Source organism: Notamacropus eugenii, chromosome 1, assembly GCF_028372415.1.
Source record: "Notamacropus eugenii isolate mMacEug1 chromosome 1, mMacEug1.pri_v2, whole genome shotgun sequence".
NCBI lineage: Eukaryota > Metazoa > Chordata > Mammalia > Diprotodontia > Macropodidae > Notamacropus > Notamacropus eugenii.
This window is the reverse complement of record NC_092872.1, coordinates 211,344,723-211,416,811: the sequence shown is the minus strand read 5'-3', so window position 1 is coordinate 211,416,811 and position 72,089 is coordinate 211,344,723. Positions and strand designations below refer to the sequence as shown.

Below are 72,089 nucleotides of genomic sequence, written 5' to 3'. Positions count from 1 at the left end.
TAGATTGAGCTGGAATTGTCTGTTGGGCTGAAATCATAGAGGGCTTTCATCACCAAGCAATGGAATGAATACAGCTTGTTCACAGCATGTGAGAAGATTCTACAGCAGTTGGAACCAGTGGTGGTACTTCACATGTTTTAGAAAGGTAGAAAGCAGAGCTCATAGTAGGGGGGTACTTTGGTTAACCCACTGGCAACTGGGGTGGCGTCAATTTCTTTTGGGTCAATGGGAGATTTCAAGTTAAAATTCTGTAAGATGGTAGTAAAAAATAGAAATAATTCCATTCGAGCCAGGCTCTCACCAGCACACATCCGTTTTCCTGTAAGAGACAAATACTAGCATTTGATATTCATAGACTGCTAAATCATCTAAACCACTTCTTTGGACTTATAGGGAACCTACTAACACACAGTGGCATTAGGTAAAAGACTGCATGCATTCATTTCCTCTCTGGTCCTAGACTCCTTTGAAGATCCAGTCCCTCCTACACAGAGGGAAGACCCCCTCTTACATCCTCTCTCTAAATCAATCTCCTTCAGCCAGAGCAAAACATGGGATTTAGATTCAGAAGAAAACAGTCATTGCCATAGGGAGAAAATAATCATTCATTTATAATTTCAAAAACTAAGTTTATGGCTATTCAGAATAACTTGTATGGGAAAAGTTGCCAGAAGAATGTTCAAAGTTCCCTTTGGGAACCTCCTGTCACCATTCTGGACAGAAAACACTTCTGGAGCCTACCACAAAATTTCATGGCCATCCAGTCACTTGTCTTAACTACTCCTTCCTACGTCTCACCCAAATATTAGAACCAATTGGGCAGAGCATGGAATTGGTGAACACCATGTCAGGGACAGTTAGCTGCCTGCCAACATGCATTTCTGCCTGCCCCAGACTTGGCTATCACCACCATTAGCTGAAAGCCAATAGGTTGCCCCAAGAATTGAAGGTGAAAGAATAAGACAGACCATCATCTATAATTCTATACCAATAGATCCCCATTAAAATCTACATAACTAGAAAGATGGTTCTGTACACATGTATCCTAGTCAGTCATTTCTGCAAGATTATAAACTCTAATATTAGACCTTCAGTGACCTTAGCCATAATGGTACCTGAGCAATGAACCTTTAAGATAACCCAGTCCCCTTCCTTGGTTTGATAAGATACAAGATTGTACCATGCTAACATAAACACCTGGAAGACTTTATCTGAGACATAGCTCCTAGTTGAGGGTGACTGGGAGCATAGTTTTTAATATGGGAGTAGGTGGGAGCTTTATTTTGGGTCTGGATACACAACAGAGTGGCCGCTGATCTCAGTTCTGCCTCTTTTGTGGAGTAAGCTCAGACAACTACCCTGAAACCCAATTGATTTCATTGATGAACCATGGCCCAAGGAGAATTCAAAGAATAATGCACTATGCCTCCACCCTACTGCCTGGATTTAGATCACCTAGGTCACCTAGACCAACCCAGTCTTTTGGCATATAAGGTAACTGAAGCCCAGAGAAATGAAATTATTTGACCAAGGTTGTACTTATAATATTTAGCAAAGCTGGATCAAAAGACAGGTCTTCTGATTGATCAATCCATCTTTGATGCATATCTTTATATGAATATCTTACCTGCTGAAAAAGGCATGAAATAGTCACTCTTCTTAAAGTTGCCACTTTCATCCAGAAAGTGTCCTGGGTCAAACTTGTCTGGATTGGGGAAGTTTTCATCATCATACAGAACAGAAGACAATAATGGTATTATGGTGGTACCCTGAAATGAGAAGATACAAACAAATAATTAGAGAATAAGAACTATAGAATAGTAGAGTTGAGAGAGAACTTAGAACTATCACCTAGTTCATACCCCTCATTTTTAAGCATGGAAAGAGCCAGTGATTTTTTAAATGCCAGGGCTCACATTAAATTAGAAAGTCTGCAATACTATCATGAGAAATGAAACTGAGTTTTGACACCTTGTGGGGCAGAATAAGTACAGATGAGTAAAAGACTCAAGGAGGCAGGTCTCATGATAATAAAAGTTAATAAAAGAACTTCTGACCATTAGATTTATCAAAGAAAGTAAAAGTTGCCTGATAAACAATAAGCACACCAATTGTGGAGAAGTCCAAGCAGATGTCAAAAGATTTGAAGAGACAGAAAAAAATTCTAAACTGTATCAGGATGTTGCAGAATAAAATAATGTCACATAGAAGAATAAGGAAAGAGCTGATAAATTGGTAGCTCTTCTTGAAGATGAAGAAACTGGATGCTCTGAGAAAGAAGCATTTGTTTGTACTCTGAAGTAGCTTAAAACGTGCTACCTTAAGATATTTAGGAAGAATAGAAGAGTGATGGTTGATGGCTCCTTGTGGGAAGATACTGAAACAGTGATTTGCTGGCAATGACAACAATAGATAGGTCTATCACACTTGGCACACTTTCTATGCACACCTATAGATGGTAAGGATGGGAAATTTTAGGAAAGTGATCAGCTCAACTTAGAGTTTGTAAAAAACTGGCTCAAAGGATAGAGTATGAAACCTGGAGTCAGAAAAACCTGATTTGACCTCAAACACTCACTAGCTGTGTGACCTTGGCCAAATCATTTTCTCTCTCAGACTCAGTCTGCTCATCTGTAAGATGAGAATGATAATACCACCTACATGTCAGGGATGTTTTGTGGATTAAAAGAGATAATATTTATAAAGTGCTTCACAAACCTTAATGCTAGCTATCATTGTTATTACTAAGAAAGACAAGAGTTACTTTCTGAAGACACTTCTGAATGTGGATGTAAAAGGAACATTCTCTAAAGATGCCAATATGGATAAGGTAGCCAGATGGTGCAGTGGAGACACTGCAAGACCAGAAGCCAGAAAGACCTTAGTACAAATCCTGACGAGCCATATGACCCTAGGAAGCCAGGTGGTATCCTTAAGACTGAGTTTCCTCACCTGTAAGATGGGAATAGTAATGGTATCTACTCCCACAGAGTTGTTGTAAAGATTAAATGAGGCAATCTATATGAAGCAAACCTTAAAGTATTTCATAAACAACAGCTATTATTATTACAGGGAACTCACCAAACAACTGAGATTTTTGAAAGACTAGAATGAGTGCAAGAAGCATGTCATAGTTCCATAAGAATGGCAGAAATGGTGAAGTTCAGAATAAACAGAGGCTGTTTACGAGGCTGTTTGTGAGACTAACAAAGGGCAAAAAAGAAGGATTTTTTAAACTGTATTATGGAAAAGAGGAGTTTTAAAGAAAAGATAACACCACAACTCAGAGGGTTATAGGATGAGAATGAGAAGTGGCAAGAGAAGATACAGAACGTCTCAATTTTTATTTCATTTCTGGGTTTTTTTTCTGATCAAGGGAATGATTGTCAAAGTGAAAAGGATAGAATGAATACATAAATATGGCTAATAGGGATTTAATACGCCAGAGAAGTAAGGAGAAAATAAGAGAGCACCTAGACAACTGTCAAAGAAAAATTAAGTGAAAAAGTACCCCCCAATTTTCACTCAGTGTCTAGAATGCATTTTTCAAGGAATAAGGAAATGACTCTCTAGATAAGGAGGTGGTGGTCACAAAGATCTGGAGAGGCATCATCATTATTTCTCTTTTTTTTAGGAGTGCTAATGAACTGACAGAGCAGGAAAATGCTGTAGATAGTGTTTACTTAGATTTTAGCAAAGCGTTTAATACAGATTTTCATGTTCTTCTGAAAAAAGATGGAAATACACAGATTAGACAATCATACAATTATGCAGAATTAAAAATGATGGACTGACCATATACAAAGGCTAATTATTGAAGGTTCCCTGGCAACTTAGAAGTAGGCACTACCGTACTCTAATCTCAGCAGTTCACAAATGAGTATTGTATTCATTCTAGGAGTTATATTTAAGGAGAACATTGAAGATCTGGAGGTTACTCCAAGAGAAAATCAGGATGGTACGAATAACAAGTCCATACTATGTGAAGGAAATGAGGATATTTGGACAAGAGAACGGAAGACACAATACAACAGGAGACATAACAGCTGATATCAAGTGTTTTATAAACTATTACTAAACAGAGAGAGCAATTTGTGCTGTGTTGTTCCAGGGGACAAAACCAAGAGTAATAGACTGCAAACTTAGGCTTGATGCAAGAAAAGAAATTTCCCTCAAGTTAGGGCTGTCCAAGATTAGAACAGAATGCCACAGCAAAAAGTGGCTCACCCGACTGAAAGTTTGAAAGCAAAGACTGGATGATCATACTGTAGAAAAAATTCTTTTTTAGATTGGGAATGGACAGTATGACCACTAAAATCCCTTCAAATACTGAAATTCTGTGACCACTTCTCAGGAATACAGATTGGCCTGAGGTTCCTTCTAACTCAAAGATTCTATAATTCAGTGGGAGACAGTATAAAATCTTCTATTAGACTGAGAAATACTTTTAACCCAGCAGAGGAAGACCTATCCAGAAACTCACCATGTCTATTTACAAGATGCAGGCAAGAGAGATCTCTGACTCTCGTGGAAACTCCACTGTTGAAGTTGATCTCTACATTTAAAAAGGTCACTTCCGAGCTGCTATGCCCAGTGGTGCTTCTACTGGTATCCATGAAGCCCTGCAGCTCCGAGAAAATGATAAGACCCGCTACATGGGGAAAGATTTCTCAAAAGCAGTTGAGCTTTTCAATAAAACTATTCTCCCAACCCTGATTAGCAAGAAATTGAATGTTGTGGAGCAGGAGAAGATCGACAAATTGGTGAAAGAGATGGATGGCACTGAAAAGAAATCTAAATTTAGTGCAAATGTCATTTTGGGAGTGTCTCTGGCTGTTTGTAAGGCTGGAGTTGCTGAGAAAGGTGTGTCCCTGTACCATCATACTGCTGACCTTGCAGGCAACGATGAAGTCATCCTGCCAGTTTCAGCCTTCAGCGTGATGAATGGTGGCTCCCATGCTGGTAACAAGTTGGCCATGCAGGAGTTCATGAGCCTCCCTCTGGGAGCAACAAACTTTAAGGAGGCCATGCACATTGGAGCTGAGGTCAACCACAACCTGAAGAGTGTGATTAAGCAGAAATATGGACAGGATGCTTTGCTCCTAACATCCTAGAGAATAAAGAGACTCTGGACCTGCTAAGGAATGCTATTGGTAAGGCTGGCTATACTGATAAGATCACAATTGGTTTGGATGCTGCTGCCTCTGAATTCTTCTGATCTGGGAAATATGACTTGGACGTCAAGTCTTCTGATGATTCCAGCAGATACATCTCCCCTTCTGAACTTGGGGGCCTCTACAAGAGCTTCATCAAGGATTATCCAGTGGTGTTTATTGAAGATCCCTTTGACCAGGATGATTGGGAAGCTTGGAAAAATTTCAGTGCTACTGCCAGCATCCAGGTGGTAGGAGATGATCTCACAGTGACCAATCCCAAACTAATTGAAACACTGTGAACAAGAAGGCCTGCAATTGCCTCCTACTCAAAGTGAACCAGATTGGCTCCATGACTGAATGTTTCCAGATGTGCAAGCTGGCCCAGGCCAATGGATGAGGAGCAATGCTTTCCCTTCATTTTAGGGAGAAAGAAGATACCTTCATTGCAGACTTGCTAGTGGGTCTCTGTACTGGGTGGATCAAGACTGGTGCCCCCTGCCAATCTGAGTGTCTGACCAAGTATAATCAGCTTCTCAGAATTGAGGAAGAGCTGGGCAGCAAGGCTAAATTTGCTGGAAGGAACTTCAGAAACCCTCAGGTCAAGTAAGCTCTGTGACTAGGAGGCCTAAGAGCTTGCAAGTGCCAGTCACCTCTATAGAAGTCTGCTCTTGTCCTAAGAATGGGCTGCACCAAGTACTAGACCTGTTTTGGTTTTGGGGCAAGGGCCTCTGCTGCTTAACTTCCCTCTCCCTTCCACCTTTCTGGGTTGATCTCACTCTTTCATTACAACTATCTTATACGAGAAACTACCTGATCATCTCTCTGTCAGAAGACCCTCTACCATCTTGTGACTGGGATAGAATGACCTGTTCTCACCCCCAACACTTGTGTTGATGCATGGAGCCATGTATTTGTGGTGCAGGCCTGACGAGCCCACAGGCCAAATCCTTAGTGACTCCTATGTACAGAATAAAAGCATTCAGTAACACACTGGAAAAAAATAAGAGAAATACTTCTGACCTTGGGGATAAGATATTGTCTAAACTGAACATCTTCTGTCACTGCGTGGGGCAGGTTGGTTGGAACGAGGTCAATGTATCGCTGTATCTCATGTATCACAGCATTGGTATAAGGCATCTTGTTTCTGTCCTCCATGCAAGGACTTCTGTTTCGGCCAATCACATGATCAATTTCTTCATGAATTTTTCCTGTCACAACATGAATAAAAATTGGTCTTAAAAAGGAGGGACAAAAACTGCTTTCTCTCCTATTTTCTCTGATTGTTCACCAAGACTCCATTGGTAAATAATGGACTTGACCTCACATTCTGATAGATAGATAGAAAGATAGATAGATAGATAGATAGATAGATAGATAGATAGATAGATAGATAGATAGATAGATAGACAGACAGACAGACAGACAGACAGACAGACAGACAGATAGATAGATAGATAGATAGATAGATAGATAGATAGATGAAATTCCATTTTTGTCTCTTTAGTCAACTGAGAATATCTTGAGATACCTCAGGACAGGCTCAAGTTGTACTTAAAAAAATAAACACCTAGCAGCACTTGGTTATGGAAATGAGAAGGGGCATCAGTCTACCTCTGTTCCACAACTCAATGTGGCACAATCCTGCATAACTCTATGAGTGACAAGAATCCAGGTACACCAGCTCCTCCTATGGTCAGGAGCCCCTCAGTCATTCAGTTAGAACCAGTTCTGTCACTGAGTTATAATCTCTATCCATGTCATGATTTCTCTGCCTGTCGCCAATAATACCACACAATTACATAAGTAAGCAGGGTGGAGGTGGTAGTGGAGAAGTAGGGAGGAGTAAACTTGAATGGGTAATGACATATATATATGAAAATGACAACAGAGAAGTTTCAAAGGAAAGTCTCAAAAGACAATGAAGCCCTCTCATGCTGATCAATTACCGATGGGTGTTATGAGCCTGTTATCCCACCTGTTATCTCAGGGTGTTTCAGGAGAAGCAGGAGTCCATATCTCAGGGTTGTGCTAGTTGTCTCTGTGCCTGCATTAAACAGACCACGTGCAGTATAGACCAAGTTTTCAATGGTAAATTCAGACTGTGGTTGTTGCTTTTCCTAGGAATAATTTGGTCAGATTAATTGAAAAGTAAGGGAGGCAGCAGGGCACACAGGAAAGTTTGATGGATTTGGAGGCATATGATCTTGATATGAATCTCAGTTCAAGTTATTTTTTAAATTTTGGGGACAGGCAATAAGGGATTAGTGACTTGTCCAAGGTCACACAGCTATTATGTATCTGAGTCCAGATTTAAACTGAGGTCCTCCTGACTTCAGGGCCAGTGCTCTATCCACTGTACCACCCAGCTACCCCCCACCCTACCCCAGCTCTGATCTTTACATTGGTCAAGTCTTATAATCATCTAATGATTCTGTTTCCTCATTTGTCAAATGAGGTGGTTAGATTCAATGACCCCAAGGTCCACTGCAGGTGTAAATCTATGATTCTATAAACAAAATTTGAGCAATCCAACCCAAAGTGGAACAAGAAGTTGGCAATTATCAAAGCAGTTTGGCTGTTGCAGATAGTACACATGGGAGAGAGAAAGAGAGAAGGAGATAGAGGCAGACAGAGAGGAAGAGAGAGACAGATTTAGAGAAAGAGAAAAACAGATAGAGACAGAGAAAGAAAGGAGAGAGAGAGAAAGTGAGAAAGACAGAGACAGACAGACAGACAGACTAGACCTATAATTTGATTGACACAAAGAATTTCCAGGTTAAAAAATCCTCTCTGCCAATGCAAGTCTGCCCTTTCTCTAAAAAACTGAAGGTCTCAAGAGAGTTGCTGAGCCCTCGGGCACTGTAAGGTTAAGTGACTTGCCCACGATCACACAGACATTTTATATCAAAGAGGGGACTTGAGCTCAGTCTTGCCTGACTCTGAGGCCAGCTCTTTCTCTGCTACATCAAGAGTGTCAAACTCTCAGCCCTCAGGCCACAAGCAACCAGCAAAACTGGGTGGAGCTCAAACCAGATTAAAATGTAATTGGGAAATGTTTCGTAAAATATATGAAGATACAAAACAACATAGATAATGTTAATTTGTGGGTTTTCTAAGGCAATATGAGACACACTGGGATCCATTTCTATTCGTGTTGGATACAACTGCACTACATCATGCTATCTTTCAAGATGGCTATACGTATAGAGTATATTTCAATAACATCTATGAACATCCACAAGCAGTTAGGCGATGGAGTGGATTGAGTGCTGGACTTAGTCTCAGGAAGACTCATCTTCCTGAGTTCAAATCTGACCTCAAACACCTGCTAGCTGCAACCCTGAAACAGTCACTTAATCTTGTCTGCCTTAGTTTCTTCATCTGTAAAATGAGCTGAAGAAGGAAATGGCCAAGAAAATGCCAAGAAAACCCAAAATGGAGTCGTGAAGAGCCAGACATGACTGAATTAACTAAACAAATACACGAGCCCTATATAAATATAATCTATTGTACTTTCTTCCTGTTTCACTAAGCTAATAAATCCTGTTACTACATAATAGGATTCTGACCTTGGAGATAAGATATTGTCTAAACTGAACATCTTTTGTCATGGCATAGGGCAGGTGGGGGGCAGAGTTTACTGAGATAAATAGAATTTATTAGTTTAACAAATGAGGAAGAAAAAATTATCAACTTGCATATATATATAAAAATTTATAAAATATGAGTCCTTGTATATTTTTCTGTTTTGTCCTCATCAAAATACCGTGATAGAAGTACTGCTTTATTATTGTCACTTTACTAATGAGGAAAACGAGAGGCTAAATGCTTTGTCTTTGACCATGAGGTGTTGCTATTGAGGTAAAGTGACCACTGAGGTCATAAACTGAATACGTAACAAATACTCTGTGGACTAAAGAAAAGAAATCTAAAATATGTAGGAATACCAAGCAGGTGCTAGAGAACATAATTCAAGTTCAAGTCAATCAAGGCCTATTCCCACTATGAGTAATGATGGGAAAAATGGCATATGTCATTCTTAAGATTCTCATAAACTAAACGGAGAGGATTGTAAGAGACTACCATATGTAACTATCCTAAAAATCTCTTGCTCTGCTCTATATATTTGCCCTCTCCCACATTTCCTCATCCACCAATGTGGTGGGAATCTGGGAGAATATACCCTTATGCAAATAGACTGAAGACGATGTGATTCTTCTTGTCAGTTAAGTTACTGTATTGTTAAATTAAAAGTGTTTTTTAATTAATATGTCTTCTGGTTGGTCTTGGAAGAAAATCATTGATGGTGACCTCAGAGTATACTTCGTTCCTTTAACTGGTTCATTGATCCATTTCAGGATGTCCATCAGCATACCTTTTACCTTCTGTCATGTTTCTGGTACTTTCAGGGTTTCATTTACTCCTTATGCATAACATTAGCATGTTGCTTTGTTCTAGTTTTGCTTTTAATTTAGCTGACTTTTTCTTCTTTATGTAATTTTTCAACATTTTTTCTTCCTTTCAATTTTTCTCTTTGTTCCATGTGGATGGCGTGGAAAGCGAGGAGCCTCCAGCTCCACCATCTTCACTGTAAAATTCACCATCCTCCCTACAAGTACCTACCACAGTAGCACCTACATTTCTATCAGGTTAGTCACTTGAAGTTCCCTATACCCTACTGTCTTTGCAGAGTTCTGAAAGGTCCTACCCAGTTCTCAGTGCCTAGCTCTAGGACCTCCTTCACAACCAAGATCTAAACCTAACTCTTCCAGAATGAAGCCTTATGTTAACCTTCCCCAAATATTGTATTTCTTCCTCATTCCAAATTTCTTCACCACTTAAACCTTCAATTTAAAATCTACTTTGTCTTTCCCTAAACATTCCTGATAATTATTCCCTTGTCCTTACATGTTCTTCCTGATTTCTGTTGGGTTAGAAATTCCATTAGGACTAGGACCCTATCTTCTAATTCTTCTCTCTCCCCCTATGGTGCTCTGAGCACACTATGACTAATGTATGATTACTTACTGCTCAACGTTTGTGAATGTGAGTGTCAGCCTCCAATACACAAGCCATTTCATGTACAAGAACTGAGATTCAGACCTACTGATCACACTCTACCTGCTCCATTTTCATCAAAAAACAGTCAATGAAGTCCCGAGGATTGCTGGAGTCCAGTGTCTTTTGGTGTTTCTTCACTTCTTCCAAAATAAATTCATAGAGTAAATGAAAAATTTTAAATACTTTGTGATGAGATCCAGGGAGATAATGTACTAGAGATGGAAAAGAATTGTAAACCTAAAAAGAAGAATTTTATATCACACTTTATGTAAAAGAGAAAATAATTCTCTATTCTCACATTTGGATAATGTTCCAAAGAGAGCTAAGGGTGGAACAAATGCCTTTTGCAATATAGTGACTTTTCCTTTCCCTATACAAACCCCCTAAAAATATTTTAATATTTTGTCTGTGCTTGACTGCACCTACCTTGGCCTTCACTCTCAATTCTTTCTTCCTACAGAAAAGTTCTCATCCTTTCTCATTAGGAGATCTTCTAAGAGCTCTGCCTACCACCTTCCATTGGGACAGCTAGCCCATCTGCCATCATGATCCAAACTCAGTGCTCTAGGGAAAAGGTAGCATCTCTACAGTAACATGAATTTTAACATTCAGTCCCTGGGACAAGTTTCACCAGGGAGGGGCCTTATAACGTCCCTCAAATCAGACCACATGGGGTGACCTTCTCTGTCTGTAGTCCTTGTCAATAAAGAAGAAAATGTGACCCCATCCCAGCATGACAGTGTTGTACCTCCCCATGGAATGCACGATGAACTCTAGCCTAGCTCCTTACAGTAGTATCTTTGAAGCAATGAAAGAAATATATATATATATATAATTCCAAAAGAAGACAACGCTGGTCTCACCTGAATCCATGGGGAACTTAGAGTCTTGGTACTTTCATTTAAAAGCTTCATTAAATATAGAAATTTTTGGTCTTTGTATTCAAAATGTTTCTGGAAAATGACAGAGCAGATTACATTGCAAGGAGCACACCCAAGGATGAACGTGGGGTCACATGGTAACCCTAAAGGAGAGAGAGACAGAGAGATTCACAAAGAAAGAGAATTTAACTCTGCCACTGTGATCAAAAGGAAGGTTTGCCTGTCTTAAGTAGACTTGATTGTTCTGCTTTCTCCTCTAGCTTACATTCTAGATGACAAGTTTTTGGTTGAAAATAAGCCACCTTTTATGAAGCGTCTGATTTAAACCACTTAAGAAATCTAAGTGCAAATGGTATAATTCCCATTTTACAGATGAGGTTGGTGAGTATCAAGAAAATTATTTGATTTATGCCACAACTAGGAGAGATCAAGAAGTGGGATTCAAACCAAATTTTCTCCTTCCCCCAAATACAGTGCAATTCCTACCACACCACATGATTTCCCATTTCTAAATCCCTATTCATCACCTCACTCTATCAAGCTTTTGCTTTCAGACTACTTTGTGTAGATTTTTAAACTACATTTCATTTTATTTAAATCAGTAATCCCAGGATGAGGATTGCAGGTTAGAAATCTAACCTTCCATATAGGAAGGAGGAGAGGAAAGAGGAAAGAAAAAGGAAGGAGTGGATTGAAGGGAGGTAAGAAGTAGTAAGAGAAAAGAAAGAAAAGGGAGAGGGCTGATAGAAAGGAGAGCAGATAGAGGGAGGCAATGGTCAAAAATCAAGAGATGATGCTGTGGCATCTCACTGTCTTCGTAGCAGCGTTCTTGACCCTGCTGCCCTTCCTTCAACTAGTTAGCAAAATATCAAGAAGATCCCTGGACTCCCCAAACTGATATTAAAATAATGCCTTCTCCCCATGGAACTGTTCACTAAAGGTAATAGAACCACTGGTGCTAGGGGTCTTGTGAGCTCTGTTCCATATGACAAGGTATAAAAACAAAGAAAGCCATCCCCCTAAACTTTCCTCACCACACTGTCTCCTCACAAAATTAGCATGAAGTCCTTAGCAGAGCTGCACTGGCTCTCATCTCTTCTCTCAGCCATCCTGACCCTTCAAGGCTTTTCGGAATGACCACATGGTTATGGGCATGTCCCCAGGATGGGCCCCAAAGTAGAAACATGGTGATTTCAGACTACAGTAAATTCTTGAGCCAGCCTCAGTCTGTATAAGTTACCAGGGATAGGAGGAATTTTTCTGAGGTCAGTGGTAACAAAGTAAAGAAACACCAACCTTTTGTTTTCTTTAACTCTTCTACAAGGTACTTGGCCTCTTCTTGAACTCTCTCTTCAATGCTCTTCTTCCCCATTCCAAAATTCCTCAGGGTCATGAGGGAGAAGCGGCGGATTTGCTTCCATCTCTCTCCGTTGCTTGTAACAATTCCTATCAAGGAAAACAGGAAGAGAATCCTTAGACACCAAAGTTCCTTATAACCCATGTCAAAAAGTCCATGTCCAAGGAACCTTGATCAACACCCGTTGTTCTGGGAGAATAAAATTAAGTAGGGGAGGTGTCACTTTGCTTTCTCCTCTATCAATACTGTTTCCTTTCCCATCCCATATATCATTCCCCCTTCAGCACAGTCACAAACACATCAGGTGGCTCTGCACTCATATCCCCCTCCAGGAAATAAAGTGGCCACCAAGAGGGAGGCCTGGATAAAAACACATTTTGGGGCCTGAATGGTTATAGAGTAAATTAGTTTGTATCTTTTGTAATGCCAGGGCAATACCCACAGCAGCCACCATGGATATGTATGCGTATTTCCAGGGTAAAGTCATGAAATATAAACTCTCTTCCTCAGAGATGAAACTAAGACATTTATTCAAATACCAAAAGCCAAATCCATCATAGCAACCAAGAAATCTATACACAATATCAATGCAGGGAGCACAGCCATTCCCAAGACTTCCTTCTCTCAGGCCTCCCTACAAACAAGCTCCCTTAGGGAAAATCACTCCCTCTCTCACTGCTAGCTGCTTTTCTCTGCTCTGTCTGCTCTCTATCAGCTCTGCCTCACTCTATCTCAGCTCCACCCCTCCTGCTGACCCATTCAGCACACTCCTCCCAACATTGGCTCCATGTGACTCAAGCTGTGGGGTGGGCTACAACTCAAAGCTGGTCACATGGGCTTATTAAGGGGTGAGGAAGATCTTCAAATTCCTTTACCACTACACCTTTCTATCTTTTGACCAAAGGAATCTAATGTTTTCTGATCAGACTAAATAAATTACTAGTCTCCCTACTTCACACAGGGACCAAAGACTGAGAATTTCTGTTTCTTGTGTTTTGGTAGGTTACTAGATGGCTCTGTGGACAGAGTACTGGGCCTGGAGTCAGGAAGACTCATTCTGATTTCAAGTATAGCTTCAGACACTTACTATTTATATGACCCTGGGAAAGTCACTTAACCCTGTCTGCCTCCATTCTTCACCTAGAAAATGATCTGGAAAAGGAAATGGTAAACCCATCCAGTATATTTGCTAAGACAACCGCAAATGGCATTATGGAGAATTAGACAGGACGAAAATGACTGAACCACAAGAGGTACCCTAAATAAGAATAGAAAGTTGCATAAGCTCAGTAGCAATCCTGATATCACATGGTTTCTCTGAGCTTTCTTTCTTTTTCCCTAAGGAAAGGTACTAAGTAGCATTGTGGTTTATAGGGAAATGATTGTTGAGTCAAAACAGAATTTAGCAAGTATGCAAAGAATTATAGTTAATTTTAGGGTACATACATGATACACATATACTAAAGCTTAGCATGATATATAATCCTTCTTTCCCTGAATACATCACACCTTCCTATCCCCAGATATCACCCTCCAATTCCAGACAAAGGATAGGGACTTCACCCAATTACCTTGTATTGGGAACCATTCCTTTGCCTGTAATCTTATTTACAAAGGACATTGTAAGGATCAAATTCTTTACCCTCTACTCCAAGATGCTTCATATAGGAACCCTCAAGCAAGAAAGTGACTGAAATCCCTTGGAATGAACTTTATTTCATGTTGGTGTAATTAAATACCTCTCTGAAAGAGCAGAAGCTGACATGGTAAGGCCTCCCAGGACCTGTGGAAAACTTTGGAATCCCAGCAAAGGGCTTCTGCTCTCTCTTTCATTGATGCCAATCTCACAAATTTCATTCATTAACACATACCCTTGATCTCATAACAAAGAAAGGAAGGAAGGAAGGAAGGAAGGAAGGAAGGAAGGAAGGAAGAAAGAAAAATAATTCCTCTACAGGTGAAGACCTGAAGAAGGGGCTTTGCAAAATTCTGCTTGGGAAAAATTAAACTTTTGCCGTTGTTCTCTATCTCACTTCACTGAATCAGATAATATAGACTGGTATAAGCAACGAATGTTAGAAATTCTCAAGTGCTTTCTCTCATTATTTACACGAAGAATTTGAGAAAGATTAAGTGATTCATCTGAAGTTAGCAATGGTTAAGTCTCAGATTAGACCTAGGACTCAGAAATCCTGAACAAAACCCTGGATTCTTGCCACCCCAGGTCATGAAATGAAATGAAACTAAGAGGAAAAACATGACCCCTCATGTTCCCATCTCTTTAATTCCTGTACACATCTCAAACTCATTGCATCCAAAACTGAATTCACTGTCTTTCTCACCCAAACCTCCCCTTTTTCTGTCCTTTCCTATTTCCATTTAGGGAACAACCTGCCTTCCAATCACTCAAGTTCACAATCTCAGGGGGAGCCTTGATTCCTAACTCTTCCCTCACCCTCACATCTAATTACTTCCCTAATCCTTCTTATCTATATATCAGTTTGGTTTTTGTTTTGGTGAGGGAGGGGGTTTAAGTTAGCTGCCCAGGGTCACACAATCACTAAGTGTCAAGGGTCTGAGGCCAGAATTGATCTCAGCTCTCCCTAATACCAGGATCAGTGATCTATCCACTGTACCACCTAGCTGGCCCTACCTCAGCTTTCACAACAGTTCCCTTCTCTTCACTCATGTATCTACCCCTCAAGTCCATGCCTTCATCACTGTTTTGTCTAGAATACTGCAATATTTCTGTTTCCAGGCTACTCTCTCCCATTCATCCTTCACCTGACTACCAGAGTGATTGGACTGATCAGCCACAGTCAGTCACACCGTACCCTAACCCTCACATAGTGATATAATTTTGGTCCCCTTTTACCATCAAAGACAACCACCAAACTGAAAAGTGAGCATATCATTCTCCTACTCAGCAAACTCTGTAGTTTTATATTACTATCAGGATCAAATACATCAACTCCTCTGTTAGGCTATTAAAGGCCTTCACCAGATGGCTCCAACCTACCCTTTCAACCTTACTGCACATTATTCCCCTCCATACACACTATGGCGAACTGGACTTTTGGCTGCTCCTCAATCATGGCTCTCCTCCCTGGTATCCTAACCTATGCTTGCCTCAGATTTCCAGGATCTTCAGCTCACTTCAAGTGCCATTTTGTAGAATCAGGTCTTAGCTGATCTGCATAGCTGCTAGTTCGTGTGTGTCTGTGTCTGCATAAATATATATATTGCACATGTGTATGTCATTCTATCCATACATACCTATGTCTATATAGATATATGTAAATAGACGTGTTGTCTTTTCCCCACTCCATCCAACTATAAACTCCTTGAGGGCACTGACTCATTTGTCTTTACATCTCCCAACACTTGACCCATTGCTTGCAACATGATAGGTGCAACTCTTCATCTTGCTCCCTTCTACAGACTCTATATTCCACTTCCTCACATAAGGCACTCCATTTTCCCTTTCTTTACCTTCACACTGGCTCTCTTCTTTCCCTTTCCCTCCTCCCATGGCTTTGATGCCCTCTTTCCTTTTAGTTTCTATATTCTCCCTTAATACTCAGCTCAAATCCCTTTTGCAAGAGGCCATTCATTGCCTCCATGGTCTGCCATATTGTGCTGTTGATTTATGTCAAGCCTGCGGGCCATTAAGATATCCAAGGTTTTTTTTCTGATAAACTACTAACTACCAAAGCAGCTAGGTGGTACAATGGATAGAATATTGGACCTGCAGGCAAAAGATCTGAGTCCAGATTTACTCCTTGATGCTTACAGCTGAGCTAGTCATTTAACCTCCTTTTGCCTCAGTTTCCTCACCTGTAAAATGAAGAGTAATAATAGGAGCCACTTCCTAGAGTTGTTGCAAAGATCAAATGAGATAATATTTGTAAAGCACTCAGCACAGTGCTTCGTACATAGTAGGTACTACATTTGTTAGCTGTTGTTTTTGATTCATTTATTCATTTGCCACCTTGATTTACTCAAATGTGCCTACTACAACTGCCCTACTTTGGCTGTAGCACAGAAATGGGTTTGCCTTCTAGTCAGGTTATCAGCACTGGTGATGAAAAATGTTAGCAGAAACTACTGCCAGACTGTAGCTTATAGAATGACATGAGAGAGGGATTTTGGTCCTAATTTTAGGTCTAGTAGCCTAAGTAAGGTTATATTTCCAGCAATAGCCAGATTTTAGAATTTTTAAGATTATTTCAAAAATACAGATACCTTTCATTCATATGGATTCTGATCCACATTGCCTATACTACACCTTGCTTAGTCTTCAAAGGTTCAATATTTTGGATGATCATTATTCTTGCAAAATGAAGTAATTTTGATTTACCTGTTACTGGTGGCAGGTAGCAAATCCCTAACCACCAGCTTCATTTCATTCATTTGGTGGCAAATTTTCTAACATTGTAAATCAATTACCTGCCATTCATCCTCTTCTGCTTTGTTTAACAAGAGATACATGGCAGAACAAAAGTTTCGATGTCTTACACAGTGTGGAGTCTTCCTTCTCTCAGTTACTCACTTTCTTACTACTCTTAAGAGAGTTTGGTTTGTGAACACTTAGAAAAAGTGGTCACTAAGAGTGAGCACGGATTCATCAGGAACAGCTCTTGCTAGTCTAATAAAATTTCTTTTTTGTTCTTGTGTTATTATCAGACTCGTAGATCTAGGCAATGCCTTGACAGAGCAGACACGAAAGTCACCAAGGCATCTAACAATGTCTCTTATGACAACTTGATAGAGAAAATGGAGAACACACAAATCAGACTGCCAGAAGACATGTTCCTAGGAATACCAGGCTACAAAAAGTCGTGGTCATTGTCCAGTAAGAGGACGTAATGTAGCTGCTAGGCTGCTGAACACTAGCTATCTGAACAGCAAGCAGAAAATTCCAATCAGCGGGAAAATGAACCAGAGCAAAGGATCTTTGAAAGTAAAAGTCACACCTGAGGGGTGAATGATTACCACGAACTGTCAAGACTAGATAGATGGGAGAAATAGATCTCTCTTCTTCTTCCTGGACTCTTTCACCCCACAATCATTCTCTTTCTCTCTATTTTTCTTTCTTTGGTTCCTTCTTTCCATTCTTTTTCTCTCTTTTTCTGGTTTCTTCCTTTCTCTTCCTTTCTCTCATTCTTCTTTCCTTTCTTCCTCTCTTTCCCTTCTTTTCTTTCTTTTTTCCTTTTCTCTCTCTTTCTCTGCCTCTCTGTGTGTCTCTGTCTCTGTCTCTCTACCTACCTTTCCATTTTTCCCTCCATCTCTTTCTTCATACGTTTACTGCTATAATATATAACATGAAGCTAGGCAGCTTCTGTCCTGGAGAAAATACAAATGGGTTCACCAGCACTCATTACATCCTCCTCAACGTGCCACTGCTTTGAGGGTTTTCTTTCCAAAGAGGATCTATTCCCACCAATATCTCAGAATACTCTTCTTTTCCTTATTCTTATCTTTCTCTTCTTCCTCTACATGAAGAAGAAACTTACCGAATCCTTTGGTAACCACATCAATAATTGGCATAGGTCCTCTGTCAGCAAACTTGTCCCCATGATCAATCAGAGCTTCTTTCACTGCCTTGTACCCATGTAACACAACAACACGCTCAAAACCGAATTGCAGACTGAACACTGGGCCATAATCTTTTGCTAGCTGTGAAAAAATATGTGGGCAGTAGTGAAAGGGTCATCATTGAATCAGGTGATAAACAGCTTGGATTATTATTGTTGACCTTATTGGAGAAGTTCTCAATCCTTTATCAGCTCCTTCAAAACATTTGTGACATTTATAACAGAAAGGATGATGCAACCTGTGAACTCAATCCAAGTCATAGATGACTCAAAAGGCTAAAATTTCATTCTGTGCCTTGGGCTAGAAGCCATAAGACTGACTAATGAGGCACAATTTATGACCTCAGTGTAGTATCCCCCACCTTTCTGAGAGGCTGAGCTTATACTTCATAGCTCGATGCCATAGCGGATACAGTGCTGTACCTGGAAGACCTTACTCAAAATCCAGGTTCAGACACTTAATAGCTATGGCACCCCAGGCAAGCCATTTAATATTTGTCTGCCTCAGTTTACTTATCTGTAAAATGAGGATATTAATACCACCTACTTCTAAGAGTTCCTGTAAGAATAATAACCCAATATTTGTAAAACACTTAGCAAATCTTGAATCGCTAGATAAATGCTACTCTCATCATCATCATCATTATTACTCATCTAAAGTTTTGGAATAGCAGAATTGGGGAATAGAAACAATGTTATCATTGAATTTCTGGAGCAGAAAAGGGTCCTCGTTCCCACAGAAAGCATGTAAATAAGTTAAATTAGATCAGGGCTATAGATCTAGAAGGGACTTTAGAGATCATTTAAAGCAGAGGTGCTTAACACTTTATTTTTGTCATGGACCCTTAATAGTCTGCTGAAGGCCATGTCCTCCTCTGAATGATGTTTTCAGAATAAAATACATAGGTTTACAAAGGATAATGACTGCTATTATAATAAAATAAAGATGTCCTTTTTCCCATCCAAGCTCGCAGAACCTCTGAAATATATCAACAGACCCATTGGGACTCACGGTCCCAAGATTAAGAACTCCTCTTCTAATCTAATCATATAATTTTACAGATAAGGAAACTGAGGCCCCCAAAGATCAGGGTATGCCTGGGAAGGATATGGTAAAGAGAGCAGTTTGGCAATCTCCCAGGTCAAAATGGGAACATATTTTTGTTTTCACATGTTAACCTCACCTAAACTTTTCTCACAACCCTGTGAGACAGATAGGACATTTATTGGCAATGTTTTCATACAGACACAGGAAACTGAGGTCCAGAGACATCATCATGACTTGCGCAAGACACAAAGCTAGTAAATGTCAGAATCTAGACTTGAACCCAGGACTTTCTAATCCCAGCTTCAATGCCTTTTCTACCACCCCAGGCTACCTTTCAAAGACTTTGAGATCTACAGGTCTGAGTTCAGAACTTGCTGGTTCCTATTTGGGCTGGACTTGCTTTCAGCCAGGCACACTTGAGATTACATGCAAGGACTGGGAATGCACAAAGAAGCTGCCTGAGGGCTCCTGTGAAGGAATGTGCAACGAAAACATTCTCCACTCTGATACAACAAAGACTGAGGTCCTTACCTGTTTGCAGGACCTACTCATTCCTCAAGCACCAGAAATAATCAGGTACATCAAATACTCCCTTTCTTCCTGTGGTGGACAGTGAGCATTTTAAGTGGGAGTAATAGCAGAAGACAGCATTTTTTGTAGAATAGATCTCATCCATACCTGCATGAACTTGATAACACCAGCTATTGCTGAAACAGTGGGCCCTGATGGCCACTATAGTGAATCCAAATATGGTCTAGAAAACCTACAAGGTGCCTCCATACCCATTACAACAAGCTGTTTGAAGACAGTCTCCCAAAACAAATTGACAACTGCTAGAGTCGAGAATGAAACCAGCAGAAGAGATTCTTACTTACTCTGCAAAGAGATTCTGAGATATTCTTAAGGTCCAGCTGCAGTATGTTGCCAATAATGGGAAGAGGAACAGGCCCAGGTGGAAACTTCCCTCTTCCAAAGCCCTTTCTCCATGATGAAATAAGAAACAGACATGAGATAGACAGCAGTAAACCAAGAACAATGATCACAGATGGATCCATTGACACTCTTCCTTACTAGGAATGTGATAAAAGGCTTAGAATCCAAAGCTGGGGAGGACTGCAAACAGGAGATCAACCAGCTAATAATTCCTTGGTATCCTGAGTAAGCTTCCAATGGACTTGGACCTGCCAATAACATAAAGAGAACCCTGCCCCTTGCTCTATAATAAGTAAACTCTCAGGAGCCCTTGCATTTACTGTCTAAAGTTTTACTGATTCTTTTTGCTTCTTATATACCACAGTTATTTCCCAATATGGTCCCACCTCCCCTTACAATCAATACTTTTAACAAACATTTTAAAAAAACAGTGATTCTAGGATTGTGAGAGCATGTGCCATATCCCATACTACCTTATGACTCTGCTGAGAGGAAGTGTTTCTTAATCTGTTCCAACACTGAGGGCTCTTTTAAAACATAAAAATAAAATTCCTTGACCCACTATTGTGTATTTTTCATTCTTGAAGAGGATGGAGACAACAGGTAGGTGGTGCCATGACTGGCAAATGAATTAGATTTAAATGAGGGAGGGCTGTGCAAGGTCAATAGCCTCACTTTCTCCTCTGGAGTACTTTGGATACACTGGCAAGATAGAGATCGGGACTACTGCAGATGACCCCAGGTACAGTGGGAGACCTTGGCCTTTTTAACCTCCCAAGTCTCATGGAAAGTACTTGTAGGACTCTTTATAACTTTATTTAACAAAACTTGACTTGTTGGAAAGCAAGAGGACAATTGTGGGTTCTTTTCTTGTTATACTCTTTCATATTTACAATGAATACCACTGAGGCACTTCATGTGCATCTTCATTTTTAAACAGATGCCAGCAGACCCTTAAAAACCCAGAATGTATAATTAATTTGCATAAGATCAGAGCAAGTGTGGAATAACAGTGTGTGGCACTTCAGGCCTTCATTGTACAAGTATATTATGTGGATGAAAGACAGATATATGACCACAAAGGCCAAGTCCCATGCTGCTCCTGAATACCTGCAAACTACAAAGTTAATGTTCTTGAGTTTTTCTGTTTGACAAAAATCACAATAAGATTTCAATGTCCCTCAGTCTGAAAAAACAAGGAAATCATGACAGCACTACATTTTAAAACTTTTCAAATTGCCCATCAAAGTTAATATAAAATATTATTGCTTGTCCATCTTAATCTGATATTTTTTCCCAAACTATCCAGCTGTCACTGAATGTAGCCACATCACCAGATATACCTGGAGATAGGCTACAATGACCCGTACATTACAGTTTTACTCTTAGTATTCATTAAAAAATACACAATTACAAAAAACCTTGTGTAAAATCAGCAATGCTTTTAAGTTAATTTGCATTTTAAAAATCAAACTTGACTACAGTTTTGAAAAATAACATATATGTGGAGAAAACAATATTCTTTCAGTCTGTAGCCAAGAGAAGAAGAAAAAAGAATTTTTATCTCAAAATTCTCCTTAATTCTCCTTAATCAGTTCAATGTCGAATCATTAAAAGATGACAAAATATAGTTATCAAGTACCTATTGCATACACAATGGAGGAAGGTTTAACACTGGCAATTTCTGTAGGTTAGAGGCAGGGATGTGCTGATAAAAATATTTAACACCCAGAATCTCCAGGTAAATGTAACAAACTTTAAGTTTAAGGTGCATTATTAACATTTTCTCCTTCACTTCCTTAAGTCTAGACAATCAACAATAAAACAAGTAACACTTTTTGTAACATTTGCTACACTGGAAATTTAAGAATCAGATCTCATTAGATGAGCATTTGTTCAGTCATTTCAGTTGTTTCTAACTGTGACCCCATTTGGAGTTTTCTTGGCAAAGATACTGGAGTTATTTTCTATTTCTTCTCCAGATCATTTTACAGATGAGGAAAGTGAGGCAAACAGGGTGAAGTGACTTATCCAGGGTCACACAGCAAGTAAGTCTCTAAGGTCAAATTTCAACTCAGGTCTTCCTGACACCTGGTCCAGTCCTATATCCACCATGCCACATAGCTGCCCCGGATCCAGCATACTCTTGGTCATATACAACATCATCTCTAAGATACTTCTCATTTCTACCCTTCAAGGACTCAGATTTCAGAGGGAACACCAGATAGGTACACAATGGTGGACAGGAAGTGGAGACTACACCAAAAAAAGAGACATAAAGGAAGAAGATACCTGCTAGGGACTAGGCTGAACTCAAGCCAGTTGAAGGTTCAGGTTTAGGACTAGATACTTGTGGGTCATAAAATAATTAACAAAGAATAAATAAGGATACAACATTGATTCAAATGTCCTAGGGACCCTTTCCACTTCCCAGTAAGTTGGAACAGTAATGCCCAATAAAAAAAGTCTTTCTCTGGTAGCCAGGAAGTCGTACCCAGGCAGTAAACGGTGGCAGCAATCTTACCCAGAGTAACACTTGGCCAGATAAGGCTAGAGAAAAGACAAGGGAATTTTCAATTAAACATTAACAAACGATAATTGCAAAACAGAGAGCAGTAAAGTTTGTTGTTGTAATCCCTTGATCTTCAATGAACCCAAGATATGATTACCTTATAAGCCCAGAATAAAAAGAAGTTATGGGGGAAGGGAATAAGCATTTAGAAGGAGCCTAACATGCATTTTATTAATACATATATATGTATATATATGTATATGTGTGTATTGTATATATATGTGTATGTATATGTGTGTGTGTGTGTGCGTGTGTACAGTACCAGACACTATACCAAGTGGTGTACAAATATCATCTCATTGCATTCTCACAACAGCTTTGTGGGATTCATGGTGTTATCCCCATTTGACAACTGAGGAAACTGAGGTTAAGTGACTTGCCCAGAGTCACAAAGCTAGTAAATGTCTCAAGTCTTCTCCAGGCCCAGTGCTCTATCCACAGCCTCACCTTAGTGACTGACTCCCTGCTGGGATAATATGGCTTGTAAAACTCTGAATTCTAATGGGATTATCAAGTTAATTCAGATCCTAACTGGGTCAGAACTCCAGATACATAAGCTCAAGAGTCCTCTCGCAGGATAATTTGTATATACTATGTGAGGCACATACTGAGGTTACATGCTGGGGATACAAAAAGAGGCAAAAGACAAGCCCTGAACTCATGGAGCTCACAGTCTGAGGGGGGACAACAGGCGTGACAAATAAGTGATATTCAGAATAAACAGAAAACAATCAAAAGAGGGAAGACACTAGAATTCAAAGGGGTGAGGAACAGCTTCCTGTAAAGGATGGGATTTTAGTTGGGACTTAAAGGAAGCCAATAAATTGTCATGAGGAGGGAAAATATTGTAGGTATGGGGAACAGCTGGGGAAAATACCCAGACAAGAGATGGAGCATGTTTGTTTGTGGAGCAGTCAAGAGCCCAGTGTCCCTGTACGAGAATACATGGTGAGGAACAAGGTGTCAGAAGACAGGAAAGGAAGGAAGGCATTAGGTTTTGAAGGGCTTGAATGCCAAACAAAGGATTTTGCACTTGATCCTAGAGGGGATAGGGAGCCACTGGAGTTTTTTGAGTGGGGGAGGTGACATAATCACATCTGCAATTTAGGGAAATGACTTTTGTGACTAAATGTAGGATGGATTGGAGCAGGGAGAGACTTGAGGTAGGCAGATCCAGGTTATTGCAATACTCCAGGCATGAAGTGGTGAGGGCCTTCACTAAAGTGGTGACAGTGTCTGAAAGAAGAGGGGCTATTCAAAATAAGTTGCAAAAGTGAAATGGGCCTTGGCACCAGATTAAATATGGGGTGAGAGAGAGTGAAAAGGCCAGGAAGGCACCTAGGTAGAGAGCTTGGAAAATGATGTTGCCCTCTCCAATAACAAGGAAGATAGAAGAAGGGGGAGGGCTTAGGGGAAAAGATAATCAGTTCAGTTTTGGACATGTTGCAGTTAAGATATATGAAAGGCAAGGAGACATGGGAGACTGAAGGTCAGCAGACAGATTGGGGTGGAATAGTAAATTTGAGAATTATCAGCATAGAGATGGTAATTAAACCAATGGGAGCTGATGAGATCACCAAGTGAAATAGTATAGATGGAGAAGCAGCCCTGACAGAACCCTCTGGGACACCTATACTTAAAGGGCATTCCCAGGAAAAGGATACATTGAAGGAGACTGAGGAGGAGACAGTTTAATAGGAGAACCAGGAATAGTGTCTTGAAATCCTAGAGAGTATCAAGTAGAAGAGGATGCTCAAAGATGTAAAAAAGTTCAGAATTAGAATTGAGAAAAGGCCATTGGATTTGACAAGTGAGATCATCAGCTATTTTGGAGAGAGTGATCTTGGTGAAATGAGGTTGGAAGCCAGGTTGTAAGGGTTAAGAAGAAATTGAGAGGACAGAAAGGGCAGGCATCCAAACAGTTTTTTCAAGGAGTTTAGTCACATAGGGTGGAAGAGACATAAGATGATCATTAGATGGAGTAATCAAGTGGGGATTTTTTCAGGTGGAGGGAGAAATGAGCATGTTTGTAGGTAGTAGAGAAAGCTCCAATACAGTGGGAGAGATTGAAGATGACAGAAGTAGAAATCTGTTGAAGGAGATGGGATGAGAAAAGATCACTTAAGCAGGTGAAGACAAGTTAGCTTTACAAAGGAGTGAGATCATTTCTTCATGTGAGGCGAGATGAAGAAGCTAGTTGCAGAAGGCATATGAGTGATACTATGCTAACTTCCCTGGCTTCCTTTAAGTCCCAAGTAAAATTCCATCATTTAGAGAAAGCCTTTTGGTCTCCCTCTTAACTCCAGTGCCTTCTTTGTGTTAATTGTTACCTATTTCTCTTGTGGATAACTTGTTTGTATGTTTATGTGCTTACTGACTTCCCCATGGGATTATGAGCTCTTTGAGAGAAGCTACTGTCTTTTGACTTTCTGCATACCCAATGCTTCCTGGCTCATAGTAGGCACCTAACAAATGTTTATTGATTGAGCTGAGGAAAAGGAGAGGAGGGAGCTCTTGGTGAATGTCCTCGATGTTTTCTGTAAAAATAGGAGGCCAGATGCTCATCTGAAAAGTGGAGGGAGAGGGAGCCATAGGTAATTAAAGGAGGGATGAAAAGGTTTGGAAGAATTGCTGCGGGATGTGAGTAGTGATATGATAAAGGTGATATAGAAGCGTTTCTTAGCCCAGATGAGGTTATGTAACATAAATTGCTGTGCACCTGTTCGTGTGATTTTCTCCACCTTTATTCAGCAGCACCATGTGAAATAGCTAAAGTGATGTAGTGAGAATGAGCCAAGGCTGAGGCTTAGCAAAAATCAATCCAATATTTACTAAGCACCTACTATGTATCAGGTGCTTAGTGCTGGGGACACAAAAAAAGGCAAAAGACAACCAACAAGTAAAGGAGCTAGGCACTCAAGGGTTGAGGGTTGAAATGATTTACCAAGAGGTCAAGATGGAGTAAAAGAAAAGAGTGCAGTTAATGCAGGGGTGATGGCCTGGGGAAAAAAATGAAGGGTTGAGGGATTAAAGGTAATGGTGTAAAGTCAAGGCTAAGAACACAGCTTAGTAAGGGTGGAAAGAAAGGGTCTATGAGAGCTATTGTGGAAAGAATCAAAATGACTTGGCAACAGATTGCATATAGGAGTTAAATGCAAATGAGGAATAATAGACACCTAGGTTAGAAATCTAGGGACTGGCAAAATGGTTGCCTGGAGAATCATAGGGAATTTGGGGAAACTGGAGGAGTCTGAAGGAGAAAGTTTAGCCCTGGACTTGACATTAACAATCATCTGCTTAGAGATGTCAGTGATGAAATTACCAAGTGAAATAGACAAAAAGGTGGTCCAGGACAGAATCTTGGACGACATGAATAAATTATAAATTATGTGGAGAAGTGTAGGCTATTACTTAAATTTTACTGAGTTACTAGGCAAACAAGGAGTGGTTACATGGCACTATGAACTGGTTCCACCCACATGTTTCTCTTGGGAGGGGAAATAAAAGAGGAATAAATACCCAGACTGTCATCCTTTCTCTGCAGCAACATACATGCATACATACATACATACACACACACACTGCAAGTCATGTCATCATTTCCCTGATGTGTTGGTCCTCTTTGAAAATGAAGGACAAACATTACCTAAGATTAGATGGAGCTGCTTGAATAAGGACCCATCTAGATGGTAGCTCAGCTGGTCCTCTCCCTTTCCCTTTCCTTATCCTCTCCAAAGAAAGGTAAATTTTGGTGGCCAGAAGCTGCCCAGTTAACTGGGGGTTTACTGGCTGTATTTCTTTCTTCTTATGTATCTTTGTTTTTCTTCCTTCCTTTTCTTTCTTTCTTTCTTTCTTTGTTTATTTGTTTCTTTCCTAAAACCTTAAACCAAGTTCACTCTGAGGCCTGTAGATTAGACCACAATAGGTCCCTGCCCAAGCTCCAATAAATGACTACTTTTGGACCCTCCTGGCTTAGAATGAATCTCAGTAGAAATTATTTCTCTTTGGAACAGCAACCCTGAGGGCCTTGCCCTTCCAGCTTGATTTCTTTTTCTTTTTCTAATTAAAGGGGCCATCCCTTGGCTACTTTTTAAAAAGGTCTATTCACTGAATAGGCATTACCTCACTCTGAGTGAGTACCTGAAAAGATCTTAGCCTAAAAGGGCCAGGTACTCCCATTGCATCCTGGGCCATCTCCAGTCATCCTGATGAATATCTGGTCAGTGGACCTAGACGGCTGTGGAGGAGAAAGTGCAGCTGGTGATCTTGCATGGCACATCCTCATTCAAATCAAAGTGAATTACAAATCGCATCTTTCCCTGATATCATGGTCACCTTTGAAAACAAAGGACAAACAGAACAACACACATATATACTGATATATACTGATATTTTTTCAGCCTCACCATGACAGAAAATCAAAATGAAAATCCCATCAAAAAAAAAGTTTGAGGGGAGAAGCCAAGATGGCAGAGGAGAAAGATAAACAGATGCTTAGCTCTCACCCCTCAGCCCATAAAATACCTGCAAAGAACTCTTAACAAATTCTAGAGCAACAGAAACCACAGAACAATGGAGTGGAGGAGATTTCTGTTCCAGAGAGACCTGAGAAACCAGTGGGAAGGGTCTGGTGTGCACGGGACAGGAGCAGAGCCCAGCTCTTCCTTGGCCATGCAGCACCAAGAGGAGCAGATCCAAGCAGGCTTCAGGGACAGAATCTCTAGTGACAGGGCAGGTCCCTCAACCCACAGGGGCCAAAGGTCAGTGAGAGAGCCTTTTTGGCTGGCCAAGAAAGGAGTGGGGTGTCCCCATGACTCAGGCCCCCTTGGAAGGCAGAAGTGGAGGCAGAAGTAGACAAGGGCTCCCAAAGCAGGCAGGAGCTCAGATCCATTGTTGAAGGTGTCCTGGTAAACCCCCAAGGGAACTGAACCCTATGTGGCAGCCCCTGCCCCCACCTGAGCAGCTGATCTTAATCTCATACTGAATAGCAGCCCAGCCCCCACTGAAAGCCCAGGAGGCTTGGGAGAAGCTCTTTTGAATCTCAGTCCCCAAGTGCTGGCTAGGTGGAACTGGAGGTGAGGTGGTTGTGGAGAGGAAACTCAGAAATCAAGTAACTGGTTGGGAAAATGCCCACAAAAGGGAAAAAAATAAGACCATAGAAGGTTACTTTCTTGGGAAACAGGTGTCTCCCCCCATCCTTTTGGATGAAGAAGAACAAGGCATACTGGCAGAGGAAGTCAATGTCTATGCCTCCAAAGGGAACTAAAAATGGGCTCAGGCAATAGAAGACCTTAAAAAACAAGTTAGCAGCTTACTAAAGGAGAACCAAAAAAATGCTGAGGAAAATAACAGCTTTAAAAAGAGGATAACTCAATTGGAAAAGGAGGTCCAAAAAGCCAATGAGGAGAAGGAGTTTTTAAAAAACAGAATTAGCCAAATGGAGGAGAAGGTTCAAAAGCTCACTTAACAAAATAATTTGTTTAAAGAGAGAAATTAGTCCAGGGAAACAAATGATCATGAGTTAAACCAAGAAGTTAGTAAACAAAACCAAAAATTTAAAAAACAGAAGATAAGGTGAAACAACTCATTGGAAAAACAACTGACCTGCAAAATACATCAAGGAGAAATAATGTAAAAATTATGGGACTACCTGAAAGCCATGATCAAAAAAACCGCCTACACATTATCTTCCATGAAATTATCAAGAAAAACTACCCTGATGTTATAGAATCAGAGGGCAAAATGGATATTGAAAGAATTCATTGATCACCTCCTGAAAGAAACCCAAACAGAGAAACTCCTAGGAATATTGTGGTGAAATTTCAGAGTTCCCAGATCAAGGAGCAAATACTGCAAGCAGCTAGAAAGAGACAATTTAAGTACCGTGGAAATACAATCAGGAAAATACAGGATCTGGCAGCTTCAACATTAAGGGATCAAAGGGCTTGGAATATGATATTCCACAAGTCAAAGGAACTGGGATTAAAACCAAGAATTACCTACCCAGGAAATCTGAATAGAATACTTCAAGGGAAAGAATGGGCATTCAGTGATATAGCCAACTTTCAAGACTTTATGTTGAGGAAAAGACCAGATCTGTATTTAAAAATTTGACTTCCTAAGACGAGAATCCACAGAAGGATGAAAAGGTAAACAGAAATGAAAAATCATAAAAGACCCTCTAAAGCTGAACTGTTTACATTACTACATGGAAAGAAAATATTTTTAACTCCCGACCAGGAGTCAGGGAATCCCACCTCAGCCCATGCTGAACAGCCACTCTCCCACTCTTCCCTTGAGATCACCTATGCAGTTCATACCCAGCATCTCATCAGCTTACTGGCATCATGTATTGGAGGCTCAGATCGAATTTCTTGCTACCCATACCTGGAGTTAGACTCAGAAGAACATTCACTTAATAGTCCAACAGCAACTGAAAATGGCTAGTTACAATAACCAGGTTTCAAATATGATTACAGTTTTAACCACACACACACAAATAAAATAAAATAAAAATTAAGGGGTGAAGGAGGAAAATTCTGGGAAGAGAAAGGGAGTAATGGAATGGGGCAGGCTACATCTCATTAAAGAGATAAGGAAAATCTTATTCAGTGGAGGAGATAAGGGAGAAGGGGAGGGGGGCGAAGCTATCTCTCCCCACGTGTGGCTGAAGGAGGGAATAACATGTTCACTATATTTCATATGAAAATGTATATACACCACAGGAAAGTAGGAGAGGAGGTGATAAGTGGAGGGAGGGGAATGTTAGAAGGGAGGGCAAATGAGAGAAGGGAGTCACTAGAAGTAAACACTTTTGAGAAGGGACAAGGTCAATTGTAGGGGGGAAAAATAAGGGGAGATAGGGTAGGTCAGAGGGCAATATAATTAGTATTACACACATGATTACTATGGAAGTCTTTTGCAAAACAACACATATTTAGTCTGTATTGAACTGCTTGCCTTCTCAGTGAGGCTGGGGAGGGAAGGGGAAGGGAGAGAAGTTGGAATTCAAAGTATTAGAAACAAATGTTGAGAATTTTTATTGCATATAATCGGGAGATAAGAACTACAGGGATAGGGGTATGGAAAATTATCTTGCCCTGCAAGAAAAGAGAGAAGATGGGGATAGGAGAGGGGTGGGGTGTGATGGGGGGCAGGGTACATTGAGGAAATGAGTAATCAGAATGCAAGGTATTAGGAAGTGGAGGGAGGGGAATGATGGGGAGAAAAACTGGACATGTTACAAAGTGAGGTAAAAGAAATTAGTATTAAAACAATAGACTGAATTAATTACTGAGAATAAATCAATGACATCTTTAGTTTGGAGAAAAGAATTTCAGTCTAAATTTCCTAGAGGAAGGTAACCTCAGGTAAAATTTGGCATTGATGGAAAAGTCAAGATTTTAATGATAAATTTGATTTTATGATTACCATTGAATCAGGAACTAGAACATGTATAGAAAGACATGTAAGCCACTTAAGACTTGCCTCAAAAGATGTTCCTTACCCAAAGTGAAACTATAATCATATTTGAAACCTGGTTGTTGGAACCTGCCATTTTTAGATGTTATGGGACTATTAAGTGAATGTTCTTCTGAGTCTAACTCCAGGTATGGGTAGCAAGAAAGGCGATCTGAGCCTCCAATACATGATGCCAGTAAGCTGATGAGATGCTGCTATGAACTGCATAGGTGATCTCAAGGGAAGGGTGGGAGAGCAGCTCTTCAGCATGGGCTCAGGTGGGATTCTCCTGACTCAATTTCCCCACTGACACATGGCAGACTTTAAGCCTGACTGAATGCAAGTGGATAATCTAATCCTGTCTGGAACTGACATGAAGTTGGGGAGATGTTGTATCCTTGCAATGTCCTTACTATAGGTGTCAATTTCCTATAGTCAAAAGGTTTGTAAACTTAATATCACATCTATTCAATTATAGATTATGGGTAGGGGAACATCTGAGGTTGTCTAAAATTAAGCTATTAGGCACAGGACTTTAGACTAACAACATTAAGTTAGGGTCCTTTAATTCTTAGTAGTACTGTGGAGACAATTAGGTCAAGAGCTTGTGAAGTTAGCAACATAAATATTATCTGTGTCTCAGTCGGTTAATGTTTTAAAAAAAAATGCTTTGGTGGTCCATATTGTAAATGCTTTAAAAAGATGTATCACCTGATCAAAAGTCGGAATTGCTTTATCTGTTATAAACTGTGTTAAAAATAAATTAAAAATTAAAAAATTAAAAACAAAATTGGGTCTTATCTAGCCTCACATATAAGTAATTTCCGCAAGCTTCTGTAGAGTTTGATGGTGCATCATTTCTGCTGACGCAATGGGCCATGGTGGCCACAAGCAAATCAAAATAGGGACTAGATAATCTGTATAGTACTTCCTTTCTTTAACATATGCTATGCTCATTAGATTAATTTCCTTGTAGATGGTCTCCCAAAACACATTACCATTGAAGATCAGAAAAGAAATGAATAAGTTTATCATTGGCAATGAGGACTGGGGATATTCATAGTATCCAACTGCAACATATTGCCAATACTTGGAAGAGGAATAGGTCCAAGAGGAAGCTTTCCTCTTCCAAATGCCTTCCTCCATGCTGAAATAAGAAACACACACAAGATACAGAACACTAGGTCGAAAACAATCAGTAAAGATGAATTCACTGAAATTCTTCCTTGCTATTAACAATATGAAAGCTGAGAATCCAATGTCTGTATGAATTGTAAACACAAAACTAATCAGTCCTTGACTCTACCTTTTCTGCCAAAATATGATTTTACTTCCAGTGACCTCTGACCTACTAATAAAGACAAGAAAGGTAAGCTCATTTCCCAGCTGACAAATGACCCAAGGATATGGAAAGGCAATTTTCAAAAGAACAAATACTTTCATATTTAGTAATTAGTAAATAATAAATAGTAACTGTTTCTCTTTTACCCAGGAACTCTGAGGGTCTTCCCGTCCCAGTTTGATTTTTTTATTAAAGGGGTCATCCCTTGAGTAACTTCTTAAAGAAGCCTATTAATTGAATGAGTGTACCTCACTCAAAGTGACAATGGAATAAGACCTTAGCCGAAAATGGACACGGTCTCACATTGCATCCTGGGAAATCTCCAGTCGTCCTGATGAATATCTGGCCACTGGACTTCTCTCTGGAGGAGAAAATGAGGCTGGGGAACTTGCACAGCCTTTTCTCACCCAAATGCAAGTCATGGAATCATCTTGATGTCATGGTGCTCTTAGAGAATGAAGGACAAACACACAAATGATATGATGATACACTTAGAAAATCCTAGAGAATCAAGTGAAAAACTACTTGAAATAAATAACTTTAGCAAAGTTGTAGGATATAAAATAAACCCATATAAATCATAAGCATTTCTATATATTACTAACAAAGCCCAACAATAAGAGATAGAAAGAGGCTGAGAAATTATCTCTCTCTCTCTCTATCTCTCTCTCTCTCTCTCTCTCTCTCTCTCTCTCTCTCTGTCTCTCTCTCTCTCTCTCTCTCTCTCTCTCTCTTCTCTCTATCTCTCTGTATATATATATACATATATACGTATATATATGTATGTATACATTTAAAGTTCTTGTACATATTTATAAAATATTTGGGAATCTACCTGCCAAAACAAACCCAGGAATTATATGAACACAATTACACAACACTTTTCACACAAATAAAGGCAGTTCTAAATAACAGGAAAAATTTCAGTTACTCAAAAGTAGGCCAAGCTAATATAATAAAAATGATAATTCTACCTAAATTAATTTACTTATTCAGTGTCATACCAATCAAACTACCAAAAATTATTTTATAGAGCTAGAAAAAATAATAACAAAATTCATCTGGAAGAACAAAAGGTCCAGAATATCAAGGGAATCAATGAAAGAAAATGCTAGAGAAAGTGGCCTAGCCATACCAGATCTTAAATTGTATTATAAAGCAGCAATCATCAAAACTACTTGGTCCTGGCTAAGAAGTGGAGTGGTAGATCAGTGGAATATGTTAGACACATAAGACACAGTAGTCAATGACTATACTAATCTACTGTTTGATAAATCCAAAAACTCCAGCTTCTAGCATAAGAACTCACTATTTGATAACAACTGCTAGGAAAACTGGAAAATAAAATGGTAGAAACCAGACATAGACCAATACCTTGCACCATGTACCAAAATACAGTCGAAATGGGTACATGATTTAGATATAAAGGCTGATACCATAAGGAAATTAGGAGAGCAAGAAATACTTTATTTGTCAGATTTATGGAGAACTGAGGAATTTATGACCAAGCAAGAGTTAGAGAACATTATGAAATGTAAAATGGATAATTTTGATTACAGTAAATTGAAAAGTTATAGCACAAACAAACCCAATGCAACCAAGATTAGAAGGGAAGTAGAAAACTGGGGAAGAATTTTTATAACCAGTGTTTGTGATAAAAGCCTCATTTCTAAAATAAATGAGAACTGAGTAAAATTTACAAGAATGAAAGTCATAAATGGTCAAAAGATAGGAAGAGGCAGTTTTCAGAGGAAGAAATTAAAGCTGCCTACTGTCATGTAAAAAAAATGCTTTAAATCACTATGGATTAAAGAAATGCAAATAAAAACACCTCTTAGGTACCATATCACACCTATCAGATTGGCTAACATGACAAGACAGGAAAATTGTAAATGCTGTAGAAGATATGGGGAAATTGGGATGGTAATGCATTGTGGATAGAGTTGTGAACTGATCCCACCATTCTGGAGAGCAACTTAGAACTAGCCCAAAAGGGATATAAAAATGTGCATACCATTAGACCCAGCAATACCAATTCTAGACTATATCCCCAAAAGATGATAAAAATGGGAAAAGGACTCAAATGTACAAAAGTATTTATAGCAGCTCTTTCTGTGGTGGCCAAGAACTGGAAATTGAGGGGATGTCCATCAATTGGGGAATGGGTGAACAAGTTGTGGTATATGAATGTAATGGAATATTGTTGTGCTGTAAGAAGTGGTGAGTAAGTGGACTTCAGAAAAACAAAGAATGACTTGTATGAACTGATGCTGAGTGAAGTGATACTGTATAAGAATTAGAATGTAGGGGAGGAACCATGAAAAAGAAAAAACTAGAGAAAAAAAAGCAAATAATATGCTTTGGTCTGCATTCAGACTCCATATTTCTTTGCCTGGATGTGAATGGCACTTTTCATCTTGAAACCTTTGGAGTTCTTTTAGGTCCTTGCATTGGTGACAAGAGCTAAGTCTACCAAAGTCAATCAAGGCACAATGTGGCTGTTACTACATACAATGTTCTTGCTCTGCTCACTTCACTCAGCATCTACACACCCTTCTAAAAGTCCCTACCTGACCCTGTCTCCTAGTCTTCTTACCTCTCTAAAGTCCAAAAGACTTCTAGACCCCTCAGAATGTACATAGTTTTTCCTCTTCACCCCAGATCCTATGAAAGTAAGATTCCAACATTACAGGCCTTCTACCTCCACCTGTTTCTTCTTTATCAGTTTTTCCATTCATGCCCCATTTTTTATATAATTGCTCATTTTTACCTTTTCCTACGCAATTTTGTTTTTAGAATCACCCCATCCTACCAGCTCAGGTCCAACCTTTCTTTCAAACTACCCTAGTAATGGTGACACTGTAAAGAATAAGGATAACATTTTCATATGAGAGAAATAACCAATTTAAACGTAGTGGGTCCCTTATAATTAACCATTAATGTTTTCATATTTCTTCTGGATCTTCTATATCAAATTTGCCATTGAGCTCTGGTCTTTCATTTTGCTAAAAATTCAATATTTTTGTTCAGGATTACACTCAACTTTTCTGGGTAATTTATCCTTAGTTACAACTACTGCTCTTTTGCTCTTTGAAATATAACATTTCAAAACCGATGAGCTTTTAATGTAGAAGCTACTAAGTCTTGTAAAATCCTACCTGTATCTCCACCGTACCTAAACTGTTTTTTTTTCTTGTTGCTGACAATATTTTCTCCTTAAACTGGGGGTTTTGAAACTTGACTATGACATTCGTGTAAATTTTCTACAGGGATCTCTTTTAGGTGGTGAATGGTAGATTTTGGGTATCTACTTATCTATCTCTTATTCTAGAACTTCCACAGAGCTACACCTGGGAAAGCAGACTTGGGCCTCAAGACCTTTCACCTCATCTATCCCAGCATGAGGATCAGATGGCTGAGTGGGGAAAATTGAAGGACCACCTTCACCCCACTCTTGCCAGATACTAGATCTATCAGTGTTGACCAGACATAATCCTGGGCTGTGGCTGTGGCTATGGGAAAGACGGGGTGAGCACATACTTATGGAGTGTGGTACCAGTACAGCAGGGAGCAAGTATGACTTCAGGACAGTGTGGCTCAGAGCCCCATCACTTTGAAACTAGGCCCTGAAAGATACTTAACTGTGCACAATCTTTCACCCAACGAAATTACTACTGGGCCCATACCCCAAAAATATTACGCAAAGAGAGAAAAGAAACCTGTACAGAAGTATATATAGCACCTCTTTTGTGTTAGCAAAGAATAGGAAATTAAAGGGATACTTACCAATTGGAAAATGGCTGAACAAATTATAAGATACAAATGAAAGAGAATACAATTTTGTCTTAAGAAATGATGACAGTGATGATTTCAGGGCATCCTGGAAAATGTTCTAAGAACTGATGAAGAGCGAGCTCTGAAATCTTTGCCAAAGGCATGTCACCTCACTAGACCTCTGATTCCTCAAACATCATCTATAAAATGAGTGGAATGGAATACTAAATGGATTTCTAAACTCCCTTCCTTGGTGCCATCAAGGAACTGGTCATGGACTAGGGGAACACAATACAATGATTAGAAACAATTTCTAAAAATTGATTTTAGATAAATTGTTCTCCTGTCTTCTGAACACAAAGGGGCAGACTTTTTCAGTATTTATTGGAAAGAGCAATTGTTTTGTCTCATTTAAATAATTCAGGGTCTCATCTGAATCAGGACCAAGGGAGAACAGGAAAAAAAGAGTGTATATGGATATGACAAAGCAGGCAGAACTTGATGGGGGGTGTAGGGGGCAACAATCCATTAAGGAGCCCTGAACTCCCTCAGTTAAGGTAGCATAGTGGAGAGTTTCAAACATGGAGTAACAAGACATAGGTTTAAGTTCTGGTGCTAATAGTCACTACTCCTTTCTGGACCTTACTTTCCTCATCTGTGAAGCGGGAATAATAATATTTGCACAAGCTACATTACAAGTACTTTTTGCTAAGCAATATGTTATTATTAAACCATAGAAATATATTTCAGATTTATAAATGGCAGGAATCTTCCTAAGAGTTATCAGTTGCAACTACCTAATTTTACCTGAACCCCAGAGAAGTTCAATAATTTGTCCAAGATGTTGCAGATAATAAGTGGCAAAGGCGTTACTTAAACTCAGGTTCCCCTGATTTCAAACCTCAGTCCTTCCAACAACAGCACCTACAATCAGGCAACCACTGGGAATCATTCTCAGTGAAGCAAATTGAAGCATACGTGGTGTGTGTGAATAGACCACCTCACCTGGTTCTTGGTGCACAACTCTGATTCAGTGAGTCCTCCTGGACTGATGATGTCTGGGAACCTCAGCTGGCTTACTGCTTGCTCAGATATGAAGCTCAATTCTCTCTCTTTACAGCCTCTATTCCTCTGCCCTGATTCAGATCCCATTTCTGGATTCCTGAACATCTCACCCCACCACACATTTGAAATGATAGGACAGACTCAGTCTTTTTTGATGTGGCCTCTCACAGTGTAGAGTCTGGGCAAAACACACCAGAAAATGGTCTCACAGCCAAGGAAGAAAGAGCAGGAGGAAGGGAAAGGAGACAGTGTTAGCACAAATCACACACTACGTTCCAAACTGAATTTGGTGCCTCATTTCTTCATACGTTCCATATGATTTCACAGACAACTACTGGAGCCCATAAGAGAGGCTACAGAGAGTGAAATATTTAACTAGTTTAAGATAATGTTGTTGAAATAACATACTGGAGTTAAAAAATTCACTCACTTAACTCCACCTAAGGAAATCTTTTGTGGTTATTCAGTCACTACTCTTTAGGATCCCATTAGGAGTTTTCTTGGCAAAGATACTGGAGTGGTTTCCCATTTCCTTCTCCAGCTCATTTTACAGTTGAAAAACTGAGTCAAACAACATTAACTGACTTGCCTGGGGCCACACAGCTATTACATATCTGAGGTCAGATTTGAACTCAGAAAGATGAGTCTTCATGACTCCAAGTGTACCTTGCTATAACAAACCTAAGGCTCTAATCACCAAAGTCTTTCTAGGCATCTAGTAGATGCATAGCCAAACATCATGCATGCTAAACGTCAATTCAAATACAAAAAAATGAAGTCAAGGGTCACATTAGTAAGAAGTGATACATAGATATAAAAATGTGCCATAAATGCACATTAAAAAGTACATAAATGTGCTTTATTACATCACTGAGAAACATGGGAGGGGGACGGAGCCAAGATGGAGGAGTAGAAAGACACACATACTCTGGGTCTCCCCAAACTACCCATAAAATACCTGTAGAAAGGGACTCTTAACAAATTTTGGAGCAGCAGAAGTGGAGAACAGCAGAGTGCAGATTTCCAGCCCAGGGTGACATGAAAGGCCCACTGGAAATGTCAGTTGCATGGGAGGCGGAGTCCAGCATAGAGCCCAGCCCAGCCTTGGCCATGCACACAGCTCATGTACAGCCCTTGGAGGCAGAATCTCCAGTTGCAGAATCCTCAGTCCCAGCAGCAGTGGGTTCTCAAATCCTTCAAAGCACAGGAACCAAAAGTCAGTGACTCACCTGGCCAGGAAGGGAGAAGGGCCTTCCCATAGCTCCAGCCTCAGGCAGCTGCCTGCAGAGCCCACATCGGGCAGGTGGCAGGAGTTCTCATGGCAGCCCCTACAGCAGCCTGAGACCATTGCTGGATCATAAAAACCCCTGGAGGCACTGGGTCTCACACTCAGTGGTGACCCTGCCCCACAGCTTGATTCATTCCCACCCCCACGATGCTAGCTTGGAGAACTGGAGGTCAGGTACCTGTGGAGAGGAAACTCTGCTAAGATGCTGAGCACAAAACTTCTTCCCTGCACCCAGACCAGTACACGCTTGATTGTGCTACCTTGGGGGAACTGATATCATACAGGTCCCCAGAGTATACCCTACTCTTGACAAGGGACCCAAATGTCAAGTAACTGGTTGGGAAAATGCCCAAAAAAGGGAAAAAATAAGACCATAGAAGGTTACTTTCTTGGTGAACAGATATCTCCTCTCATCCTTTCAGATGAGGAAGAACAAGCTTACCATCAGGGAAAGACATAAAAGTCAAGGCTTCTGTATCCCAAACATTCAAAATAAATATTCAGGGGGCTCAGGCCATGGAAGAGTTCAAAAAGGATTTTGAAAATCAAGTTAGAGAGGTGGAGGAAAAACTGGGAAGAGAAATGAGAGAGATGCAAGAAAAGCATGAAAAGAGAAACATGGGATATTCATATTTAGATAAATGAAGTAAGGGATGGAAAAGCAAATTATGTAGTCTGGGGCAGTTCACATCACTTTTCTGGACCTGATTTTTTCTTCTCTATACAATGAAAAAATTGGACCAGATGATTTATAAAATCCCTTTCAGCTCAAAGTTCTGACATCCTGAGATCAGCAAAAGATAAATCTAGCCAAGGTAGTAAAAATACCCACTTAGAATATTAGAAGTCAGGCCACCATGTAATCTTTTCCTTTGTTGAACCCTAACAACTGGTGATTTTCCCTACAAGTTACCTTGCACTTACGCATTTGTAGGTTTAGAGATCTAAACTTATGACCGTAAAAGTACATATAGAAAGGAAATGCACTTAGACCATTTAGTCCAGTTCCTTCGTATTACAAATAAGGAAAATGAGGTCCGTAGAGGTTGTGACTTGACCAAGTTCACACAGATAAGGGGCAGAATTGGGATTTAAACCAAATCCTCTAACTTTTTACTCTTCCCATTGTACCACATTGGCATTCTATAGTTGTATAAGTTCATGTTGTCCTGTATTTATAAAATATACACTAGGATGTGGGAGAGTTGGAACACTAATTCATTGTTGGTGGAGCTGTGAGCGCATCCAACCATTCTGGAGAGCAATTTGGAACTATGCCCAAAGGGCTACAAAAATGTGCATACCCTTTGACCCAGCAATATCGCTACTAGGACTATATCCCCAAGAGATCATAAAAATGGGAAAGGGTCCCACATGTACAAAAATATTTATAGCAGCACTCTATGTAGTTGCCAAAAACTGGAAGTCAAGGGGATGTCCATCAATTGGGGAATGGCTGAATAAATTATGGTATATGAATGTAATGGAGTACTATTGTGCCATAAGAAATGATGAACAAGAAGACTTCAGAGAGGCCTGGAAGGACTTATATGACCTGATGCTGAGTGAAAGGAGCAGAACCAGGAGAACTTTATGCACAGCAACAACCACAGTGTGTGAGAGTTTTTTCTGGTAGACTTAGATTTTTGTAATAACACAAGAACTTCTGAAAAAAAAAAAATCCCAATGGTGGACCTCAAGGCAAAATGCCTTCCACACTCAGAGAGAGAAATATGGAAGTCACTCACATAATGTAGCAGATCATGTTTGTGTATGTGTATCTGTTTGTGTATCATCTTCTGATTTGTTATACGGATTCTTTCATTTATCTTAGTCTGACTACATAGCATGACTATAGTGAAAATATACTCAATAGGAAAGTATATGTAGAATCTATACAGAATTGTATGCAGTCGTGGGGAGGGAGGGAGGTAGTGGGGGGTGGGTGGGGAGGGATAAAATCGCAATTGTATGGCAGTGATTGTTAAACATTAAAAAAATAAAAAAATAATAAAAAAAATAAAATAAAAATAAAATAAAATAAAATAAAATATACACTGCACTTACGGATGGGCAGGTTGTCTCCCCAGTAGAATATAAGCCCCTAGAGGATAGGGATTGTTTCCATTATGATTGTGTACCACTAGCACCTAGTACAGGGCTTGGATATAGGAGAATGAACCAACAATTGTTCCATGAGCTATAGTGAAAATTGCTGTAGTGTGGGTTAGACTAAACAGGAAATGAAGTCCCTTTCAACTCTAATTCTGTGATTCCTAGAAAGACTTAATTAATATTTGATTTACTGATTGATTACTAATACTAAGTTTTCCATTTCATCTATTGAATTGTTTTCTAGGGTGACATAATCATCTGATCATGGGGCAATAAGAACTATTAATTTCATACTGTGGTAGCCCTTGTATTTCAAATATTTCTGAGATTAGAGGAAGTGTTCTAATGTTAAATGATAATGAAATAGCACAAGTTGAAGTAGACGGACCCTATAGTCCCTTAGAAGATTTTGTTTTTGTGGTGTTTCTGACTATGAGTTTTCAAGAAATACAACCTAGAAGGTCCAAATGGGAAAAGAGACTGGTCTTTGATTTTTGAATGTCCTAATTAATGAGCGAATGAACAAAGGAATGAATGAATGTGTAAGAATTTATTAAGTACATATATGGCACTGTGAGAAGCTAGGAGAATGTTTATTCTTCAAATATTCATCCTTTCCCCCAAAAGGATCAGAATCAACCAAGACTGGCCATATGGCTGAAGAAGAAGAACTCTTCCCATTTTTCAGAGGTTGCTGACAGTAATCTCACTGTTTCCTTATTTTTCTACCATTTAAGTACTTGCAAGTAATTGTGTGCATCACTAATCCTAAGTTCCCAGACTCTGAGACAAAAAGAAAACTGGACTATTTGTGTGTTTTTTGGAAGTATGATATGATGAGTAAATGAAAGAACACCTTCTCAGGACCATTTCACAGAGTAAGGAATTTCAGCATCCTTCTATGTGGTATCTTTAAAAGTGCCAGAATATCACTACACTAGGGTTATGTGGATAAAGGACTTGCCTCTAGAAAGCAATGGAAAGAGTAATTGATACCCTTATCATCTTTATACAAAGAATGAGAGACCATTGGGTATGCTATTTATTTGCCATGCTGACAAATATTATTCTGTATTAAAGATGAGGATATAACTGTTAGTAACAAGCTAGATTAATGTACCTGTAATGATAAGCCTTTGAAAAATTCTTGTATCTCTGAAAGATGAGCACCTGGGGACATGATCTCTACAACTACTGATATGGACTGGTTGATATTGCCTCTCTGGACACTTTTTCTTTTAGAAGGCTATAAGAGGGATGGGCAACAAAGATGGGACAGGCAATCTGGAGACTGACCTTTGGCTCAGAAGGAATTGGAGGTGCTACATGAACAACTCTGTGTAACCCAATTGAAAATCTTCAGGCAGATGCATAATTGATTGTAGTTGAACTGAATGGAATACCTATACTATCCTATCTACTACCTTCATTAAATCAATCATTGCAATATGGGTGTCAAATAATTTCTTTCCAAAAATACTGAAATAGCCTGGTCTCCTTGACTTTGTATTGTTGCAAAAGCCATCCCTCCATAAAATACATTCCTCACATTATGTCCAATTAACCTTCCTTATGCATAGATCAGGAAAATATTCAGATCACTTGCTGTTTACTAAGTAAAGTTTCAACTCTGTTCCTCACATTCAAAGCTTATTTTCCTTTCCAGGCTTGTGTTATATTAATATCTTCTAGAAACTCTATGCTTCAGCTAATGCTGAAATGTGTCCTATATTTTTTTAACACACATATTTTGTAATTAGAGTAGGCAGGTGAAATATGTAACAGTAGTGGTACTAGTAATAGAGGTCGTAGTAATATTTGCACCTAATATTTATATAGCACTTAGTATGTGCCAGCTTAAAAATAGTAGACTATTTTCATCCTCACAACTCTGACACACAGATGTTATGATTATCCCCATTTAACAGATAAGAGAACTGAAGTAAATAGAGATTAGGTGACTTGCCCAGGGTCATATAGCCAGTAAATGTCTAAGGATGGATTTTAACTCAGGCCTTCCTAACTCCAAGTTCCACCCTCTGTCCAAGGTACCACCTTGAGCAGTAAAGCTGCCATCAGAGTAGGGTGTGGGTATGTGTTGAAGTGTATGAGCTGAGACATTTAAAGAGAACAAAGGGGCTTCTAAACCATAAATAATTGCACAAAAGTATAGGATAAAGTATCTACTAACAAGAAGCTTAAGATCTAGTGAGGAGTCCAAGACAGGATCAACTAACATGTTTGGAAGAATATACAACATAAAATGGGGATATAATTCAGACTTAGATTGTGTAGTACAGATAATAATAAGTATTAAAGAGGTAAAAGGGATATGGCATCCAAACTGTGGTTAAAAGAGTGGGTAGGATTACAATCACTGGAATTGAAGAGAAGAAATATTCCAGTAACAGGGAGTTACTTGGGAATGTTGGGGAAAATTAAGCCATGATTTTGGCAAATCAAAGGGAATATTAGATTAAAGTAGAAGGATATACTGGACTGAAATCATAGAAGGCACTCGTTGTAAGGTAATAGAATGAATACAGCTTGTACATAGTAGATGACACCAGGGGTGTTCCTTCACATGTTTTCGGAAGGTAAAAAGCAGAGCTTATAGGAGGGGGGGAGTTTGCCAAATCCACTGGCAATTGGGCTGGTGTCAATATCTTTTGGATCAATGGGAGATTCCAAAGTAAAATTCTGTAAGATGGTAGTAAAAAACAGAAACAATAAAATCCGAGCCAGGCTCTCACCAGCACATATCCTTTTTCCTGAAAGAAACAAATGAAAGGATTTCATATTGAGAGAATTTTAAATCATCTAGACCACTTCTTTAGACTTATAGGGAGCCTACTAATGCTCAGTGGGATTAGGTAAAAGACTGCATGCATTCCTTTCTCCTCTGATCCTTGAATCCCTTGAAGAGTAAATTCCTCCTGAATGTAGAGGGAAGACCTCTCCAGTATGCTGGCTCTAAATCCTTCCACCCTGAGCCAAAGCAAGTTCTGTGATTTATATTCAGAGAAAATGAGTCATTGCCATAGGAAGAAAACAATGACTCATTTGTAATCTCAGCACTTAAGTTCATGGATACCCAGAGTAACTGCAAAACTGAAAGGTGACAGAAGGAGGAGCAAAGTTCTCTTTGGGAATCTCCAGTCATCATTCTGAACAGAAAATATCTCGAGAGTCCACCCCACAACTTCATGGCCATCTAGCCAATTATCTTAACTACTCACTCCTTACTCTGAGCCAAGTATTAGAACCAATTGAGCAGGGCAAGGCATTGGAGACTACAATGTCAGGGACAGTTAGCTGCTGCCAAAATTCATGTCTACCAGCCCCAGACCTGGTTATCACCACCATTACTGTTACCCAATAGGTTTCTCCCCAAGAACTGAGGGTGAAAGGGCAAGGCAGGCCATCATTTATAATTCTATACTAGTAGATCCCCATTAAAATCTACATAACTAGGAAAGAGACTTCCATACTCATGTGTCCCACTCAGAAGTCACATTTCTAAAAATTTATAGCTTCAAGATAAGACCTTCAGTGACCTTAGCCATAGTGGCACCTGAGTATTGGGCCTTGAAGATAACCAAGTGCCCTTCATTGGCTTGACAAGATACAAGATTGTACCATGTTAACATAAAAGCCTAGAAGACTTAATGTGAGAAGTAGCTCCTAGTTGAGGGAGACTGGGAGGGTAGTTTTTAATATGGGGGGAGGAGGGTGAAGAGGCTTTAGTTGTGGCTCTGGATACAGAACACAATGACCACTATCTCAGTTGTGCCTCTTTTATGGAGTAAGCTCAGACAGCTACCCTGAAACCCAGCAGATTTAGCTAATGAACCCATGACCTAAGGAGAATTGGAAGAATGATATACTATGTCTCCACCCTACTTCCTGGTATCAGAATTTGGAAGGACCATAATGGTCACCCAGTCCAACCCAATCTTTTTGGCATATAAGGTAGCTGGAGCCCAGAGAAATGAATTAATTTCACCAAGATCACACAAGTAATAAGGTCCTCAGAGTTATTGAACTATCTTTGATGCATACAATTAAATAAATGTCTTACCTGCTGAATAAGGCATGAAATAATCACTCTTCTTAAACTTGCCACTTTCATCCAGGAAGTGTCCTGGATCAAACTTGCATGGATTGTGAAATTCTTCATCATCATACAGAACAGAAGACAGGACTGGTATTATGGTGGTACCCTGAAATGAGACGATACAAACAAATAATTAAAAAATAAGAACCATAGAATGTTAAAGTTAAAAGAGAATTTAGAACAATCATCTCTTCAAAACCCTTCATTTTCAAATATGGAAAGAGAAAGTATTTAAAAATGAATATGGGGGGGCGGAGCCAAGATGGCGGAATAGAAAGACACAGATACATGCCAGCTCTGAACCCACAGCCCATAAAATATCTGTAAAAAAGATTCTGGAGCAACAAATTCTGGAGCAGCAGAAGCCACAGAACAAAAGAGCGTAAGAGATTTCTGTTACAGACAGACCTGACATGAAAGGTCCGTCGCGCCCTGGACCAGGAGCCCAGCCCAGCCCTGACATGGCTGCACAGCACGGAGAGGAGCAGATCCAGGCGGGCTTCAGGGACAGAATCTCCAGCGGCCGCGCGGGTCCCTCCACCCACAGGTGACGAGGGTTGGTGAGAGAGTCTCTTTGGTGGGTCGAGAGGGGAGTGGGGTGCCCTCATAGCTCAGGCCCCCTCAGGAGGCAACGGCTGGGGCGGGAGCAGACCAGGGCTCCCCAAGCAGTCAGGAGCCTGGATCCATTGTTGAAGGTCTCTGCATAAACCCCCTGTGGGAACTGAGCCCCGAGTGGCAGCTCTGCCCCCACCTGAGCACCTGAACTTAATCTCACACTGAATAGCAGCCCTACCCCCGCCCAAAGCCCTGAGGCTGGGGAGCAGAATTGGAATTTCAGACCCCAAGCACTGGCTGAGAGGATCTGGAGGCAATGTGGGTGTAGGGAGAATATTCAGATGTCAAGTTACTGGCTGGGAAAATGCCCAGAAAAGGGAAAAGAAATAAGACTACAGAAAGTTACTTTCTTGGTGAACAGACATTTCCTCCCTTCCTTTCCCATGAGGAAGAACAATGCTTACCATCAGGGAAAGACACAGAAGTCAAGGCTTCTGTATCACAGGCCACTCAATGGGCTCAGGCCATGGAAGACCTCAAAAACGATTTTGAAAATCAAGTTAGAGAAGTGGAGGAAAAACTGGGAAGACAAATGAGAGACATGCAGGTAAAGCATGAACAGCAGGACAGCACCCTGCTAAAGGAGATCCAAAAAAATGCTGAAGAAAATAACACCTTGAAAAATAGGCTAACTCAATTGGCAAAAGAGGTTCAGAAAGCCAACGATGAGAAGAATGCTTTCAAAAGCAGAATTAGCCAAATGGAAAAGGAGATTCAAAAGCTCACTGAAAAAAATAGTTCTTTCAAAAATAGAATGGAACAGATGGAGGCTAATGATTTTATGAGAAACCAAGAAATCACAAAACAAAAAGAAAATGAATGAAAAAATGGAAGACAATGTGAAATATCTCATGGGAAAAACAACTGACGTGGAAAATAGACCCAGGAGAGACAATTTTAAAATTATGGGACTACCTGAAAGCCATGATCAAAAAAAGAGCCTAGACATCATCTTTCATGAAATTGTCAAGGAAAACTGCCCTGACATTCCTGAACCAGAGGGCAAAATAAGTATTCAAGGGATCCACAGATCACCTCCTGACAGAGATCCAAAAACAGAAAGTCCTAGGAACATTGTGGCCAAATTCCTGAGTTCCCAGGTCAAGGAGAAAATATTGCAAGTAGCTACAAAGAAACAATTCAACTGTTGTGGAAATACAATCAGGATAACACAAGATCTAGCAGCTTCTACATTAAGGGACCGAAAGGCATGGAATAGAATATTCCAGAAGTCAAAGGAACTAGGACTAAAACCAAGAATCACCTACCCAGCAAAACTGAGTATAATACTTCAGGGGAAAAAATGGCCTTTCAATGAAATAAAGGACTTTCAAGCATTCTTGACGAAAAGACCAGAGCTGAGAAGAAAATTTGACTTTCAAACACAGTAATGAAGAGAAGCATGAAAAGGTAAACAGCAAAGAAAAGTCTTAAGGGACTTGCTGAAGTTGAACTGGCTACATTCCTACATGGAAAAACAATATTTGTAACTCTTGAAACTATTCAGTATCTGGGTACTAGGTGGGATTACACACACACACATGCACACGCACATGCACACACACATAGAGACAGAGTGCACAGAGTGAATTGAAGAGGAAGGGATCACATCTCAAAAAAATGAAAACAAGCAGTGAGAGAGAAATATATTGGGAGGAGAAAGGGAGAAATGGAATGGGGCAAAGTATCTCTCATAAAAGACACAGGCAAAAGACTTATTAGTGGAGGGAAAAAGAGGGGAGGTGAGAGAAAAACATGAAGTTGACTCTCATCACATTCCACTAAAGGAAGGAATAAAATGCACACTCATTTTGGTATGAAAACCTATCTTACAATATAGCAAAGTGGGGGAGAAGGGGATAAGCAGGGTGGGGGGGAGGATGGAAAGGAGGGCAATGAGAGGAGGGAGCAATTTGAGGTCAACACTCATGGGGAGGGACAGGATCAAAAGAGAGAATAAAAGTAATGGGGCACAGGATAGGAGGAGGGAAATATAGTTAGTCTTATACAACACGACTATTATGGAAGTCATTTGCAAAACTACACAGATATGGCGTATATTGAATTGCTTGTCTTCCAAAGGGAAGGGGTGGGGAGGGAGGGAGGTAAAGAAGTTGGAACTCAAAGTTTTAGGAACAACTGTCGAGTACTGTTCTTGCCACTAGGAAATAAGAAATACAGGAAAAGGGGTATAGAAAGTCATTTGGCCTTATAGGACAAAAGAGAACATGGAGACAAGGGCAGAGAGGGATGACAGAAGAGAGGGCAGATTGGTGATAAGAGTAATTAGAATGCTCAATGTTTTGGGGTGGGGGAGGGGACAAATGGGGAGAAAATTTAGAACCAAAAATTTTGTGAAAATGAATGTTAAAAGTGAAATAAATTAAAATCAAAAAATAAAAATAAAAATGAATATGCAGATAGTAAATTAGAAAGTCTAACATACTATTGAGAGAAATTAAATTAAATGTTGGCACTTGTTTGGCAGAACCAATACTGATGAGTAAAAGACATAAGGAGGCACATTTCAGGTTAATAAAAGTTAATAAAATAATTTTTGACCATTATATTTATCAAGGAAAGGAAGAGCTGCCTGGGTAAGTAACAAGCACATCAATCATGGATAAGTTCAGGAAGATGCCAGAGGAGCTGAAGAGGCAGAAATGAATTTTGACCTGTGTCAGAAAAAAGAACAAAATAACCTCACACAGAAGAATAAGCAAAGAACTGATAAACAAATTGGTAGCTCTTCTTGAAGATGAGGAAATTGGATGTTCTGAGGAAGAAACGCTTGCTTGTACTCTACAGAATGGTAGTTTCACAGGTGTTATCTGGTAAGGTATCCCAGAAGAAGAGAAGAGTAATGGTTGGTGAGTCCTTGTGGAAAGACACTGAAACAGTAGTTTGCTGACAATGACAAAAATTGATAGATCTGTCATATTCTCAGAGCACCTATCAAAGACATCACTGAGAGCCTCCCAAGACTTGTTAAGAGGGATGACTACTACCCACCTCTAGCAATCACAGGAGCAAAAATATTTCTTCCATAAGAAACCTGTCAAGCAGTTCAAAGGTTTTTACATTTAGGACAAAAAAGAACTAGAAACCTCAAGGGTAAAGTTGAATATTCATCATGACTATAAGTAGAAGCAAAAGATTCAGTAAGAAAAGGCAGATTTCAGAAATTGACATCTGATAAGAGAATGTTTGAGGATGGGATCTGGATTTTTGGACCACATTTGAATTAAAATATAGGAATGATAGACCCCTAGCCAGGAATAGAATGACGTGCCCAGCAAAGGCTGGAAAGATTATTCTTTTCATTTCTCACAAATGTTGTCAAAAGGATTTTCAATGTTTAAAAAGTAGCTAATAAAAGAAGATGGGTTAGAAATCTTAAGACAAAGAAGTAAATTTGATCTCAAAGTTATAACTAGGACTAGTTAGTATGAGATCCTTGACAAGAATGAAAATCTGAAAAGAGTACATGTTATTCAAAAGAAATAGCATAGTAAAAAGGGAGTGAGATAGTATACATTTAGAAGTGGTGTAGGAAACAGAGGAAAGAAGAATGATGAGAAGCATCTAGGTAAAGAGAAATGGAGGCAACATCAAGGGCAACATTGTCATGAGAGTATTGTAATGGTAAGGGAATTTGAAGATCTTCCCTAGCCCTTAATAGGCCCATGTGACATTCTTTGAACTCTGGCCCAGCCCACAGCTTCAGTCACACGAAGACAGGGGTGGAAGGAGCCTCGCCAAAAGAGTGGAGCAGGAAAGGAGAAGTCGAAAAAGAGTGAGTCAGAGTTAAGAGAGAGAGAATAGGCAGAGCAGGGCAGCTAGCATGATTGAGAGAGGGAGTGATTTTGTGTAAGGGAGTTTGTTTGTGGGGAGACCTGACAGAATGAAGACTTGGGGATGACCGTGCTCCCTGTATTGATAATGTGTATAGATTTCTTTGTCACTATGATGGATTTGGCTTTCTGGTATCTGAATAAATATTTTGGTTTTGTCTTTGAGGAAGAGAGTTTATATTTTGTGAATCTACCCTGAAAACACATGTCCATATCCATAGTGGCTGCTGTGGGTTATCACATTGGCACTATATAACTTGGACAGAAATAAGAAATAGACAAGGAATACAAAAAACAGATGATAAGCTCTGGTAGTTAGACATGATAGAGCAGTGATGGAAGACTTAAATTATTCATTCGGATCTTTTGGTTTCCTGTCTGTCAAAAAAAGAATAGCTCATAATTCCCTGATATTTCTAAATGATAATTTCATCCTGCAATGTAGCAGGACCAAAAGGAGCAAATTCTTTCATTGATCCAATTCTCATCGTCTGAGAGGAACATGGACAACAAAGATGTGAACCCCTGTGGCACAATATTCTTCATCTAATGGGATCATGTTGTGTTGTAGACTATGCTAACACACTTGGCGCACTATCTGTGTACATCAGTAGATGACGAGGATGGGAATTTTTGGGAAAATGACCAGTCCATCTTAGACTTTATAATAGAGGCAACTAAGTTGTCCAGTGGATAGGGTACAGAACTTGGAGTCAGAAAGACCTGACCTGACCTCAGATACTCACTAGCTATGTGACCTTGACCAAATCACTTACCCTCTCTCAGACTCAATTTCTTCCTCTGTACTAGGAGAATACTAACAGTGCCTATATTTCAAGTTGTTTGAAAGATAAAAAGAGATAAAATTTTAAAGTGCTTCACAAAGCTTAATTCTAGCTTTTATTATTATCATGAAGAAAAGTAACAGTTAGTTTCCAAACACACAAAGAAAACCCTGATGATGGAAGAAAAAGGAACATTCTCTTATGATACCAATGTGGATAAGGTAGCCAGATGGTGCAGTGGAGACACTCCAAGACCTGAAGTCAGGGAGGCCTTAGTACAAATCCTGACTTAGACACTTACTAGCTGCATGACCCTCTCTAAGGGTCTCTCTAAGGCATGGTTTCCTCACCTGTGAAACAGGGAAAGTAATGGCATCTACTCACACGGTGTTGCTGTAAAGATTATATCAGATAATCTATGTAATGCAAACATCAAAGTACTTTAAAATAATAGCTAATATTATTACAAGGAACTCACCAACCAACTTGGATTTTTCAAAGACAAGGATGAGTAAAAGATACATGTCACAGTTCTATAAGAATAAGGTAAATCTCAGAATAAACAGAGGCTGGTGAGGGTAACTAAGGGCAAGAAGGAGTGCTTAAAACTGTATTGTGGAAGAGAGGTGGTTTAAAGAAAGAATAACCCCAAAACTCAGAGGGTTATAGGATAAGGATAACAAGTGAAAAGAGAAGATACGAAACTGTTCAAGTTTTCTTTTGCTTTCTGGGGGTTTTTTTTCTGACCAAGGGAATGATCTCCGAACTGAAAAGGATAGAATTAATCAATAAATAAATATGGCTAATAAGGATTTAATACTCCAAAGAAGCAAGGGGAATATAAGAAAGAAAAATAAACTGAAAGGGGGTACTTCAATTAGTGCTCAGAGTATAGAATATATTTCTAAAGAAATAATTAATCTATATAAGAAAGGAATGACAGATGACTTTTGATAAGGAAGTGGTGGACACAAAGATCTGGAGAGACATCATCATTAGTAGATCAAGAAAATGCTGCAGATAGTGTTTAGATTTTAGTAAAGCTTTTGATGAAGTTTTTCAGTTCTTCTGAATTACAATTAGGTAGATTTAAAACTGAAGGACTGACTATAAACAAAGGGTTTTTACTGAAGTTCAATGGTAGCTTAGAAATAGGCAATGCTGTACTCTGACCTCATCAGCTCACAAATGAGGAGTGATATTTTAGGACGACTTTGAAGAGCTTGAGGCTACTCAAAAGAGGGCAACTAGGATGGTAAGAATGATAAGTTCATTCTATGTTGAAGGAAATGGGGATATTTAGATAAGAGAATAGAACACATAATAGAACAGGAGACATAATAGTTGATAGCAAGTATTTTATGGACTATCCCTAGAAAGAGAAAGTAACTTTGTTCTGTTTTGTTCCAAGGCACAAAACCAAGAGTAATAGATTAAAATTACGAAATTGCAAACTTAGGTTTAATGCAAGAAAAAAAATTCGTTCACATTAGGACTGTCCAAGATTAGAACAGAATGCCACAGCAAAAAGTGGTCCCCTTTAAAGTCTATAACAAAGACTGGATAGCTACAAGGTGAATATACTACACATGGAATTCTTTTTCTAATTGGGGAGGGACAATATGATCACTGAAATCCCTTCAAATTCTAAAATTCTGTGACCACTTCGTAAAGACATGGGTTGGCTTGAAGTTCCTTCTAACTCTAAGATCTATAATTCAATGGGACAGAGTATACAATCTTGTGTTATAGTGAGAAATACTTCTGACCTTGGGGATAAGATGTTGTCTGAATTTAACATCTTCTGTCACAGCATGGGGCAGGTTGGTGGGAATGAGGTCAATGTATCACTGTATCTCGTGTACCACAGCGTTGGTGTAAGGCATCTTGTTTCTGTCCTCCATGCAGAGACTTCGATTTCAGCCAGTCACACGATCAATTTCTTCATGAATTTTTCCTATCACAATATGAATGAGAATTGATTTTAGAAGTAGGGACAAAAACTGCCTTCTCTCATATTTCCTCTGATTTGTCATCGAGCTACATTGGTAAATAATGTACTTGACCCTCACATTCTCATAGGGAGATAGATAGATGATAGATAGATAGATAGATAGATAGATAGATAGATAGATAGATAGATAGATAGATAGATAGATAGATAGATAGATAGATAGACAGATCACTCGATCGATCCACAGATAGATAGATAGATGAAAATTCCATTTTAGTCTCTTAAGGTAGCTGAGCATCTCTTGAGGAACCTATGCCCTTTGCTCTCAGGACAGGCTCAAGTTGTATTTAAATAAATACTGGCCAAGCAGCACTTGGTTAAGGAAATGAGGACAGATCTCAATCTGGAAATGTTCCAGAACTCAGAGTGACCAGCTCTAGGCCTAAGGTACTGACCCCTGCAGCCCTATGAGTGATAGGAATCAAGATGAACCAGCACCTGCCATGCTCAGGCAGGATCAATGACCTATCAGGAACTAGTGCCTCTCAGTCATTCAGATCCTCCCAGACTCCATCCTTAACACTATTTCTGTGTCTGTCTCTGATAATAACTCACAATTTCATACCACTAAATTTAGCAGGGCAGAGGTAAGAGTGGAGGAGAAGGAAGAAGTAAACTTGAACTTGCAATGACTTAAATATATGAAAATGAAAAGAGAAAAGTTTCTGAGAAAACTCTCAAAAAGACCATGAAGCCCTCTCATGCTGATCAATTACCAATGTGTGTTATGAGCCCGTTATCCCACCGGTTATCTCAGGGTGTTTCAGGAGAAGCAGGAGTCCGTATCTCAGGGTGGTGCTAGTTGTCTCTGTTCCAGCACCAAATAGATCACTTGCAGTACAGACCAAGTTTTCAAAGGTAAATTCAGACTGTGGGTGTTGCTTTTCCTAGAAACAATTTCAGATGATTAATTGAAAAGTAAGGAAGGCAGCAGGGCACAAAGGAAAGTGCGATAAATTTGGAGGCAGAGGACTTTGGTTTGAAGTCCAGTTGATAATTTTTTGTAAATTGGGGGATAGATAGGGAAGGTAATCAGAGTTAACTGACTTGCCCAGGGTCACACAGCTATTATGTGTATGAGGTCAAATTTGAACTCAGGTCCTCCTGACTTCACAGTGCTCTATTCATTGTGCCACCTAGAGACTCCCACTCTTACATCCCCCACTCTGATCTTGACCTTGGCCAAATCATTTTACCTTTTTATGTTTCAATTTCTTCATCTATAAAATGAGGGGTTTGGATTCAATGACTTCCAAGGTCCCTTTCAGGTCTAAATCTAGGACCCTATAAATAAATTGTATGAGCAGCACAATTCAAAGTGGAATAAGAAGCTCACAATTATCAAGGAAGTTTGCCCTTACAGATATTAAAAAGGAGAAAGGGAAAGAGAAGAGAGAGAGAGAGAGAGAGAGAGAGAGAGAGAGAGAGAGAGAGAGAGAGACGAGACCTGCAGTTTCACTGACACAAGGAATTTCCAGGAAAATATTCTCTCTGCCAATGCAAGTCTACCCTTTCTCTGAAAAAGTCTAAAGAGCCCAGCCCTAGGGCACTGCCAGGTTAAGTGACTTGGCCAGGATCACATAGACATTTTGTGTCAGAGAGAGTGCTTTAACTCAGCGTTGCCTAGCTCTGAGGCTACCTCTCTCTCTACTACATCAGGGGTGTCAAACTCTCAGGCCTCAGGCCACAAGCTACCAGCAAAATTCTGTGGAGCTCAAACCAGATAAAAATGAAATTGAGAAATGCTTAGCAAAACAAATAAAGTTATAATACAACATCAACAAAGATATCATACAAAATGAATAAAGATACGATACAGTGTAATGGCAATTTGTAGGTTTTCCTAGTCCATATGAGGGACTCTGGGATCCAACTCTATTCGTGTTTGACACAACTGTATTGTATCATGCTCTCTTTCAAGATATCTATACATATATGGTAGAAATGAGCAACCAAAACCAGGAAGGAGGAAGAAGTTATGGGGGGGAGGGCACCAAAAACCATCTTTCAGTGTCGTTATTCCCACACCTTTTCCCTTCTGGACTCCCTCTTCTCCCTCTCCAGTCTCTCTCTCCAGGGATACCAGTCCCCACCACTACCTGACTCCCCTCAGCTCCAAGAACCCAGAGGGGAAGGGCATCAGGCCACCAGGGGAAGTCTTCACATGCTTGGAATAGACACCCCACTAATTGACCAATGGGTTTGAGATCCCTTGGTTACCCTCAACCTGGTTTGGCCTGTCTGTCAATGTGGCCACTACTCATTCTGCAGCTTCTTGGAGCCACAGGTGAGAGTTGGGTGGTGCAGGTGGACATCAAAGGTGGGAAGAATCCTGAAAAGTGTTCGGCAACCATCATACCAGAGGCACTAGTCCTCCCTGAACACCCCCTACACCCCACTATCAGCTATTTATGGATCCAAAACCTGTGGTGCATCACAACTACTTGGTGCTGATGAAACCACATTGATTAGTGATAAGGCCATGATCCTAGAGAGATGGGCTGAACACTTCTATAGTATTCTCAACAGACCATCCTCAATCAAGGATGAAGCCATTGACTGTGTACCTCAGGTTGAACTCATTTCCTCCTTTGCTCCTTTCATGTGGCAAAGCACCTGGTGCTCATTCTATTCCAGCTGAGATTTACAAGGTAGAGGGACCATTGCTCGTGTAAAAGCTGACTGAAATTTTCCAGGTTATATGGCAAGAGGAGGTTATCTCCCAGGAGTTCAAGGATATCTTTATTATCCATGTCTATAAAGGAAAAGGAAATAGATTGTCCTGCAACAATCACAAGGGGGTCTCTGTCTTAGTCATTGCTGGCAAGATTCTTCTTAGAATCTTCCTCAATAGACTGATCCTTCACCTGCAAGATGGTCATCTACCTGAGCACCAAGGTGGCTTCACAAAAGGCTGAGGAACAGTCGATACGATATTAACTGCCTGATAACTCCAGGAGAAATGCAGGAGCAGAACACGGGCCTATACACAACGTTTGTAGATCTGACCAAGGCCTTTGACACTGTTAGTCATGAGGGCTTATGGAAAATTAGGTCAAAATTTGATTGCCCAGAGAAGTTCATCAATATTGTACATCAGCTTCATGATGGCATGTTTACCCAAGTTCTGGAGACTGGAGAATATTCTCATGCCTTCCCAGTCACCAATGAAGTGAAACAGGGCTGTGTGCTTGCTCCCATGCTTTTTAGAATGATGTTTTCAACCATATTGTCAAATGCTTTCAATGAGGATGAACACAGCATCAAGGTCAGCTACCATGCAGATGGTAAGTTCTTCAATTCGAAAAGGCTACAAGCCAAGACCAAAGTGGAAGGAGTGTTGGTCCATAATTTTCTGTTTACAGATTATTGTACACTCAATGCAGCCTCTGAAGCTGCAATGAAACGAAGTATGGATCAATTCTCTGCTGCCTGTGCTAATTTTGGCCTAATACTTAACACCAAGAAAACACAGGTGCTGCATCAGCCACCACCACACCATCCACACATGGAACCATCGGTGACAACAAATGGAGAAGTTTTGAATGCTGTGAATAAGTTCACTTCCCTTAGTAGTGTGCTTTCCAGGGAGGTACACATTGACAATAAGGTTGACACACACATTGCCAGAGCTAGCTCAGTGTTTGGGAGGCTCCAAAGAAAAGTATGGAAAAGAAGAGATATTAGACTGACTACCAAACTGAAGGTCTACAGAGCCATTGTGCTGACCTCATTCTTGTATGCCTGTGAAATATGGAGAGTGTACAAGAGCCATGCCAGAAAACTGAATTCCTTCCATTTGAACTGTCTTAGGAAGATTCTGAGGATCACCTGACAGGATGAAGTACCAGACACTGAGGTCCTTGCTCTAGATGAACTGCCAAGCATTCAAACTATGCTTCAGAGACCACAACTCTGACGGGCTGGCCACATTGTTTGAATGCAAAATGTATGCTTGTCAAAAAGACTATTTTATGGAGAACTCTCATGGGGCAGGCAATCACATGGAAGTCAGAAGAAGCGATACAAAGACACTCTCAAGGTCTCTCTCAAGAACTTTGGATTTGATTGTACGACAGGGGAGACACTAGAAAAGGACTGCTCAGCATGGCATGCCTGCATCAGAAAGGGTGCTGTGCTCTATGAGCAAAGCAGAATTGAGACAGTACAATGGAAATGCAAGATGCGCAAATTTAGAGTATCCACCCCAAATGTCCACATGGAATATCTGTGCCCAATCTGTGATACAGCATTCAGAGCTCGTGTTGGTCTGATCAGCCACAGTTGGACACACTGAAATTTGACTTTATCTTGGTGATATCATTTTGGTCCCCTTCTAGAATGAAGGATAACCAAGCAACAAACCAACCTATATAGTATATATCAATAGTATCTGTGGATATATACAGGCAGCGAGGTAACGCAGTGGATTGAGTGTTGGGCCTGGAGTCAGGAAGACTCATCTTCCTGAGTTCTACTCTGGTCTCAGACACTTACTGGCTGTGACGCTGGACAAGTCACATAACCGGTTGCCTCAGGTTCCTCATCTGTAAAATGAGGTAGAGAAGGCAATGGAAAACCACTCCATGATCTTTGTCAAGGAACCCTAAAAGGGAGTCATGAAGAGTTGGACAAAATTGAAACAACTAAACAACAAATGCACAGGCACAATATAAATGTGAGCTACTGTATTTTCCTCCTGATTTGCTGAGCTAATAAATCTTATTACTCTGTATGAGTTTAGTGAGATAAACAGGAATTATGAGTTTCTCAAATAAGGAAGGAAAAAAGTATCAACTTATATGTATATAACAATTTCTACAGAAAGGGTCCATGTATATTTTCTCATTTTATGCTCATCAAAATACTGTGATAAAGGAAGTTAATTATTATTCTCATTTTACTGATAGGGAAATTGAGAGGCTACATGCTTTGCCCTTGACCATAAGGTATTGGTATTAAGGAAAAGTCACCACTGAGATCAGAAACTGAACATATATATGAGTGTGTGTGTGTGTGTATGTGTGTGTATCTCAAATACCTTTTGGAATAAAGATTAGAAAGGTAAAAATTTAGGAATACCAGGCAGGTGCTAGAGGACATAAATCAAGTTCAATTCAACCACCACCTGCTCCCACTGTGGATGATGAGGTGGAGGGGGGTGGGAGGAAGCATATGGCAGTTTTAAGTCCTCACACATGAAACCAAGAGCATTACAAGAGACCACTGAATGTAATTGTTCTAAAAATCTCTTGCTCTGATCTACATATTTGCCCTCTCCCATAGTCCCTCATCCACCAATGGGTTGGCAATCAGTGGGAGAACATAGCCTTATGTGTGTAGGCTGAGAAAGGAAGCATTTTCTTTGTCAGTTATGTTGCTATATGGCTAAATTCAATGTGTTATTCTTTGAATTATTGTGTTTTCTGATTTATCTGGTAAGAAAACTATAAGTGGCAACATCAGAGTATACTTCAATCATTTCATTGGGTCATCGATCCATTTCAGGATTTCCATCAGCACATCATTTACATTCTGCCATATTTCTGATACTTTTATGGCTTCATTTACTACATATGAATTACATTAGGATATTGCTTGTCCTAGTTTTCTTTCCAATTTGGTTGATTTTTTTTAATATAACTTTTCAATGACTTTCTTCCCTTTGGTTTTGAGGTTTTTTGTTTGCGGAAGAGATGGAAAGTGAGGAGCCTCTAACGCCACCATCTTGACTGTTAAACCTATCATCCTTCCAACAAGTACCTACCATAGCAACCCTTCCATTCCAATCAGGCTGCTCAGATTAAAGTTCCCCATACATCAAAAGAGAATAGAAGTAATGGGGGACAGGATAGGATGGAGGGAAATATAGTTAGTCTTATACAACACAACTATTATGGAAGTCATTTGCAAAACTACACGGATTTGGCCTATATTGAATTGCTTGCCTTCCAAAAGGAAGGGGTGGAGATGGAGGGAGGTAAAGAAGTTGGAACTCAAAGTGTTAGGATCAACTGTCGAGTAATGTTCTTGACACTAGGAAATAAGAAATACAGGTAAAGGGGTATAGAAAGCTATCTGGCCCTACAGGACAAAAGAGAAGACGGAGACAAGGGCAGAGAGGGATGATAGAAGAGAGAGCAGATTGGACATAGGGGCAATTAGAATGCTTGGGGTTTGGGGGGGAGGGGAAAAAAGGGGAGAAAATTTGTAACCCAAAATTTTGTGAAAATGAATGTTAAAAGTTAAATAAAGAAATTTAATTTAAAAAGTTCCCCATACTCCACTGTCTTTTCAAAGTCCTGAAAAGTCCTGCCCAGTCTTCACTGCCTACCTCTAGGACCTTCTTCAAGATTCAGATCAAAGCTTAACTCTTCCTGAAGGAAGCCTTATGTTATCCCTCCCCAAATATTATATTTGCTGCTAGTTCCAAATACCTTCAATCACTTAAATTTTCAATTTATAATCTATTTTGACTTTCCTTACACATTCCTGATAATTATTCTCTTGTGCTTACATATGCTTCCTTCTTTCTACTGGGTTAGTAATTCCAGTAGGGCTAGGACCTGTCTTGTAATTCTTCTGTCTGTTCTCTGAGCACACTGTGATTAATATGTGATTATTTTCTGCTGTATATTTGTGAATGTGAGGGACAGCCTCTAATACACAAGCCATTTCATGTACAGGAACTGAGATTCTGACCTACTGCTCACACTCTACCTGCTCCATTTTCATGAGGAAACAGTCAATGAAGTCCCGAGGATTACTCCAGTCCAGTGCTCTTTGGTGTTCCTTCACTTCTTCCAAAATAAATTCACGTAGTAAATTATTATTTTTAATTGCTTTGTGATGAGATCCAGGGAGATAATGTACTAGAGATGGAAAAGAATTATAGACTTAAAAAGAAAGAGAAAATTATTATTATTAGAAAGAGAAAATAATTCTGTACCGTTTGGATAATGTACAGAAGAGGATTGAATAAGGGTGGGACAAAGGCCTTTTGGAAAATAGTGACTTTTCTGATCATTTCCTATACAAACGTCTTAAAATATTTTAGTATTCTGTTCTTTGATTGTCTGAGACGACTTTGGCCTTCATTCTCCATTTTTATTTCCTAGAGAAAATTTTCAAGCTATGTCATTATGAGATCTTCTAAAAGTTCTGCCTACCACCTTCCATTGGGACAGCTAACTCATCTGCTAACCTGATCCAAACTCAGGTGCACAAGGAAAAGTCAGCTTCTCTAGAGTAATATGAACTTTAACATTCAGTCCCTAGGACCAGTGGGTGAATTGCTCCAGGGAGGGACCTTATAATGTCCCTCAAATCACACCACTTAAGGGTGACCTTCTCTCTCTTTAGTCCCTGTCAATGAAGAAGAAAATGTTACCCCATCCCAGCAAGGCACTGTTGTACCTCCCAATGGAATACATGATGAACTCTAGCCTTGCCCTATGCAGTAGTTTCTTTAAAGTAAAGAAAAAAAATATTGTGAGCTCCAAAAGGAGACAACCATGCTCTCACCTGAATCCATGGGGAACTTATAATCTTTATGTTCTCTTCTAAGAGTTTCATTAAAAATAGAAATTTCTGGTCTTTGTAGTCAAAATGTTTCTGGAAAATGATAGGGCAGATTACATTGCAAGGAGCACACACGAGGATGAATGTGGGGTCACATGGTAATCCTACAAAAGAAGGAAGGAGAGAGATAAAGACTTTAATGTTGCCACTATGATCAAAAGGAAGACTTGCCTGCCTTTAGGTAGGAGTAAACTGTCCTGATTTCCCCTCTAGCTCATAATGTGGCTGGCATTTATTGGATAAAGCAACTTTGAAAATAAACAACCCTTTATGAAGCATCTGATTTGATCCACATAAGAATGCCAACTACAAATAGAATAATTCCCATTTTATAGAAGAGTTTGTTGAGACTCAAGAAAATTAACTGATTTATGCCACAACGAGGAGGGATCAAGAAGTCGAATTCAACCCAAATTCTCGCCTCGCCCCAAATACAATGCTCTTCCTATCATATTGCATCACTTCCAATTTCTAAATTTCTTTTCATCACCTCAACTTCACCAGTTTTTTCTTTCAGAAATCATCATGTCTGTCTTCAAATTATATTTCATTTCATTTCAATCAGTAATCCCAGGATGAGGGTTGCAAGCACTGGACAAGAAACCTTACTATTCCAAATGCTCTTATGTTCAGGGTCTTGAGATGTGCAAGGAGTGATAATGTCAAGGTGGAGAAGGTTGATTGCCTTGTCTCTCCCTCAGGGTGCCCCACAGCTTTAACCATTTTCCTTGTTCTATTTTTGTTTCTAATTTACCTGATATTCTTTAATCTACCATGTAAATAAAAACTGGATGGCAATTTGTGGAAATGGACAGGCCTGTCTCTCACTAGTGTTGCTTTCCTAGATGGGAACTGTAAGGGCTGGACCAAGACCAAGGGTTTAGAGATTGCTGCCACTTCCATGGCCCTTGTAATTTTCTACATGTTGGCAGTAGCTGGTCATTAGTTGTTGCTAGTGGTAATAAGACATATTTCTCCACAATGATTTCTCCTCCCTATGAGAACTGTAGAGAATGTTTTAGGGGTGATTTGGAGGTAGGGAGGACATTGCTATTCCCAAGCTATTCCCAAGCTCTTGGTCTCAAGGGGCCTGGGCTACCTCCATCAGGGTCAAAGAGGAGATGGTCGTCAAGGTAGAGGTGATTGGACCAGCCTGGATCATTCAGATGTTTCTCCTCCCCAAATTACTTTGTATTCATTTTGTAAATATTTTCCAACGTATGTGGCTTAGCACCTCTGGGAGTACTTGCTAAATTGCATCTCCCCAAGGGAATGGCTGTGGACACTAGAGTGAAAGTATTGCTATTCTCCAGGCTCTTGGGTTTGGAGGTCCTGGGCTGTCGCCATCAGGGTCAGAGGGGAGATGGTGGTTGAGGTGGTGGTCACATTAAAGAGGGCCAAGGACAGAGTCTTGGAGATACTCACAATTAGGGGACAGAAGGTGGATAATCACCCCACAAAAGAATACTGAGAAGCCAAAACAAGAAAGGAAGATGAGCCAGGAGAGAAAAGCATTATAGAGGGAACTGAGGAGAGTATCAATCAACCAATCCACCATCCATTCCTAAGCTCTTACGGAGCTCTGTGCTAAGCACCACGGGTACACAGACAAAAGTAAAACAGTCCCTGTCCTCAGAGGGCTCACATCGTAATGGGGAGACAACATCCACACAGAGTGAGGCAAAAGTCCTATGTTCCACAGTGGTGTGAGAATGCTGTTCTCATTTTATTCTTATAGTATTCCTGATGAAGTATTCTGGACTAGGAGAGTCCATATATCTAATTAAGAGAAAAATCTGACAGTACCAGTAGCAACTACTACCCAGTTCCTGCCACTCAACACACACTCACACTCACACTCACACTCACACACACACACATACACACTGTAATGGCAAGAAAAATTAGGATCTTTTGCTGCTTCTGTTTTAGTGTACTCAAGTGCCTGATTGAATCTTCCACTCATCAATCAAGAATCTTTATTAGGAGTAAAATACAGAGTTTCATTAATTAGAAACAGTATATGTGTTTGTATTGTTAATGTGATTAAAGATCTTCCCCAAGCATTAATGGGCCTGCCCATTAAGGGGTTTTGATTAGAGAAGATTTGTAGGAACACCCACAGCTTTTGTTAATGAGGCACTGGTTTTCAAGCGTTGGGATGCCCTTTGGCTCTCAAAATGGTATAAATACTGTGAGGGTGAGGTTTTACTATGGGGCTAAGTTTTTGAAAAGAAGGCTTGAGTGCCAGGTGAGGACTGGGAAGCTGCTAAAGGAGCCCATTGGTTTTGAGAAACCAGATGTTGTGCTTCCTTCTCTGGTAATGATGGTCAAACAGTTCTGGTCCAATTGCCTGTTGCATTCAGGCAGAGGAAGCCATGTCTGTTGTTCTTCTGATTTCTCTCTATTTTCTTTGAAATTTAGGGTGCTGATTCCCTGAACTAACTGAATAATATATGTACTTGGTTAAAGGAATGATACCTGTACTTGATTAAAGTGATTGTTAACCCCTTGAATGTTGTTTCCCTTTTTATGAATGCAGATCTAAGAACCTGTGATAGCAGGACCCGCGGTGCATGTTGGGGTGCTTACTGATACACACACACACAAACACACACACACACACACACACACACACAGTACACATAGGTTTTGCCTTTTACAGTATAAAACGTTATCCCATAGAATTTATGGCATCAGCATTTCTACTTATGCTTCCTCCAGACCCCAATGGGCCCCTAAGTTTCATATTTCATAGAAGGAAGACAACCCCTCTGTTAGATAGCTGAGATCAGGGAGGAGGAGGAAGGGTGAAGAGAAGGAGCTTCCAAGAGATGCTGCTGAGTCAACTCACTGCCTTCCTAGCAATGTTCTCAGTCCCATTCTCTTCCTCCAGCTGGTCAGAAAATATCAAGAAAATCCCTGGACTACTCAAAATAATCCTAAAGCAATGTCTTGTCCCCCTGGAGTTGTTGACCAAAGGTAACTAACTGAACCAGTGCTATTAGGTTCTTGTGAGCTCTACTCCATCTGAAAAGGAATAAAAGCACAGAAAGTCAACCACCTAAACTTTCCTCCCCACACTGCCTCCTCACAAGATTAGCATGAAGTCCTTACCAGAGCCACACTGCCTCTCATCTCTTCTCACAGCCACCCTGACCCTTCAGGTTTTCTAGGAATATACACACAATATGGGCATATCCCCAGGATGGACCCCAAAGTGCTAACATGGTAGTTTCAGACAACAGTAAATTCTTGGACCAGCCTCAGTCTGCATAGGTTACCAGGGAGAGGAAGGATTTTTCTAAGGTCAGGGGTAACAAAGCAAAGAAACAGCAACCTTTTGTTTTCTTTAACTCCTCCACAAGGTACTTGGCCTCTTCTTGGACTCTCTCTTCAATGCTCCTCTTCCCCATTCCAAAATTCCTCAGGGTCATGAGGGTGAAACGGCGGATTTCCTTCCATCTTTCTCCATTGCTTACAACAACACCTGTAAAGGGGAACAGGAAGAAGAGAAACTTTAGACTCCAAAATCTCCTACAGCTCATGTCAAAAAGTTCATGTCCAAGGGCCCTTGAGTCACACTCCTTGTTCTAGGACAAGAGAATGAAATGGGGGAGGGGTCAATTTGCTTTCTCCTCTACCAACACTGTTTTCTGTCCCTTCCCACACACATTCTCTCTACATCATATCAGAAACACATTAGGTGGCCCTGCATCCACATCCCCCTCCTTTGAATGAAGTGGCTACAAAGAGGGAAGGTAGGATAAAGATATATTTTTGAGGCCCTGAATGTTTGTAGAGTAAACAAGCTTCTACCTCTGCATCTTTTGACCCAGGGAACATAAAGTATTATGATGTCTTGCAGACCTAGTCCTCCTATTTCACCCAGGAACCAAACAGTGAGAGGCTGTTTCTTGTACTTTTGTGGGTTGTTAGGTGGATCAGTGGATAGAGTACTACACCTGGAGTCAAGAACACTCATTTTCATGAGTTCAAATACAGCCTCACACTTACTATTTATGTGACACAGAGCAAGTCACTTAACCTTGCCTGCCCCAATTCTTCATCTATGAAATGTTCTAGAGAAGGAAACGGCAAACCTATCTTTGAAAGAAAACTCCAAATGGGGTCATGGAGAATCAGACAGGACTGAAATGATTGAGCAACAAGAGGTGCCCTCAGTAAGAACAGAAAGTTACATAAGCTCTGTAGCAATCCTTGGATCAGATGGCTTTTCTGAGCTTTCTGTCCCTAAGGAAAGGTATTATTTAGCACTGTTTTTTATGGGGAAATCATTGTTGAGTCAAAACAAAATATAACAGGCATACAAAGAATCGTAGCTAATTTGAACAATGGAAAAGGTGCACACACACCTTTATGGTAGGCACATGATACACAAATACTAAAAGTTAGCATAACATATCCTTCTTTCCCTAAATGTATCACACCTTCCTACCTCCAGATATCACCCTGTGATTCCAGCCGTAGGATGAGAACTTCACCCAACTGCCCATACCTTGGGACCTGTACTTCTGCCTACAATCTTTTGTCCATGGAACCAATCAAATTTTTTGCCCTCTGCTTCAAGAGCCTTCATAAGGAAACCTACAACAAGAAAGTGACTAGTATTTCTTGGAATTCATTTTGGGTTCATTAACTATGTCTCGGGAAAAAGTAGAAGCTAACAACATCAGGCCTCCCAGGATCTGGGGCAAAGTTGAGATCCCCAGCAAAGGGCTTCTGCTCTCTCTTTCACTGATGCCAAACTCACAAATTTCATTCATTAACACATACCCTTGATCTCATAACATGGCTAACTCTGCTTGCTAAGTACTTCCTGTTCTGCCTCAGAAAAGAAAGAAAGAGAGAATGAAAGAAAGAGAGAGAGAGAGAGAGAGAGAGAGAAAGAGAGAGAAAGAAAGAAAGAAAGAAAGAAAGAAAGAAAGAGAGGGAGAGGAAGAAAGGAAGGAAGGAAGGAAGGAAGGAAGGAAGGAAGGAAGGAAGGAAGGAAGGAAGGAAGGAAGGAAGGAAGGAAGCAAGGAAGGAAGGAAGGAAGGGAGGGAGGGAGGGACTGAGGAAGAAAAGAAGGGAGGGAGGGAGGGAGAAAAGCAAGTCCTCTTCAGTGCAAATGAAGAAATAAGGAAAGGACTTTGAACAATTGGTCTTGGAAAAATTTAAACTTTTGCCATTTTTCTGTATCTGATTTCACGGAATCATAGGCTGGTATAAGCAAGAGATCTTAGAAATTGTCTAGTCCAAGATGGTGGAGTAGAAAGACACACATATGATAACTCTCCCCCCACAGCCCAAAGACTCTCAACAAATTCTAGAGCAGCAGAACTGGAGAACAACAGAGTGGAGGAGATTTCCCGCCCAGGATGACCTGAAAGGGTGACGGGAAACATCTGTCCTGACAGACGCAGAGCAGAGCCTAGCCCAGCCTTGGCTGCACTGCACAGCTCTGGGAAAGTGGAGGAGAAGGGGAGAAGCGGGGGGAGGGGGGGGGGGGCGGGGGGATGATGAAAGGGAGGGCAATGGGAGAAAGGAGCAATTAGAAGTCAACGCTCTTGGGGAGGGACAGGGTCAAAAGAGAGAATAGAAGAAATGGGGGGCAGGATAGGATGGAGGGAAATATAGTTAGTCTTACACAACACGAGTATTATGGAAGTCATTTGCAAAACACAGATGTGGCCTACATTGAATTGCTTGCCTTCCCAATGGGGATGGGTGGGGAGGGAGGGAGGAAGAGAAGTTGGAACTCGAAGTTTTAGGAGCAACTGTTGAGCATTGTTTTTGCATGCAACTAGGAAATAAGAAATACAAGTAATGGGGAATAGAAATTTATCTTACCCTACAGGACAAAAGAGAAGATGGGGATAAGGGAAGGAGGGATGTTAGAAGGGAAAGCAGATTGGTGATAGGGGTAATTAGAATGCTCAACGTTTTGAGGTGGGGGAAGGGAGAAACGGGGAGAGAATTTGGAACTCAAAATTTTGTGGAAATAAATGTTGAAAACAGATAAATAAATTGTAAAATAATAAATAAAAAAGAGATATAAACCTCCAAAAAAAAGAAAGAAAGAAATTGTCTAATCCCTTCCACTCATTTTATACATCTGAGAAAGATTTAGTGACTCACCTAAAGTCAGGAAGGGCTAACTCTCAGACTAAGCTTAGGACTCAGGAATCCTGATCAAAATCATTGGTTCTTAGCATCCCAGATCATGAAATTAAATGAAAATAACAGGATAAACACTACTTTTCATGTTCCTATTTCTGTACTTCCTGTAGACATCTCAAATTCATTACATCCAAAATTGAATTCACTGTCTTCCTCACCCAAAGCTCCCCTTCTACTCTCCTTCCCTATTTCTGTGGAGGGAACCACCAGGCTTCCAGTCACTCAGGTTCACAACCTCATTGGGATCCTTGAGTCTTAACTCTTCCTTCTTTATCACATAATTAGTTGCTTCATCATTCCTATCTCTATATCAACTGTCTTTTTTTTTCTTTTTTTTTTATTGGTGAGGCAGTGGGGATTAATTGAGTTGCCCAGGGTGACACAGCTAGTAAGTGACAAGTGTATGAAGCCAGAATTGAATTAAGGTCCTCCCAATTCCAAGGCCAGGAATCTATCCACTTCATCACCTACCTGCCTGGACATCAGCTTTCACAACTGTTCCCTTCTCTTCACACATCGATCCATGCCTCTAGTACACACCTTCATCACTGTTTTGCCTGGAATATTGCAATATTTCTGGGTCCAGTCTACTCTCTCCCATTCATCTTTCACCTAGCTACCCCACTCCATCCAACTATAAACTCCTTGAGGGCACTGACTACATTCATATTTGTCTTTATATCTTGTCCCCATGATCAAGCAGAGCTTCTTTCACTGCCTCATACTTATGTAACACAACACATGCAACACCCAACTGCATAATGAATACTGGATCATAATCTTTTGCTAGCTGTGAAAAGAGAAATTGGCAACAGTGAGAGAGTCATCATTCAATCAGGTGATAAACAGCATGGGTAAACAGCTAGGATTCACCTAGCTACCAGAGCAATTAGACTGATCTGCCACAGTCAGACACACAGTACTTTGACCCTGACACAGCGATATTATGTTGGTCCTCTTCCAGCCAGAAAGACAACTAAAGTGATTTTTCTCAAGTTCTAAGCTAAACTTATCATTCTGCTACTCAACAAACTCTGTGGTTCTATATATCAACTCCCCTGTTAAAGGCCTTCACAACCTGGGTCCAACCTGCCCTTTCAAACTTACTGCACATTATTCCTCTCCAACCACATTAAGGTGAATAAAGTTTTTTACTGTTCCTTATCTGCGGTTCTCCTTCTTGGTATCATCCTTGCTTCAGTCTCCCAGAATCCTCAGCTCAGCTTAAGTACCACCTTGTAGAATCAGGCTGATCTCCATAGTTGCTAGCATCCTCACCTTGCCTCAATTGTATGTGTGTGTGTTCTGTGTATGTATGCTATAATACATATGTATATGTCTATATAAATATACACAAAACATACATGAATATCTACCTATCCATATGTATGTTAACGTACTTGTTGTCTCATCCCCACCTCATCCAACTATAAGTTCCTTCAGGCATTGACTATAGTCACATTTGTCTTTACATCTCCCAACTCTTAATCCACTGCTTGGCACATGATAGGTGCAAATCTTCCTACATCTTGCTCCCTTCTACAAACTCTATACACCAACTCCTCACATGTAATACTCCTTTCTGTACCTTCACACTGGCTCTCTTCTTCCCCTTTCCCTCCTCCCATGGCTTTGATGTTCTCCTTCCTGCTACTTTCTTTGGTCTCCTTTAACACTCAGCTCAAATCTCATCTTTTGCAGGAGGCCATTACCAGCAACCATGGGCTTCCAGGTTGTACTGCTGATTTATGCCAAGCTTACAATCCATTAAGATATCCCAGATCTTTTTTTTTTTTTTTTTTTTTTTTTTTACAGATAAACTCCTCTCTAATAAGCAAAGCAGCTACGTGGCACAATGGACAGAATGCACGACCTGCAGTCAAAAGCTCTGAGTTCACATCTAGCCTTAGGTACTTACTAGTTGAGCTAGGCACTTACCTGCTCGTTGCCTCAGTTTCCTTGCCTGTAAAATGAAGAGTTACAATAGTACCCATCACTGGAGTTGTTTCAAGATCAAATGAGATAATATTTGTAAACCACTTAGCACATAGTAGGTACTATATTTGTTAGCTGTTGTTGTTGATGAATTCATTCATTTCCCACCTTGATTTACTCAAATGTCCCTACTGCAAGTGTCCTGCTTTTGCTGTAGCAGAGAAATGAGTTTGCCTTCTGGTCAGGTTGTCAGGAGTGGTAATGACAAACATTATCAGAAACGACTGCCAGACTGTAACTCAGAGAATGCCATGGTCCTAATTTGGGGTCTAGTAGCCTAAGTAAGGGGACCTTTCCAGAAGTACCCAGATAATTTTTAAGACTATTTCAAAATGTATAGATACCTTTCCTTCATATGGACTCTGATCCACCCTGGCTATACTGTACCTAGTTTGGTCTTCAAAGCTCAACATTTTGGATGATCATTATCCTTGCAGACTGAAGTAATTTTGATATACCTATTACTGGTGGCAGGTAGCAAATCCCTGACCACACACTTCATTTCATCCATTTGATGATAAATTTTCTAATTCTTGTATATCTATTGGCTACCACTCACCTTTTCCGCTATGCCAAGCAAGAGATATCACATGTCAAGACAAAGATCTCAATGTCCTACACAGTGTGTAATCTCATATCAGTTACTGGCTTTCTTACTACTCTTAAGAGAGGTTGGCTTGCAAACACTTAGAAAGGGTGGTCACTAAGAGTCACCATGGGTTCGTCAAGAATAGGTCTTGCTGAAATATTCTAATACTTTTTTTATTCTATTATCAAACTAGTAGATCTAGGCAATGCCCTGACAGACTAGATGCAGATCAGACCAAGGCATCTGACAATGTCTCTTATGACATATTCATAGAGAAGATGGAGAAGACACAGGTCACATTGACAGGAGACATGTTCCTAGGAATCCCAGGTTACGTAAAGTTGTGGTCATTGTCCAGTAGGAAGACAATAATATAGGTGTTTGACAGCTGAGCACTAGATCTCTGAACAGCAAGGAGAAAACTGCAACCAACTAAAAAATGAACTAGAAGAATGGATCTCCGAAGACAAAAGTCACATGTGATGGTGAATGATTACAGCAAACTGTAAAGGATAGATAGGGGGGAGTAGATCTCTCTTCTCCCTCAGGACTCTTCCACCCCACAATCATTCTCTGTCTTTGTGTCTTTCCTTCTTTCTTTCTTTCTTTGGTTCCTTCCATTCTTTCTCTATTTCTGCTTTTCTTCCTTTCCTGCCCTCTCCCTTCTTTCTTTCTCTTTCTTCTTTACTTTCTTTCTCTCTCTCTCCCCTTTTTTCTTTCTTTCCTTTTCTCTCTCTTTATTTCTTTCTCTGTGTCTCTGTCTCTCTGTCTCTGTCTCTCTCTGTGTGGTTCTGTCTGTCTGTCTTTTTATTTTTCCCTTAGTCTCTATCTTCCTACTTTAACAGGCTATACCACATAATGAAGCTATGCAGCTGCTGCCCTAGAGAAAAGACAAATGGCTTCAAAAGCACTCATTTCATTCTCCCCAACATATCACTGCTCTGGGGGCTTTGATTTGAAAGTGGGTCTACTTCCACCAATATCTCAGAATACTAGTCTTGTCTTTCTCTTCTTCCTCTACAACAAGCAGAAACTTACCTAATCCATTGTTCACAATTTCGAATATTGGTATATGGCCTCTGTCAGCAAACTTGTCCCCATGATCAATCAGAGCTTCTTTCTCTGTCTTGTATCCATGTAACACAACAACACGCTCAAGACCCAATTGTAGAGTGAACACTGGACCATAATCTTTTCCTAGCTGTGAAAAGAGATGTGACCAGTAGTGAGAAGGTCATCACTGAATCAGGTGGTAAACAGCATGGATTACCATTGTTGACCTTATTGGAGAAGTTCTCAATCCATTATCAGATCCTTCAAAACATTTCTGACATTTATTACAGAGAGGATGATACAACCCATGAACCCAACCCAAGCCATAGATGGGTCAAAAGGCTTAAATTTCATTCTGTGCCTTGTTTGGCTAGCAGCCTGAAGACTGGTTAATGAGGCAAAATTTATAATCTTGGTTCAGTATCTCCAACGTTCCTGAGAACTTGAGCTTATTTTTCATAGGTAGGTGCCATAGTGGATACAGTACTAGACCTAGAATCAAGAAGACTTTACTAAAAATCCAGTTTCAGATATTTAAAAGCTAGATGACCCCAGGTAAATCAATTAACCTCTGTCGGCCTCAGTTTCCTCATCTGTAAAATGAGGGTAATAATAATTCCTAGGCTTAAGGGTTCTTGGGAGAATAATAAGATGATGATTGTAAAATATTTGGCAATCTTAAATCACTGTATAAATGTTACTGTTTTCATCAACATTATTCTTATTCATCTAAAGCTTTGAGAACAGCAAAGATGGGGGATAGGGAAAATGATGTCAGTAAAATTCTGGAGCAGAGAAGGGTTCTCATTCCAACAGAAATCCTACAAAACAGAATCATTGCATAATAGATTTAGTTCAAGTAGAGACCTTAGACATCATTTAAACCAGAGGTTCTTAACCCTTTTTCTGTCATGGACTGTTCTCATAATCTGGTGAAGTCTCTATACTCCTCTGAATGATATTTTTAGAATGAAATACAAAGGATTACAAATGAAACCACCTATATTAAAATAAAATAAAGTTGTCATTATCCCCATCCAAGCTCATAGAACCTGTGAAATCTATCTACAGACACACTAGGAGTTCATGGTCCCAAGATTAAGAAATCCTCTTCTAAACCAATCAAAATTTCACAGATGACAAAACTGAGGCCCCAAAGATCAGGGTATGTTTGGGAAGGATATGGTAAACGTATCAGCTTGGCAATCTACCAGGTCAAAATCAGATAGTTTTCTTCTGAGATGTCAACTTTCATATGTCAATCTTTTCTCACAATCCCATGAGGCAGATAGGACATTTATTGATAATATCCTCATACAGACATAGGAAACTGAGGTCCAGAGAGGTCATCATGACTTGCCAGAGGCACAAAACTAGTAAATGTCAGAATCTACACTTCAACCCAGACCTTTCTAATTCCAAAATTCAATGTCTTTTCTACCACCCCAGGCTACTTTTCAAAGGCTTTGACATCTATGGGTCCGAGTTTAGAACTTATTGGTTCCTCTTGAGGCTGGGCTTACTTGCAGCCAGGCACACTTACATTCAAGGACTGTGGCTGCACATAGGAGTTCCTGAGGGCCCCTGTGAAGGAAAGTTCAAGGAAAATATTCTCCACTCTGATCCCACAAAGACTGGAGAACCCTCCTGTTTGCAGGACCTACTCATTCTTCAGGAAACAGAAATAATCAGGTACTTTAAATACTCCCTTTCTTCCTATGGTAGACAGTAAGCATTTTAATGAGACTGATGGCATTTTTTGTGAGATTTTTAGCGGGACTGAAGGCATTTTCTCCTAGAACTTTGCAAGGTCAATGTGAGCATGATAGCAGATGGTACTTTTTGCAGAATGGATCTCATCCATACCTTCAGGAACTGGATATCACCAGCTACTGCTGAAACAATGAATCCAAATATGGTCAAGAAAACCTACAAGGTACGTACCTACCTACTCTAACATGCTCTATTCATTAGAATGAGCTGCTTGATGACAGTCTCCCAGAACAAATTTGCAGCCTCTAGAATCAGGAATGACACCAAGAGCAGAACTGTTTTCTTACCATGCAAAGAGATTCTGGGATGTTCTTGAGGTCCAGCTGCAGTATGTTGCCAATAATGGGAAGAGGAACAGGACCAGGTGGAAGCTTCCCTCTTCCAAAGCCCTTTGTCCATGATGAAATGAGAAGCAGAAATGACACAGAGAGCAACAAGCCAAGAGCAATGACCACAGATGTATCCATTTATACTCTTCTTTATTACTAATGTAATACAAGGCTTAGAATCCAAAGCTGGGAGGACTGCAAAAACAAGATAATCAGCTAATGATTCCTTGATATCCAGAGTAAGCTTACAGTGGACTTTAGCTTGCCAATGAGATAAAGAGAACCCTACCCTTGTTCTGAAGTTGGGTATTTGAGAGTATCAGGAGCCATTATATTTGTTGTTTAAAGTTTTACTGATTGTATTTGTTCCTTACATTCCACAGTTATTTTCCTATATGATTCCCCCTCCCCTTACAATCAATACGTTCAACAAACATGAAACAAAACCAACGCATCTAGGACTTTGACAGTGTTTGCCATATCCAATAGTACTTTACAATTCTGCTGAGAGGAGGTGTTTCTAAATCTATTCCAAGACTGAGGGCACTTATGTAACATAAAAAACTTTCTTGACCCATTGTGTTTGTCCTTCATCCTCGAAGAGGACCATGACAACAGGGATGTGATGCCATGATATGCCAGCGAATCAGATTTAAGTGAGGGAGGGATAGGCAAGGTCACCAACCTCATGTTCTCCTCTGGAGACATCTGGGTCCATTAGCAAGATATAGATCAGGATGACTGGGGATGACCTCAGGTACAGAGGGAGATCATGGGCTTTTTAAGCTGTGGTCACTCCCAGCTTTCATGGGAAGGACTTACAGGATCCATTAAAGTTTTATTCAGGAAATCTTGAGTTGTTGGGAAGGAAGTGGGTAACTGTGGGTTCATTCTTTGCTAAAATCTTTAATATTTAGTATGCACATCCCTGAAGTACTTCATCTGCATCTTCATTTTTATACAGATGCCAGCAGGCCCTTAAAAACTCAGAATGGGTAATAAATTTGTAAAAGCCTAAAGCAGTGGGGAGTAACAGTGTGGAAGATGTCAGGTGCTCAGTGTACAGGTATATGATGTGAATGAGAGATGGATATGTGACCACAATGACCAGGCCACATGCTGCTCCTGAATATCTGCAAAATACAAAGCTCACTATGCTAATGTTCTTCTGGGGTTTTTCTCCTTTACAAATGAAACACAGTAAGATTTCAATTTCTTTCCATCTGAAAAAGCAAGGAAATTATGACAGCTGAAAAAAATGCACTAGGGTTAAAACTTTGAATTTCCCCTTCACATTTAACATAAAACATTATTTCCTGTTCATCTATACCAGAATTTTTTTCCCTAAAATATCTAGTTGTCACTGACTGTAGACACATCTCCAGATATGTCTTGGAGATAGGTTTCATTGACCCATACATTATAATTTTAATAGTAATATTCATTTAAAACAACTAAAACTATTTCTACGTACAAAATTTGTATATACACAATTTATTTGTATATGCAATTATAATTAATTCATATATACAAATATAGTTAATCATAATA

General features: G+C 40.0%; 1 protein-coding gene and 1 pseudogene across 2 annotated transcripts in view; both read right to left on the bottom strand.

The window, feature by feature from the left end:
- LOC140515188 (cytochrome P450 2C19-like) overlaps positions 1–20,371 on the bottom strand; it is a 24,207-nt gene extending 3,836 nt beyond the window's left edge. Inside the window, exons 1-9 of one of the 2 annotated variants that reach the window (XM_072625754.1) lie at positions 19,976–20,371; positions 17,972–18,134; positions 12,395–12,544; positions 11,081–11,241; positions 10,278–10,454; positions 7,132–7,273; positions 6,177–6,364; positions 1,628–1,769; positions 1–319 (exon numbers count right to left, since the gene is read on the bottom strand). The exon at positions 1–319 is cut by the window's left edge and continues 2,007 nt beyond it. In XM_072625754.1, coding sequence (XP_072481855.1) covers positions 138–319; positions 1,628–1,769; positions 6,177–6,364; positions 7,132–7,273; positions 10,278–10,454; positions 11,081–11,241; positions 12,395–12,544; positions 17,972–18,134; positions 19,976–20,155 — 1,485 coding nt within the window. In that variant the 5' untranslated portion in view covers positions 20,156–20,371 and the 3' untranslated portion in view covers positions 1–137. The remainder of the gene's footprint in view (positions 320–1,627; positions 1,770–6,176; positions 6,365–7,131; positions 7,274–10,277; positions 10,455–11,080; positions 11,242–12,394; positions 12,545–17,971; positions 18,135–19,975) is intronic. The other variant, XM_072625761.1, reaches the window with a different exon arrangement.
- A 19,172-nt stretch (positions 20,372–39,543) lies between these two features.
- LOC140515185 (cytochrome P450 2C19-like) lies at positions 39,544–71,884 on the bottom strand (annotated as a pseudogene).
- Positions 71,885–72,089: the final 205 nt, after the last annotated feature.